General features: G+C 38.0%; 2 protein-coding genes across 3 annotated transcripts; one reads left to right on the top strand and one right to left on the bottom strand.

Moving 5' to 3' along the window:
- Positions 1-15,534: 15,534 nt before the first annotated feature.
- On the top strand, positions 15,535-35,188 carry grin3a (glutamate receptor, ionotropic, N-methyl-D-aspartate 3A). 2 transcript variants are annotated; one of them, XM_057321895.1, is made up of 10 exons: positions 15,535-16,511; positions 21,372-21,973; positions 25,171-25,895; positions 26,154-26,221; positions 26,336-26,481; positions 28,215-28,330; positions 28,431-28,582; positions 28,687-28,851; positions 29,011-29,081; positions 33,855-35,188. In XM_057321895.1, exons 1-10 carry the CDS (start codon positions 15,801-15,803, stop codon positions 34,189-34,191), a joined length of 3,093 nt encoding a protein of 1,030 aa, XP_057177878.1. In that variant the 5' UTR covers positions 15,535-15,800; the 3' UTR covers positions 34,192-35,188. The 2 variants fall into 2 exon arrangements, with proteins under 2 accessions (XP_057177878.1, XP_057177877.1); XM_057321894.1 differs by having other exon boundaries at positions 25,171-26,221.
- A 3,454-nt stretch (positions 35,189-38,642) lies between these two features.
- On the bottom strand, positions 38,643-58,824 carry LOC130546564 (uncharacterized). Its single transcript, XM_057321910.1, has 6 exons — positions 58,495-58,824; positions 57,511-57,699; positions 50,799-50,931; positions 42,664-42,840; positions 42,029-42,160; positions 38,643-39,221 (listed from the first exon to the last, which is right to left on the bottom strand). The coding sequence occupies exons 1-6, from the start codon at positions 58,504-58,506 to the stop codon at positions 39,199-39,201; spliced, it is 666 nt and encodes a 221-aa protein (XP_057177893.1). The 5' UTR covers positions 58,507-58,824; the 3' UTR covers positions 38,643-39,198.
- Between the last annotated feature and the right edge of the window lie 13,265 nt (positions 58,825-72,089).

Here is a 72,089-nt window from a genome sequence, read left to right as displayed (position 1 = left end):
TAAAATTGTATATAAAAAATACAAGCTTTACATGCCTGCTTATAAACCCTACAGTGTAATTAACCCATAGACAGCTTCTATTATAACAATATAACTGTCACAGATGTTGATAGAGTTTGACTTTGAACACAGTCCATTTATTTCAGAAAGAAAATATTGTTATTTTAGAGCTACATGATTACAATTTTACAATGTAAACACTCTTTGATTTAAACTTGTTTATCGCAGTTGAATGATTAGATAATAAATACTTGTAAACGTCAAACAAAGATGATTTAAATATTACAATTTTAAACGTTACTTCAAAATAATAACAGAATTATTCAAGATTTACAAGTCTTTGTCCACTCATATACTGAAAAACTGAAATGTTGGGATCCAAAAGGCCAATAACATGAACGTTTATACATTTATTAATGAATCCAGTCTAAGCCCATGTTTTTGCTTTCCTTTCTTATCCAAGATTTCCATTTTTTTTCAACAGCACAGATGCAGTATGAAATGCAAACCCCATCAGTACAGTTTGCTAGAATAAGACATACATTTTATCTTTCTGAGTTTAACCAGAAAATGAACCGGGTGCTGTTAAGTAAAGCTTTTCCAGGTGGGTGAGTAAACCATGGATAAACTTTTTTTACTTTATCGTTATCCGAGAGCCAGTGTCTGTATCTTAAGAATTTGTATACACCTACAGATAAAAATATGTGTGTGGAAGTCAGAGTACCTTCAGGCTAGCAGATTATGTGCAAACTGAGCTGTTGCTAGGACTTCCTACAGTAGAATTACTGGCACCTTACGTTCATTCATTTTAATTATTGCACCAGTTTCTATTGATGTCAACACAATATATGTACATTTTCATGTACATTAATTGTGCTATTTTTGGACTAAAGAGAATGTAAAACTACGAGACAAAATTATGTTGTTTTCTTATTTTTCTCCTTGAATATGTTTCATGTTTCACAACATGTTTATATTTGATGAGTTTTGAATGATTTTTGCATCGACTTCAAATAATAAGAACATGAGTATTTTAAGGATAGGGACAAACCTTGACATGTAGACCACACCAAATGCTTTCATCATAAAAACTGCATTTGTTATGTCACCCGTAAAGCTCATCTTGGCCATGTAGTATTTCTACATGAGCTGTGAAACAGTATGAGAGCTACACACATGGCTTTTTAAATAAATCACACTAAAAAGAAAAGTGGCATTTATAATTTAAATGAGCTTCCACTGCTGAAATTACATGTAAACAAAAAATGTAATCATTATGTTTTTACAAGGCACGTGATAAACTGACAGAGCTCCATGAGGATTTACCATCTTCATCCCTGGAGTAAGATACATTTGTATTCACAAAACCACTTTCATAATCTTGCAATAACACCAACAAGGATGGCACAGAATGGCAATTAAACTATTACTCCTTGCACGTTGCAATACTTTCTGAATATGTTTGGTGCTTAGATGGCAATAGCCTGACGTTATAAATAGTTTAGTAGTGAATGTTTCCATACCAGTGACTATAGCATGTTTGTTACAAAATACCTCCATTTTGCAACTCCTAGATGACTCAATGTTTATTGATTTGTTATCTATTCATGCACAAATTGTTTTACAATTGATAATTAACTTATTTAACACCTTAGCCTGAAAATTGATTAATGCGTGATCATGTCTTTGAGATAAATATGAATACGATGGGATACAAAAGCTTCTGTCAAATGCATAAATTTAATTGTGATGTTAGGTGCTGGCTTTTGCTAGTACAACAGGATAGAATTAATTAATTAAATTAGAGGTAAATTATAAGTTAGTTACCACTGAAACCAAACATTAATTTAAAACTTTAACAAGTGTTAACAGTTGTTTTAAAAGAAAACTTAAAAAACTTAAAATGGCAAATATGTTACATAAACAAATTAATTAAATCATTTATCCAACATATTTAAATTACATTAAATCATGTCTATATGAGGAGGACAGGAAAATGTATTGCGTTTGTAGGAATGGTTTGTTTAAAGAATGTGACGTCTTGGCGACCAGATCCTTTTTACAGTAAATAACGTAGTGCCTGATATGTAAAAATCGTATTATCTCTTTTTGAAGCTTATTAATTCTTATCTGTGTTTATGGCAGAAATAAATCTCAGTGTAGAAGTGACTCCAATATGTTCAGAAACGCAATCTTCCTTTGATTTCAATGTGTGTGTGCATAAGATGTTGTGTGTATCAGCATGTGACACCTGCAGAACACAAATTTGTTTTTCCTATTAACTTTGTGTGTAATCTCTTCCATGTCTCTGCCTGTCTTCAGACGTCTTCTATGGTCTGGAATGCCAAAGAGCTTGTGACAGATGCTCCTCATGGGATGTTCTCAGCTGATTAGCAATTCTATTTCATGCTATTATTTACGAGGTCAGCTTTATTGATTGAGTTACTGTACATAAATAGATGTATAGAGTTTTCAATAATGCAGTTTTTTTAAATCGTGAATCAGACCACCAGGAAGTTCTAAAATGTTACAAAAATTATAGGTATAAATTTGCAATGTGGACATTTATATGTGTGTTTGTGTTTTATTGGTGTGTCATTTCTCACTCTCATTTAAAATATTTAATGCCCTTTATTTTATTTAACCAAGCAAGATATCTTTTGATGTTTACATTTACACATTTGTAACTCATTTGAACCTCACTCCTAACACAATGGAGTATTAGATTTATATATCAATGGTTGTTTTAAAAAAAATGTGTCCTGGCCTTCTTTTTATATACTATTTACAAAATATGGGATATTGGGTCTAGTCATATGGAAAACAAAATATTGCATTGATTATATTTCACTAAATATAAGGTACCATTGTTATTTTATATATACTGTATATGAAGAGTTTGGTTCCAAAATGAGATAACTCCGTTTTTGAAAGTTTTTTTAAGTTATGTCATTTTGGAACCAAACTCTTCATATGTTAATTCTATCATCCAAAATAAATTCCAATCGTATTACACGTTTTTTGTAATAGCTGTAAACACAATAAAGCCATGGCCAATGTTCAGTCAATGGTGAACTACATAGTGAAAGCAGTTTTTAACCAAACGCACACGGTTATATTGATAGCAAGCGAAAGTGTGCGCCTATTTGATTTAGAAATTTACAAAGCATAACGATGGTAAAGAATTCAAACTTCTGCTGTCCATACCCTGACCTTGAAAAATAAACTTACCAGAGAAATGTACTACCTCTCTTGATAATTTCCAGTACTTATACAAATAAACACTCAGTTTTGTTAAGTCCGCCAAGGCTGGAAGCCTTTATACAAAATCTTTTCTGGAGGTGTTTCTGGAAGACATTGAAAGATCAGGCTCTCCCATACACAAAGCCCTCACACACACCAACACAAAGCCGTTCCCCAGCATCAAATACGGTACAACTGCAAGGATACACAGACTCAGGAGTACAGTCAAATGAGATTCACTTTATTGAAACAGTTTGTAAATGGAATGGCAAGTAGAATAAATGATAAAACCTCAACCAGAGCAATGATGGAAAACACAGTCCGACAGGTATGTTGCACCACACAATTCCCACAATGCAATGCAAAAACCAGGGGGCACCGATGCTCCCTGTGTTCCCTTAATGGAAATCATGTGATATTGTGTTTAATCCATCTACCTTGGTCACACGTGCCAGCTCAATAAACGTCATGAAATGCAATAATATTTTTGAAAATACAAATGTTTATTTTATATACAAACACAAATTGTTAGACAAGCAGGGACAACCATTTACTTCGTATTTAAATTTAACATTATACCAAATTGCACAGATATATGTAACAGAATAATCAAAGTGTTTTTTCATAACGCACTTGAACTAGTATTTAAAAAAAGCCTGAGATCAGAATTCTGGAGATGGTGAACAGTGAGATGAAGAAATGGTTGATCATGACAGTTCCATGAAAACAATGGAGTTCAGCCTTAGTTTTGAACATTAAACTTGACCATCTTAAAAACAACACCGACAGTAAATGTTTTGAACACATTACTATGTATTATTCACATAAAAAAAGTTTCAGTCGATTCTGTTTACATCTGTGTCTCAGGATAGTAACCCTAGGTCAGGTTTACATGAACATGTTCCACTAATATTTGAAATCCAGACATTCATGCTTTTTTAAATTTATACTATATAATAATAATGTTTTTTTTAGCTTCAACTTAACTTCATATTTTGTGATACATTTACCATGTACAAACTGAAAGAGGAAAGTTGAGTTGTTTTTTAAATATGTGTTGAGTGTATTTTGACAGTGTAGCATGATGTGTGGTTGACACATCCGTGTTGTTTTGTGGATATGCTTCTTTGACTTCAGCGAAGCTATTTTGTTATGCAGAGAACTCACTTGTTCCCAAAAGACCTACAGTTGTTGTTGCACTGTCTGAAATGACAGAAATATTGTGAAAGGACAATGGAGTCTTGTTGTCTGCAAGTGAGAGAGAGAGAAAACAGAGCTAATTTGATATGCTCCAAGGATCCCAATAATTCAATTCAGTTGCAACATTCTTAAACCAATTACAGTACATAAAATCAAATTTTATTTTGATGAAACTAAACATTTAACCTAAAGGCAAACATAATGGCAAATTTGACCTTATTTTATTCCCTTAAAGGACCATTGTGTAATTTTCAGCGGCATCTAGAGGTGAGGATGTAAATTTCAACCAACCGCTCACTCCACCACTCCCTTTCGAAGTGCTACGGAGGACGAGAGAGGATTAAGATGTCGCCACGTTTTCACTTCTTACTCGAATTAGATAACGTATTTACGAAACGCGTTCTATAGAAGTTCATCTGTTTAGGGATACTGTAAAAACAACATGGCGACATGGCAACAACATTCCATGTAAGGGGACCCACACTGTATGTAGATAGAAATAGCTCATTCTAAGTTAATAAAAACATAACGCTTCATTATGTAAGGTCTTTGTACACCTATGAAAACAATTATGTAGGCCTATAATCAGTTATGTCAATAGATCCTCCAAAAAACTGCACACTGGTCCTTTAAAGCTAAAATCTGTAATTACATGTCTGTTTAAAACATAAAATTGCAGGTTACTTTACACACTTTACATTGGTTTACGTCAAATGAGGTCAAACAGAAATTTCCAGCATAATCAAACCTGACAACACAAATTAAAAATCATTGTTATGAGGTAAGAAGGCTAAAATAGGACTAAGATAATGAGAATGTTTGTAACACTCCTTTTTATGTACTTATGGCGGAGGCGGGCTACCTTCTTGTGACCAATCAAATGAGGTTCCTGATGACTCATCGTTTTCTCTTATCTGATTGGTTCAATAACGCGCCAGTCAAGCAGACATCAGACACTTTAATGCATGCACCCGACTATCATAGATATCTCATTTGTACACGATTCTTTATATTACGATACGATCATAATTATTTGTCGTAATATGAAGTTGCTGTTTCACAACACATGAATTACGCTTACGAAAAATGATACAATGCTGCAAAACTTGTTTTCTTTCACTTGCAGCTTGATTTACAACTTTACAAAACTTTTTTGCGGATGCAAATTTATTTTTCGCTTGCAATGTCGCGTACGCTTTTACAAATGTTATCCTGCGCATGCAAATCTTTCTGGCACGGATTTACCTTCATAAATTAACAACTGTTATTGACACGAGCCTCAGCGAACAGTACTGAACACAAGCTGCATGGAACTAGATAGAGCGAGTGTAAGCATCATGCCGTTAAAGATCGCAAAATATTGTACATGCCTGGTTGTGGAAGAACACAGTCGCTGCATAACATTCCTTCGGAATCCGACAGTAGGAATGCGTAGTTGAAGTTCATTTTTAAAGACGTTCTGGGTCCTCTGTAATTGTGTCCATGAATGGTGAGGGAACAAGGACACAAGTACAGAGGACCCAGACGCAGACAGCGGGTAAGGAGTTAACAAGACATTTAATAAAATATAAACACAAAACAAAGACCCACGTGGGGGTAACAGAACAAAACAGGGGAATCCACAACAGGACAGGACTAAGACTAAATACACCTAACAAGACTAAGATTACATAAACATGAACATGAACATAACTACAAATGACTACACTAGACTAGACTAGACTAGACTAGACTAGACTAGACTGACACAGAACAGGCACTCACCAGACAAACGACAATGAACCAGCACAGGACAATGAAACAAGAGGACTATATAAAGGGGACTAAATCAAGAAGGGGACAGGTGCGGGACATGAACTAATTAACAAGCAATAACGAGACGAAAGGGCGGGAACAGAGACGCCACACCGGAGAGAGGGAGTATATGGAATGCCAAAACTGTCTCTCTCCACATAAAACAAGAGGTTCTATCATAGTTCTGCCACTAGGTCAAGAAAAGCAAGACAAGGTGGGGCAGAACCATGACACGGTCATATATCACTAAACACCATACAACTATAGGCTGTACAAACTATATGCAAAGCCTTGCCATCACATCCTGGAAATAAGTCCGTACGTTTGAGTAAAATCACGTTACGTAACGTTACGTGTATAACCAAATTCTAACCAAAGTCAACTACGCAAGCTGATATCCATTCATAGCAGTGGGTGTTTACTTCCAAGTCTTCTATGCGCCCGCCCTTAAAAACCGATCGTTTGTAGAGCCGGCCTCAAAACCAGGGTTGAAAATAGCCTATGTTGTTGAATGTAAAAACCATGCGAATGTCTTAAGTAGACATCAGACAATAGTATAAAACAATAAAAACGGCCAGTTCACTGCACCTTTAATATGCAGTATATTTTATGTATAAATATATATCAACGCAATCTGATGGTAATTTGTGCCTATTTTACAAGGTGGCTCATTCGTGGGAATTCCTACGGTCTCATTTGTACGTTTTATTATGATTTCACTTCGCCCCTGTGACGTTAGGTTTAGGGGCTGGTTAGGGTGGACCTTTATCGTTGCTTAGCCACCTTGTAAGATGTGTTAGTTTTAGCAAAATTAGCCTTTGCGCCTGTGATTTTAGGGTTTGAGTGGGGTAAGGGGTAGCTTATTGCCATCTTGTGAAATATGTGTGGCTTCCTCTGGTATCGGGTTAAATGTATGTACACACGTGGTATATCGAAAGTCATGCTGAGTGTACGAAAAAAGTCGTGCCAGTGATACGAAAAAAAATCATGCTAGTGACACTGTCACGAACTGCCTTGAGACTGAGTTGGATAGCTGCAAGTCTGAAATCAGCTTGAAGATGTGTTCAAAGCTTGTAAATTGCAGATAAATGTAAGTTGCTGTGATGCTTTGCAGCCAAGAACAACTTTATCACCTGACTTAATAATTCTATTATTTATCACTTGACTAAATAATTGATTATAACTAATAAATGTTACAATTTAATAAACAATTATGTTTATAATTAGTGATGCTTTTGGCAAAAGCTCACTATTATTATTGTCGGGGGATATTATTAGTGATGCTTTTGAAAAAATTTCACTATTATTATTGCCTCATACTTATTAGTGATGCTTTTGAAAAAAAGCTCACTATTACTATTCGTCATACTTATTAGTGATGCTTTTCAAAAAAGCTCACTATTATTATTCGAACATACTTATTTTTATTATTCTTGTTCCGCCACTTTTTCGGCACGCTACTTCTCCACTCTTCTTTTGTCGTAGACCCATGAATGAGGGCTCAAATCGAGCGGCCCATTGAGTAATGGTGTGCTATGACTTTTAGAAGCGATCGGGTGGGGGGTGTTTGATGGGGGGCGAATAAAAACCCGAAAAATCCCATTGACTTAATAATGCGCCTAACTTTGACAGGTCGTAGCTCCGAGCGAGGATTTCGTAGAAACGTGCCGGTTTCCTCATTTGAAGAGGCTATCAGGCTCTGTAACAACATACATCACAATAGGGTGTAAGTTGCACCCCTGGGGTGTAAGAGGCACCCAAAATTTCCCATTGAGTGGAAACATGCCCATATAAGGCGTAAAACTGTCACGTGTTGAATATCTTCGCACTATAACCACTTAGAGACAAGGGGGTGGGCTCATTTTACTCAAGCTACCAATCAGTGTCACATGATCATTATGAAGATATTAAGCCACGCCCATAGCAACCATTTACAGCAACCTAGCAACCGATCCCATAGACTCCCATTATAAAAAGTCCAGGTGGATGTCTTTGAAACACAGTGTCGTAGAGACAAGGGGGTGGGCTCGTTTTACCCAGGAAACCAATCAGTGTCACATTATCATCATGAAGCTATTAGGCCACGCCCATAGCAACTATTTACAGCTACCTAGCAACCGATCCCATAGACTCCCATTATAAAAAGTCCAGGTGGATATCTTTGCAACACAGTGTCATAGAGACAAGGGGGTGGGCTTGTTTTACTCAGGCAACCAATCAGTGTCCCAGGATCATCATGATGCTTCTAAGCCACGCCCATAGCAACAAAACATGTCAGTCTAGCAACTATTTAGCAATACCTATATCTCTGCATTGGAACATTGTAGAGACAAGGGGGTTGGTTTGTTTCACTCATAGCTTAGAGCATCATCAATTGGCAGATGTTAGGCCACACCCATAGCAACCAAACAGGTTAGCCTAGCAACAATTTAGCAAAGCCTATATCTCTGCATCAGAACATCGTAGAAACATGGGGGTTGGTTAGATTCATTCATGGCTTAAAGTGTCATCACCCTAGTGCCCAGTGCCGCAGTTTGCCACAAAGCATCACTCACATTTTCTTCAGAAAATGTACCTATCTAGTGTTATAAATACAATAACCCACTTGAGATTGTGTGTTACTGTAATGCACATGCTGTTGATTCAAGTACTTTTATGCACTCATGTGCTGAAACAGGTGACAACTTCCTTGTAAATGTCAACTGTTTTTTAAATCTCAGGCTGACCTAAAAATTTATTCTGCTGTCAAGCTTGTCTGATGAAATGCACTCATTCCTTTGCATGAGCCACCTTTAAAATGAAAATATTGAAGCAGTCTCCCAGGACTACCAAGAATGCCTTTGCTTGGTTCACAAAATGTTGACGCATTAATAAAAGGACTTGAGAGAGTTGTTAGAACCTAAAATCACACAGCATGTGAACACAGTCATAATGCTGTCAGTGTGGGGAGACGTGATAGCTGCAATGCTCAACACATAATTTAGGGCATTGTGAACTGATGGTTAACTTGAATATGTTGCGAGATACAACCATCACAGCATGTTGTCAGCAACAGTGGTGGCTTCTGAATATATTTCCTTAATTCAGTTAATCATATGTTTTATCACATTAACAGACTTGTTTATTTTAGCAACAACTAGTTTGCCAGTTGATATGTTTTTTCAACTGGTAAAGTGAGTGGTTGCTGGTTGCACAAAATGGATTTATTTTCATTCAGATATATATTATTAGCTGAGATGCATATTATTAGAGTGCAGGCTGTGCATTTAAACCAAGTAAGTGAAACAGAAATAAATTGGAATGCTAAAACTTAGCTTTCACCAGAATTAACATCCAAAAAAATGTTTTCTGGTATATATATTTATATTCTCCAAGGTAAAACCTACTCTTTGTTAAAAGCATTATAATTGCTTTTGCATTTATAAATGTAGCAGATGCTTTTAACCAAAGAAAGTAGATGAGCTGAGGAGAACTTTTAACTTACTCATTATGCAAACAACTGTGATTAAATTCAGCATGATTTTTTTTAAACTAAAATTATTCACAAATTCTTATGACTAGAAAATAGTGTCATTGTTGCTTAGCAACATTCTACACCCTACATTGTATCATAGCATTTCACTTTAAATACTTGTTTAAACTACACATGACTATACATTTCCAGGTTAATGCATGAATGGAGAAAAAGAGAAATAATACAAATGCAATACGAAGGATAAATGTCTATGAAATGTATGAATAATACCTTCAAACAGAACAAGTCATTAGAATTGAGTTTTAGAAATGGGTCTATGTCAAGGATTTCGAAGAGGTAGAACCCAGATGCAGGCAGGCAAAGGCAATGAAGGGGTTAACGGAACATATTTATTGAACAATAGACAAAACTGAAACAAAACACCCACGAGGGGGTAAAAAGCGAGACAGGAAAAATAAACTAGACTAGACTAACATAACACTTGACTTAACATGACTTTGACAACCAAAACAAAACACTTACTAAGACTGGACTGGACTGGGATCTTAACACAAGAACACAGGAACAATGACTGGCATGATGCATATACACGACGTAGAACAGAGTACAATCCACACGCACAAGACAAAGAAACAAGAGGGTATATATAGGCAAGACAAACGAGGGATAACGACACAGGGCAGGTGTGGGTAATGAAACACTCAGGGAAGGATAACAAGGAAACGAGATGGCGGGAACAGAGACGAGACACTGGAGAGAACGCATATTATTGTCAACAGGACAATAATATGTTTCTCTCCACACATAACCAAAGACTTTGTCATGGCACTGCTACAGGACCAAGAAAACATGACTAAATGAAGCAGAGTCATGACAGAAGCCCCCCCCCCCCCCTTTAATGAGCACCTCCAGGTGCTCACCAAGGGGTAGACGGACGAGACAAGACAGACTGGGTGACAGACAAAACAAGGCAAAACATGGCAAACAATATCAAGGGCAGACAGGAATACAAAACGAAAGGATTAGGATGTGATAAAAATAACAAACATGGGAGGGGGGAGGGCCCAAACCAGGACCCATAGGGGGCAGTCCAAAAGGGTTAGGGGGAATAGTCCCAGTCCCCGGCTGCACTCGAGGGCGCGGCGTCCTGGGGGACTTAGGATAAGTCCTGGGGGGAACAGTCTTTGACCCTGGGAGTCTCCCAGGGACCGGCTGGAAGGCCGGCTGGACAGGGCTTGACGCCGGCTGGAAGGCCGGCTGGACAGGGCTTGACGCCGGCTGGAAGGCCGGCTGGACAGGGCTTGACGCCGGCTGGAAGGCCGGCTGGACAGGGCTTGACGCCGGCTGGACATGGCTTGACGCCGGCTGGACAGGGCTTGACGCCGGCTGGAAGGCCGGCTGGACAGGGCTTGACGCCGGCTGGGACGCCGGCTGCATCGCCGGCAGGGACGCCGGCTGGATCACCGGCAGGGACGCCGGCTGGATCACCGGCAGGGACGCCGGCTGGATCGCCGGACTGGACGCCGGCTGCACCGGACTGGACGCCGGCTGCACCGGACTGGATGCCGGCTGCACCGGACTGGACGCCGGCTGGACCGGACGCCGGCTGCACCGGACTGGACGCCGGCTGCACCGGACTGGACGCCGGCTGCACCGGACTGGATGCCGGCTGCACCGGACTGGATGCCGGCTGGATCACCGGACTGGATGCCGGCTGCACCGGACTGGACGCCCCTCTCCGTTGCCTTTTCTTCTTCAGCCGAACCACCCGACTGGTGGTCGGCTGAAGGAATGAGGTGAAGGGCGCAGCTGGCTCCGGGTTGGAAGCCTCCGACGAGGAACTCCAGGACTCCCTCCTTCCTCGCCTGCCTCGAAGGCTGACTGGTGGGGGAGAGGCTGCAGGGAGTGAGACGGACGGTGAGGTGATGCCCACGACTCCGATCTGGATGGCACGATCCTCCGGGATCGTGACCAACGGGGACGGAGACTTAGAATGAACTGAGACCCCTGGCTCAGACCGGTTAATGGCATATCTGACCACATTCTCGAAGCGCAGCGGCCTCAGCATCCTCATCTCCGCCCGCGAGATCGGATCGTTTAGGCCACTGTTGTAAATCACCGTTAGCTCCGCCTCACCAAAAGCCATATCCTCTGCAGCCTCCAGGAACCTCTCAGTGTACTCCACCATGTCAGCCTCACCCTGACGGATGCTACAAAGGAGGTGAACCTGGCGAGATCAGAGGACGTCCATAATGCTGCCTGCTGGGTTCAGCGTTGGCGTGTGGATTCTGTCAAGGATTTCGAAGAGGGAGAACCCAGATGCAAGCAGGCAAAGGCAATGAAGGGGTTAACGGAATATATTTAATGAACAATAGACAAAACTGAAACAAAACACCCACGAGACCCACGTAAAAAGCGAGACAGGAAAAATAAACTAGTCTAGACTAAACTAACATAACACTTGACTTAACATGACTTTGACAACCAAAACAAAACACTTACTAAGACTGGACTGGACTGGACTGGGATCTTAACACAGGACCAATGACTGGCATGATGCATATACACGACGTAGAACAGAGTACAATCCTCACGCACAAGACAAAGAAACAAGAGGGTATATATAGGCAAGACAAACGAGGGATAACGACACAGGGCAGGTGTGGGTAATGAAACACTCAGGGAAGGATAACAAGGAAACGAGATGGCGGGAACAGAGACGAGACACTGGAGAGAACGCATATTATTGTCAAAAGGACAATAATATGTTTCTCTCCACACATAACCAAAGACTTTGTCATGGCTCTGCTACAGGACCAAGAAAACATGACTAAATGAAGCAGAGTCATGACAGGTCTATAAAACCACAGCATCTATTATTAAGAAAATGTAACCATTGTGCGTATATCAGGGAGTCTTAAATGTGTAATGTAAACAGATTTTCATGAAAGTGTGGTAGAAAAACGCACTGTAAACAAAAACCTTGGAGAAACTAAAAGGACACAGTAGGAAAAAGGTTTTTTGACGCCACAGGGATTCAAAAAAGCATCAACACAAGAAAGAAAATGCATCTGATACACTAATATTGACAAACACTATATCCACAGTGCCCTGTGGAGCACATGTGCTGATTTGGTTAATGTCATGAATTCAAATAATTATTATTTCTTTAAAGTCATACCTTTCTCAATGAACCCATGGAAGTGACATTTGAAAAACTGAAATAGTGTCTTTTACCTAAGGCATTAAACAACATGTATAAAGGAATGAGGCGAGTTGATACTGTGCAAGCTACTAAACATATACATATATTAAAATATTTATAAGATAAATAATAAATTATTATAATATTTAAGGTTATTTGTTCAACATTTTTTGTGTGTGTGTTATTTTGACTTTACTGTTCAAATAGTAAAAAAGAATGAGTCGGCATGCACTTAAAGTCCAAAAGTTTGTTCAACCAAAATTCAAATCGATAAAAATCAATGTTAAAATAAAAAATAATTTCTCTACAAAATAAATAAATAATAAAAGTAGTTCAATATAAATCTTGAGCTATCCATGTTTGCTTACAAAATTATGTCTTAATACTAAATTGCATGTACCTGTAAATATGTTTCAATGTCCTTGAATTCCCCAAATCAGTAGACGGGAAATTAAGCATGGATTTAAACTACAATTTAACATTCTGTCTTTGTACGTTTGAGCTAAACCCAAACCCTTCTTCAATATTTGCAGGCCTGTTATCCAATCTAGAACTGATACCTGGACCAATGCACCAATACCTGCTGAACTGCTACACATTTACTTGGCAAGCCTTTTATTTCTCTGAGGGCCATAGGGTGTGTTTCCACTTTGTTGTGGATTAGATGAGGTCTCCAGAACAGCACACTGCATTAAAAGTGTGATTTGTGGCACTACTCTTTTTCTGTTCTGACAAAAGGTGAAATGTACAATATGATGGAATCCTCAATTCTCATGTGTCCTAATACTGGTCATCCATATTTCATACTATGATACAATACTGTAGGTTTTTTATGGGCCCCAAATTTCTGCGGTGACCCAAAATTGTTTATTGTGAAAAATAAATTAAAATGTTTTGTTTTTTTATTAAACATTGATAGAAATACTAGAGATTGCACATGTGGAATATATACTGAAAAAGTAAACTGATCATTTTGGTTTAACAAATGTTTTGTTCTTAAAACATTGACAAACACAACCATTGGCTTAAATTAAGACCCAACGGTTAATTTAAAGCCAATAGTTGGATTTAGTTGGATCTTACCCAACCATGGATTAAAGCAACCCAGCATTTTTTGAGTGTTGAATTGGCAATTATTTGCCACAGAAAGCACACTGTAGTCTGCACAAGTTTCTTTCCTGCAGGTGTTTCTTTCCTGTATTGGTTTGTGTTGTATTTTCTTTACCTTTTTTGTGCATTTTGAGAGTGAAAACCATAAAAACTGACCATGTGCATTTAGCTTGGCAAGCTTTTTACCAGCCGACAGATTGATTTGCATTGACATCCGAAGCAAAATATATGAAAAACGTTTTCAGTAATCTCTGTTTTACTATTCTAACCATGCACAATGTAGATTTTTGTGACCCTTCATCTGTGAGCCAGATTTGGATTGTGACTCACCCTCCCTGAGAACCCCTGCTATACTGTATAGACAGGTCAGAATGATATTTCTTAAGTCCCACATTAAACATCACCGGAGCATTACAGGCTGATGATGCAGCCAGTCAAGCCTGGTGCTTAGGTCAGCTCTTATAATGAGGTCTGATAGGTGAGCAATGAAAACATGAGATTTATTGCTCTGGCTTGTCAATTGAGGGGCAAGAGGTCAATATTGAAAGCCCACCTCTCTCATGATGAGGGTCTACACTCTGAGTTTAATGCCCTCTGTATGGAAGATTTCATGCTAGTAACTACAGAGATGTTACCTATTCATTTCACACTTGTTTATCAGGTCAGTAAAAGTGATTTGTAGACAAACGGATTTGCTTATCCTGGTTTAAACTAAATTTAATTTAAATAACAAGCGACATCTTGTTTCTGTCGGCATTGCTCACCAGATATTGTAAGGCACTATTGTGTGCAAATCTTCCGTAGATCCATTTTTTTATGGAGTTAAAGAATATTCACCTATAGATGTAATTATGCCCTTTTTAGAGCTTTATTTGTATAAAAAGGGCCAGATGTTTTTAAGTAAAAAATTCTAAAGTGTTCAGATGAAGAGGTTTATTGCAGTATATGAAGTACAGTATATGACAATGTTATATGAAGTAGGTCTGGCATGGCATAAGGGTGAGTACATTATGCAAGAAATAGGCTATCGTTTATGATTCAATATTACTTTAAGTGCATTTTTGTTACATACAAAACATATAGCAATAGAAAAGAAAACTACGTCGCCAGACATATCCTACATTGTATCCTTTTCAACTGGACTTGACAGCAGCAGCAGCAGGTTTCATTGCGGTATTGACAGGGTTAAACCCAGCACAGCCTGTGTAATAATCTGCACTGTTCCAGGGACAGTCTGGGAGTTTACCGCATTGCATTACATTTTAAAACTAGAATATTTGGCAACCATTTATTGGCTACTTTATTTTTTTAAAGCACTTTACGCGTAAACGATCTCCATCGCAATTTTGTTTTAAATACAGGATAGAGAAAAGATAGCCTATACGTGTAAAAATTATATATTTTTCTCATTTTCAGACTTCGGTTACATTGATATGGAGAACAGTAGAGCCTTTTCTGTTTCACATCAACTTCGCGTTGAGTTATTGTTTGGAAAGACCGTATTTTGTTTTGCTTTACATCTTAATTATTTCACACTTCAAATATTTTGCCCGTAAACGCATTTGACATGAGAGGCAAGTGTTTTGAGTCGCGTTGGACATGTGCACTGCTGTCGATCGCTCGGAAGCCTGTTGGAGAGGAGCGCAACTTTGCTGCGTCTATGACATTCACCGGCGATCCATCATTTATCCAACGCTGTGCAGGAACCACCAGGCGAACAGGTGGACGCGGTTCCCGTCGTTTCCAAACCTCATCCAAGGGTTTTTTTGAGTAATGACGGGCTCTTGGATGCAGTGTGCGCTGGGAAGGTTGGTGTGGCTCTGTTTATTGGCGCCGAGCGCTTTGATGATGTTCTTTGTGGTTCCAGCATCTCTAGCACATCCCCAACCATGTCAGATTCTAAAGAGAATCGGACATACGGTGAGAGTAGGAGCTCTGAACCTTCAACCTCGAGTATTTAGGCACAATGCCCTCTGGGATACAGAAATGGACTGGGGCACAGGCAGAGAAACTGGAGAGGAGTGGGACATCGTTATCCAAAGTGAACTTGACCATGAATGGAGGGGCATTAGGACTAAAAGCTCAGTAAATATCTCCCACAGGACCTCAAAAAGTAAAACAATACTCAAACAAGTGGATACGGAGACTGTGTTCCTACCTAGAGACTCTGTTATATTCGCTATGGAGACCCTTAATAGAGTGGTAGGGCTTTTACCTTACAACCTGACCCTTGAGATAGTCATGGCTGTTGAAGCAGGACTTGGAGAATTACCTGCTTTTTCGTTTTCCTCTTCATCTCCTGGCAGTGCAGATCCTGTGTCGTTCCTGCAAAGCGTTTGCCACACTGTCATCGTGCAAGGAGTTTCTGCCATCATTGCGTTTCCACAAAACAGGAATGAATTAGTGAAGTTGGAATTTATTTCGTCCACGCTACAGATACCAGTCATCAGCGTCGTGCAGAATGAGTTCAAACGCCAGAGTCAGGTCTGCCTATTTCCTAAAAACTAATTTTATGCATGCTTTAAAAATAGTATAGTATAGCAACGTAAATGCAGTAATATTCTGCACTGTAGCCTACTGTGTAAGTATTTTAGCATTATCTTCAAGTGGTCACATGTTGATATGTTTGGAATATCCTCACACATTTTTTCATATTAAATGAATTTATCAACACTGGCAGATACAAAAAAATAAGGTGTGCAGGCATTGAAAATACAGGCTGGATTGAATTAATTGTCAGACAGAAAAAAAATGGTGCAGATAAAATCCATAGTCTGTAACAAAGTGAATAGTGAATAAAGCAGCTAGGTATATTTCAATCAAATGATTATGTTAGAAATCAGTTACATTTTCTTTAATCTAGATATTTTCATTTGTTTCTCTTTCTACAAGGGCAGGTGGTTTTAACCTTAGTGAAATTTTGTGAATTGAAATTGTATGTTTGTATTACAAACAGTGAAGTAATACAACTTTTTTTATTTCAAATTATCTATACATACTGCATATATTTATATTTTCAAATGACGAGGTAATGATGTGAAATGTGGGACATGCACATAAATGTTCATAATTCCGCAAGGAAACGTTAACTTCCAGTGAACCTGTCTGTTGCAAAAAAAGGCTTTCTGTAATATAAAAGGTTTTACAGACTATTCAAAGCTAAAATGATCATTTAAGAACCTTCAGCTAAAAATACATTTAGTGAACTAGAAATGGTTGTTTTGTGGCATTGCTGTAAAGAACCTCTATTTTCTGCCTATCGTTTAAAGGGGGCTTTCAAAATCCACCACATACTCATGCCTGTATCGCTGAAGGTATTTTATGTTGGACTGATGTCTGCAGTAATGCAAAACATCATAGAGCACATTACATTACAGCACTTGCTTAATTTGCATACCTGAATTAACAGCAATTGTAATGCCTGTGACACATAATACTTGTTTTAAAGACCCTTTGGTAAACACCCTAAAAGCCAACCTTATCCTCTGTGGTCTTTAGAAGTTAGCACCATCTTCTGGTCAGGTCTTTGTTTAGCCTACTACATCCATGACATTGTTAGTTGGATTTCTTGTGATCTCAAAGTCAGTGTATGTTGTGTATCCAAATAGCAATTAATTTTCTGTTGTTGTTGTTGTTGTTGTTGAACATTGAAACACTTCCATCCTAAAACTCTTTCATCTGGAACTTAACTGTATTTGTCTAAATCTTACCATTCACAATGTTTATGATTCATAAAATAAATAAGTAAAATAAAAATACATATACAATACAAATACTTTTTTTTCAGAGCCCAGTCTTACAAAACAAAATAATATTTGGAGTTATTTTATTGCATAACATGATATAACTGGGTGGACCCATCAGCCTGCAATCCCATTAGCAGGCAAAAGTGTGCAGACAGAAAACATATATGAATATTTGAATAAAAATCAAGAATTTCAAAGATTTAAGAAATATGACGTTCACAGTTTGCATGCATGATGAAGTAATTAGTCATTTACAAAGACATCAGCAGCTAAATTGCCCAAAGGGAAAGTGATTGCAAAGGTTTTGCAAAAAACATGAGGTTCTGCAAAAAACGTGAGGTTCAACATCAAAAGAGCTCTTGAGATTTGTCTTTAATTTTTGTCATTTTAAAGTAATTCTTCCAAAGCTGACATACAAAAGGACCATTTGGTAACATGCAGGTGCTGGTGATTTTAGGTTCAATAACAACATTAGGTAAACCTTAAGGAACCTGTCAACCACATTTCACCCCAAAATCAATAGAATAAAAAGGCTATTATTATAAAATTATGATTTCATCATTTACTGGTAACCAAACCAAACACTGGTAACCAAACAACATTGGACCCTACCGTTGTATAGACACAAAACCACTGAGACATTTCTCAAAATATCTTCTGTGTTCTACAGAAGAAAGAAGAAATGCAGGCTTTGGACAACATTAGGGAGAATAAATAATGACAGGATTTTTAATTTTTGGCTGAACTATCCCTTTACAACCTATAGGACTAATAAGAATATTGCACCATGATTTTTTTTATACGATGCAAAGGGTTTGTTGTGCACATTTAAGTAGTAATGAATAGTAATAATAATCAAAATGATTTTGTAACGAGGAAGGCGGGACGAGAGCCGTGAGGCAACGAGGTCTCACACCGGTCCCGCATCTCTCACGGAGGAGATCGGGACCATAAGAGGACGAGCGACAGGACTACGGATGAGAGAGGACCGGCCCGGATATGTGTTAAGTTTTATTTATGTTTGTGTGGCAGGCAGTCTACTGTGAGGTGGCTGTTGGCCCTTTTACTTCCGGTTTGTACTTCCGGTTTGTTTATTTTGATTAAAGTTTTTGAATGTTCGCCGGTTCCCGCCTCCTTCCTTCCCTACTTTGAACTGTATTACATTGGTGCCGAAACCCGGGAGGAAGGAGGGACATGCTGTCGAAGAGCCCTCGCTGCCGAGCGGCATCGCGGTGCTGAGGAGTTCGGGCAGCGCGGACGAGGGACGTCCGCCAGCGGCTGCCCGAGGCGGTGGTGCTGTAGCAAGATGAATCGGCTGGGACGGAGAGCTCGCTTCCGTGCTCCTGGGCCGAGGTGGGGTGGCAGCTGTAGAAGAGGGAGCAGAGGAGTTATCGCTGTTTGCCGTGGGCCGGAGCCTGCTGCCGTCCGCCGTGAAAAATGGGAGGAGCAGGGAACGGCAAACTCGCTGCCGGCTGCCCTCAGCCGGAGGAGGATCGGGTCGTCCACCGAACGTCCAGCACCACCGCATAGCACCGTGAGGAAGCACCTCTCGGTTCTCGTCCCGCCTTCTTCATTACAATTTTCTACAGTATTTTACTGAAATATAGTACAAAAAGTTTTATATTAATGAGAATCACCTCTGAGAATAGTGGGAATTTTATTATTTTTTATTTACATCAGATTCACCCAGAAATAGGATTCACCCATTAATCCATATAAGGAGTTAAATCTCTACAGTATACTCTTTAAAACCCCACATGTAAAATAACTTCTAGCAACATTATAGTTTAGCCTTAGTTGGTCAGTGAATATTAAGGATGGATTCAAGTTTGTGATGTAGGCAAGACAAATGGGAAGTCTACCAAGGACCTCTTTAGATGGCCGAAACAGCTGGGGCATATCAAATCATCTATCTTTAGCCATTCATCTTCAACGCTGCTGGATCTCCGGTGCTTTAATATGACACAGCAGTAAGCTCTGGCTCCATTCCAGCTAACAAATCATTCAATGGCAGGGACTCCCTCAGGGAACAAAACATTCCAGAAGATGTAAAAAAACTAAAAGTGTCTCTTCTTTACTCATTAGTGCTTCTTTTGCCCTCCTGCTGTTTAGGTCCATTAGATTCCTTGACAACTCCCTCAGAACGTACTGTAAGTGTTTGTTTGGACATCTTAAAATAAATCCCTGGAAATCAATTATGATTAGCCTGCTGTATGCCGTCACTTAAAAGCAGTCCCCCGAGGGGAATTAAACGGCACAGCTAAACATTTCATCTTGCAGTCTCTGTTAACAGCTTGCTTTGCTTAGCAGGACAGTGCAGGGTTGATAATGGGTTTTTGTATAATTACATAATCCGATTGCAACATTTTATGAAATAAATGTTTTTAAATGTCAAATGGCCTACTGAACTTAATGTTAATTATTTGGTAATTGTATTCATGTTTATGCAGTTCTGTGCATACTGTAATATCTAACTTTAGTCTATCTAACCATGGGTTGTTATTCATCTCAGGGAATAAACCACGGTTATTGTTACAAAACCATTTACAAATAAGAAAGTATTATTTACTTTTATGGCAATTACACAAGAATATCTGTGTGTATATGTGTGTAATGAATAAATATCCAGTACACACATTACACAGACAAGTTATTTAAAGATATTCAACCTCAAATTCATTTCAAAGTGAATCCCAGTGCATTTGTGTGTGTTTGTGTGTGTGCGTGCGTGTGTGTGTGCTGAGCTTTAATGCGTGTCATGCTATTGTTTGTCATCCGAGTATCAAGAAACGCAAACAATTTAATTATTGTCAGGTCCATTGAGCTGTATGAGAAACATTTCTGGATAAAAAGACAAATAATAATGAATAATTGTGTGCATTTTACCGAGTAAATAACTTCATGAACTAAAATATTATTATTAGTTCAAAGCTAATGAAGAAGCAAATTGAATGGAAAACACAGAATTCTGGTCTAATTTGACTATTTTTGGAAGATTAATTTAAATCTTTAGAAAACTGCTTTTGAAATTCTAGATGCTAATAATGTTACTAAAAATATGCCACCAGAATATGGTTGTCAGTCTAGTATTTGAATCCCTAATATGGATGTTGATATTTACAACCGTCACTATAATTACAGTTGTCACATGCCAACAGAATACACATTCGGTACATGATGTTCGGTTGCTCATTCATATAGACAATATTCCAACTGTTGTTGGTCTTATTTAGTAAAATTAGTGCACAAGTGTTCTCAATAGGGTTTAATGATGCGTACGCATATCAATTTTTAGACGCATGTTGATTATTCTTTCTGGGAAAGTCCTTACCAGTAGCTAATTCATTTCCATATAAGACCTTTTGTACAGCCATTCATCATTTTCTGAAAATCCTTACTTCCTTTTAAGATGTGCTCTCGTCTGAGAACATGTGCACAATATTGCTGAGACATTTTTGTGTACTGTAAATACAAGATGATCGTGGTTTCTGAGAAGTAAATCTGTTGGATCTAAAACTCCTGCCTTGCCTCTGTTTGGCAGACAGGATGGAAGACTCGTAGTTCTGTAATGATTTCCTCTTTTATTTCTTTTCCACAGAACTCACTCCATTTCCAGATGGCCATGCGAAACCCTCAAACTCCTGAAGCAGAGCTCATCTTCTCCCTTCTGTCCATGAATAACTGGTATGACGTCAGTTTGGTGATGTGTCAACAGATGAACATTTCCGACTTTGTCTTTTTGCTCCACAACAACTCCAAATTTCATCTGGGCACTGTTATTAAGATTTCCACCAACATCAGCTCCAAAATCGACTTTCCGACTTATCTGCAAAGTCAACTGGGGTCAATCAAGGACTCAACTTCTACAGTAGTGACCTTTGGATGTGACATACGGGATATACGCAACATCTTTAATACCGTTGCAAAGTTTGGTCAGATAATTCCTGATTATCACTGGGTTATAGGTGACTCTCAAAATGTGGAGGAGTTAACGACAGAGGAACTGCCAATGGGTCTACTTGCACATGGCCGTATGAGTGAGCCCTCACTAGATCATTATGTCCAGGATGCTTTGGAGTTTGTGGCGAGAGTGGTGGGGTCTGCTGCCACTGTTTCTCCAGAGCTGGCACTGATACCCGGCATCACAAACTGTCTGGTGATTGAGGCTAAAAATCTAACATCAGGAAAATTTCTCTCCAGGTAGTTCTTAAACATGCTTCTGTTGAAAACAAAAGCAGTGTTATGTGTAATTGTTGAAAACAGGCTTTTTTGCTTTCTGGGTACAGTATTCTAGGTGGTTACAGGACAAAGCTGAGGCATATTGGCTTTCAAAGAGCAAAAGTCTTGATGATATTCTCTAGGTGTGTCTCGGGTTTCTCTCTCTCTCTTTATATTTTTTGGAATCGTTTCACCTAAAAGGCCACGGTTAATGTCTGGTCATTATAATTTATAGTTAATCACGTATCTCAATACCACAAACAGTGCAACAAGTTACGCTCTAAATTTTAATACTTAGGATTAGTTGTTCATTAATCTGTCTATCTTTAAAGAGATAGTTCACCCAAAAAAGAAAGTTCTGTCATCATTTACTCACTCTCAGGTTGTTCCAAACCTGTATAAATTTCTTTGTTCTTCTGAACGCAAAGGAAGATATTTGGAAAAAAAATCAATAACTAAACATATCTCATCTCCCATTTACTGCCACATTGGGGAAAATAAATACTATTGGGAGTCAATGGGGATGAGATCTGTTTGGTTACTGACATTCTTGCAAATATCTTTCATTGTGTTTGGCAGAACAAAATTTATACAGGTTTGAAATGACAAGAGGGTGAGTAAATGATGACAGAATTTTCATTTTGGGGTGAACTATCCCTTTAAGTGTGAGCAGTAAAAGTCATGATTGTCTGAGCAAGGACAACTAGTTAGTATTCTAGATCTTGAATGTCACTGCATGTAAAGAATGGAGGCCAATTTTGTGCTATTACATGAAGCAATGGTAATTTTAGTTTTTTTAAAGCAGCACTTTGAGTACCAGAATTTCTATGTATTTAAAAAAGTTTGGTAGAACAGTGGTAGGCCTAGCTAGTCACGAAACACAATTATAACACAGTGTTTCAAAGACTGGAACTGAAACTGGAATAACAAAATTGGTCAAGACCTGCATATAACTTTTATGCATTTTTTTTACCTAATATAAAAGACATTTAGCTCAGTGGGTTGCACTTACAGCAAGGAGTTTCTTAGTTGGAGTCCTATCTGAGCCATCAGGTCTTTGTGTGTGATGTGCATGTTATCCCTGTGTCTGGGTAGTCTGGTTTCCCCCACAGTCCACAGCCGAAGACATGAAGATTTGGTAGGAGCAAATTGTGAAAAATAGTGAAGATCTTCCATTTTCTACACATGAGGAGCTTTATTTGAGTGGTGTTGGGTGTGTAGAGTGTTCTATATAAGTTACTTATATCAGTTCCATATCAGTTTAATTAATTATTGGGAAGTCGCTGTCTGTTTAGATTTTGGAAGAAAGAATCTTTAGTGGCATGATCTTGAGCCACAGAAATGCTGTACTGTCTGCATATTTCATAAGAATAATGCCCCGGTCACACTAGACTTTCAGAATGTGAAATGTCTTCGAAGAGCCCCTACGTGTATGGGGAGCCACAATAGCAACCTGGAAAAAAAACGGTGATAAAAACATAGTTGTTTATTTGACACATCATGGATTTTGACATATTTGCACTATTATTGTTGCTTTCATAATTTTAAACCTGTAAATTTGTTTGTGTGATATTATTATTTAATCCTCTGTTGGTCTCACTCGAACACTGGCATTTCTGGACAACTGCATTTGCATGTGTATCAATTGAAATCAACAGAACATAAAGTCTAGCGATTGAGAGAGAGAGATCTGTGATCACTTTGAAAAGACATGACAAAGTGGCATAGATGCTCAGTGACAGCGTATCAAGAGCGTTTTCCAGAATCTCTGCACTGTCAGGAAACTACACAAGGTACAATCATACTGCTGCAGGGCTTCAATTTCACATGCTCAGCTCTCCCATCATTGATTTAACAGGGTTACCTCTACCTCCAACACTGCACTTTCACAGAGAAAGAAAATTTCAAGGCTAAATTGTTATTTTTGCAAGTCAGTGTAGTTTTCCACTGCAAATAATAGCAGAGCTTACCCATTTGGCCATGTCCCTTTATTGTAAAGCACGAGCATGAGATTTGCAATGCTTCTCACTTCTGCAATGTGAACATTTCTCAAAATGAAATCTTGTGTGCAAAATAATCAGTGTTGGAATTTTTCAAGCAGCAAACTCCTAATAATTAAAGAATAAAATCTCATAAAAAACTGATACATTATTTTGTCACAATACAGTATATTGCAACTTGTTGGGGAAAATAGTTTCTTACTGGAATCTTTTACGTAACTACTAAAGCTACACCATTTAAAAGATGAGATAGACCAGGGCAAATCTGGCCTCTGGAAGGATCTCTGATTACATAGCATACCAATCATAGCTGTTGATGTCATAGACATACATAAACCACTGCATTTCAGTATTTCCTGCTAAATAGTATGTGAATGGCACCGCCACATTGGAAAGGGCAAGACTGCCCTATAAGCACACTGACATTGACATTACATTTATGTATTTAACAGATGATTGTATCCACAGCACAAACCCAAAACATTTGAGTTCATAACACGATGCTCCAGCAATCTGGGCAAAGGAGCAAGCAAATATAACAGGGAGTTGAGAGTTTTTATTATTATTACTTTTTTTTTTGCTGGATTTAAAAAAGAAAACAATAATGTTTACCTTTATCACAAAAACAAGCCATATTAATGCATGACAAGCTTGAGTTTTCACAATTCCTTAAGACAATTAATAATTCACCACATCTTACTATTGAGATATCATGGCTGAGACTGAATGTTTTTGTATTCACATCATAAACCATTAAAATCGGTTAAGAAATGTAAATCTTTACATCCTTTTTATGAAGAAACACTGCAGCTCCCCTTTTCACTTGTACTGTATGTGTTCACAAGGCAGTCTTGTTCTACCCAATATGGCAGATTTGTTGATGTATTGTAGAAAAGGGCCAAAGCAGTCAATGCAGTGACTATATACTGTATATTTATACTTGTTGCACATTTTTGGGGAGATGCACTCTTCTCTCTTCAGTGTAACTGTGGTGTCAGCGGTGTAGCCTACACCCCAAGTTCAACAGAAAAGCATAAATTGGCATTTAGCCTATTAGGTGACTATTATTAGATGATATTATTTTCCCCACCTGAGTGCAATTGAAGAGGCAAACATTTTTTGTGGTAATTTTGACATAGACCTTGTATTTGAATGTGTTTTTTTTTTGTTCATTCCTAGATTCATGGCCCACACATCATTTGATGGCCTGAGTGGCTACATTAATGTTCAAGAGGAATCTACCATTCTCTCGGAAAGCCACCATTTTATATGGAATCTACAGCATGACCCAATTGGCAAGCCAATGTGGACGCGTCTTGGCAGCTGGAAGCAAAGCAAAGTGGTCATGGATTATGGAGTTTGGCCAAATAAGAGACGGTCTCAACAAGGGGCAGACTGGCGGCAATCCTCTGGCCTACACTTACGTGTAGTCACCTTGGTAGAGCACCCATTTGTCTTCACTCGTGATGTTGATGAGGACGGTTTGTGTCCGGCCGGCCAGTTGTGCCTTGACCCCTTAACAAATAATACAGCGTTGTTGGAGGGTCTTTTTCAGGGTTTGCAAGGTGCCAATGACACTGTTCCCATGGAGTTTAAAAAATGTTGCTATGGTTATTGCATTGATCTTCTGGAAAAGCTGGCAGAGGACATGGAGTTTGACTTTGACCTCTACATTGTGGGAGATGGGAAATATGGTGCTTACAAGAGCGGTCGCTGGACAGGTCTGGTTGGGGACCTCATGAGTGGGGCGGCACACCTGGCTGTCACTTCTTTCAGTATCAACTCGGCACGCAGTCAGGTTATCGACTTTACCAGCCCCTTCTTCTCTACCAGTCTGGGAATCCTTGTCAGGACTAAAGATACAGCGGCACCTATTGGTGCCTTCATGTGGCCCCTACACTGGAGTATGTGGTTAGGAATATTTGTATCTTTGCATGTTACAGCTGTGTTTCTTACCTTGTACGAGTGGAAAAGCCCTTTCGGCATGACCCCAAGGGGTAGGAACAGGGACAGAGTCTTCTCTTTTTCCTCAGCGCTAAACGTTTGCTACGCAATCTTGTTTGGCAGGACAGCTGCTATTAAGCCACCAAAATGTTGGACTGGCAGATTACTCATGAATCTCTGGGCCATATTTTGTTTGTTCTGCTTGTCTACCTACACAGCTAATCTTGCTGCTGTAATGGTTGGTGAGAAAACTTATGAGCAGCTCTCGGGTATACATGATCCCAAAGTAAGAATAATTTTCAAATTACTTCAAAATGATTGGCAAGCATATCATTTCTGAATGGTAAGAGGAAGAAAATGTGTTTCCTGGTTGATGATAATGGTTCTCTCACTATTCAAGCTTCATCATCCATCACAAGGGTTCCGCTTTGGGACTGTTCGGGAAAGCAGCGCTGAGGATTACTTGAAAAAAAGCTTTCCGGAGATGCATGAGTACATGAGGCGATATAATGCCCCTGCAACCCCTGATGGGATAGACCACCTTAAGTAAGTCGTAATTGTTATTGCAAATTGACATTGATCACATATGCAGTATTTTACTGGATATCCTCTACCATGTCCTTCAAATTATAAGAAGTCATGTGGTCTCACTCTGCAAGAAGAGGAACGTATAAAATTCTTTGCCTTGTATATTTGGCAAACTGTCAAAACACTTATGTTTACAGCTGTTGTTTCAAGGTTGAGTTGTGGATTAGTATTTCTGCAAAGACATTTTCAGGCAGCTACATTTTTAGTTAATATAGCATTGTTCATACAGCTGCAAGAAAATTAGCTGCAAGAATTCTTACAGGATGGAAAAAGCTAATAAGCTTTTGTTTCTTGAAAGATTTAGAGTTATACGGTACTTTACATGAGGTGTTAAAAGCTTTTGTTTAAGGTACGAATACAGTTTTTGTTTGTACTTCTTGAAAGATGTTATTATTTATGTGTGCTTCTTTCTATATTCTTTATACAGTATATAGAATAACATCTTTCAGGAAACACAATGACTTAAACGACTTTTAGAAAATAACAAGAGTTTTCAAATAGCATTGCATGAGTGTGTGGCATACAGTAAGTGTCCACATAAGTACATTTGGAATGGCTTTTCGTCCATATCCTCCGTGGCAAGCTTGCAACACCTCTTTTCAGTTGTTACTACCTCTGGGACCTGATTTGATGTAGTCAAATCAAAATCAGACCACATACTTCAAAAATATGTTGGGTGTGTATAATTCCTTCAAGCAGAGCAAAATGAATAAAGTTCAGGAAAAGCTGATGAAATTTGCTATTTTTTCTTCCTGCAAAGGTCATCCAGGTCTCTCTTTTCAAATCAAACCAGCACATGTTTTTGCAAGATAACACACTTTATGAATTCCACAGGATAAACAAGGATGTACATGAACGTAGTAAATTTGGAGTTTCCTCTTAGTTTAGGGTGTATTGTGAATATGTGGGAGCATTTAAGCAATCTAAGTGACTTTGAAACTAAGAAACTCTGATTTTAAAATATCGTAATGCAAACACAAATAATGCATATAGATTGTCACGGTCCTACCTTCTTGTTTATGAATTTCTAGTCATGTGGCAGGATCGGGACAGAGCCCTTAGGTTTTATGTGAGAAAGCCATGAGTTGTGTATGTTTTACATCTCATGTCTTTTCTCGTGTCTCGTCATTGGCCCCGCCCCTCTTGTTTCAAGTATTGCTTCCCTCTCGTGTCTAATGTTCCTCACCTGCCCTGTGTAATTATCCCTCGTTTGTGTAATTATCCCTCGTTTGTCTTGCCTATAAATGCCCTCATGTTTCTTTGTCTTGTGCTCGTGGATTGTACTGTGTATGTGTTATGTACCTCGTCCAGTGTTCCTGTTCCCAGCCTTGCCCGTGTTCTGTGAGTTTTGTGGCTACCGTGTCGTGTCCTGTCGTGTCCTGTCGTGTCCTGTCGTGGTGTAAGACGTTTGGTCGTGTCCTTTAGTTTAGTTTTGCTGTTCTTGTTTTCGTTTTTGCCCCCACGTGGGAAGTGTTTTGTTTTTTATATATATATATCTCTTAGTTCCGTTTTCCCCCATTGAGGGTGTTTGTTTTGCGTTTTGTGTATAATAAAGCCCTGTTGTGTTAACCCCTTCACCGCCTGCCTGCATTTGGGTTCTTCCACCACACCATCCCTGACATAGATAAAGCCTTATGAATGCATAAAATGTGTGTCGTTATACAATAGTTAAGTGCTTTATGCTATTTCAGGGATGATCCTCAGAAGCTAGATGCTTTCATAATGGACAAAGCTCTTTTAGACTATGAAGTATCTATTGATGCAGACTGCAAGATGCTGACTGTGGGAAAGCCATTTGCAATTGAAGGCAAGTCAATGGAAGCATCTATGTTACAGAGTTGAAGAACTAAAAAAACATATCCTATATAAATATCTGTCTCTCATAATATATTACTTTCTTTCAACAGGCTATGGTATTGGGCTCAAACAGAATTCTCCTTTTACTTCAAATATCTCTGAGTTGGTCAGTCAGTATAAATCAGATGGATTTATGGACTTGCTACATGATAAGTGGTACAAGGTGGTCCCCTGTGGTAAAAGAAGCTTTGCTGTGACAGAGGTAGGCCATTATAGCAAAATGAGAATAACCAAGTCTATACATTTTATGATCAGCTCTCTCTCTACTGTGATTGTCTTCTGCTGTCTTTATGTTGTAATACATAGACTTTACAGATGGGGATAAAGCACTTCTCAGGGTTATTTGTCATGCTATGCATTGGGGTCGCCCTTTCCCTCCTCACCACACTTGGGGAACACATCGTCCACCGCTGGGTGATACCCAGGATGCTGAAAACTTCACAACATAAATATTGGCTCCACACTAGTCAAGTGAGTGGATTTGTTCTATGATGCTTTTATTAGCCATAATCATATTTAATCTTGGCGACACGTTGTAGCATAAAAAACACCGTGCTAATGATTTACTTTGTAATTCTTTGTACGGCTCCCATTGTCTTTAATAACACCTAATTTAATTTGTTCTGTCAGAGATTGCATCGAGCACTTAACCCGACTTTCAAAGAAGACAAAGTACAGACTGTTGCAAAACAAGAGAAAAGGTAAAATGCTCTCATACAATGAACTAGACAAGTGATCTCTCAACAGTCATTCTCAACAGTCGGTGCCTTTTGTGTACCATACCCAAGTAAAATTTAAAATACTTAATATACCATACATTATATTCATTTTGTAATATTTAAAGGTCTCTTATTTTGCAAATCCGTCTTTAAAAACATATATAGTATATAATGTTACTGTCTGGGTATAAAGAAACATCTACAAAGTTACAAAACTCAAAGATCACTGAAAAGGGAAATATTCTCTTTAATAAAAATCACTTAAGGACTACAGCACATGGCTGAAAAGAACTACAGCTCTCTTTTTCTGGTAATCCATACGTAACGATACCCGATATTTTGAATAACCTCCATCCCAGGGAACACGCAAAAAAGGGGGCGATGCCTTGTTGGGCTGCTTTAGAGAAGACGAAGAGCTGCTGCAGTTGTGTTTTGTTACCATGATGAACGCTTGACTGAGCTGCATGCTTTCACTTTTACCACAGTCTCTGTTTACTGCTGTTAGCTTTGGTGCAAAAGATTCAGCTACACACATTCTAAAAGATAACTAACAGTCACTAATTCCATCTATGACATCTGCTGTGAAAGTTTTGTGTAATACACTGATATACTGTAGTGTGTGTGAGTTCACATACCTCTAAAAACACTTCTATGTCCTTGCTTGCAAATGTCTCCTGGTCCATCTGCTTGTTTTATTATCCATTTCAGATCTGAACTGACCCTAATGTTATTACTGTTTATGTAACCGGTCTAACGCGAAACCATTCCGTGTTCTGTCCCTTGCCATATTAGATAGGGGCATTGCATCCTCATCATAGTATTAAAAAAATTGCGATCTCTAACAAGGATTGACATTTATACATGTACACTTTCACACACTAGCAAGCCTCCATTAACAGTTTATTGCTGTTACTGTGTTTAGCTTTAGGGCAGTGGTTCTCAACTCTGGCCCGCAAGATCCATTTTCCTGCCGAGTTTATATGGGATGGTGGCCACGGCTACCCCTGCATGATGGATGGCCACCTATCTGGCCACCTCTGTTGTGCGAAGCAGTTTTAAGATGTGTGTCGGAGTTTACAGAGTGTTGCGCAGATCATTTAGCGAATGCACTGAAAGTAACGCGAGAACATTACTCTCGTGTTAATATGATGTCATACGCTGATGCACTGACGCAAACAGTCTGAGCACTATTAGCTGAACAGCTGCTAACCGCTTCGTGACAGTGTACTGTCTGTATACCATGGAAGTTCATTGCGAGCAGAATGATCGGGTCAGTAAAATCAGTCTTGTTTAACTGGATTTCATTCATTAATTACAGTTTAAGTTGGGGTACTGCAATGTTTATTTTCTATAAAAAATGCTAACTTACTGCAAATGACGGCTAGCAAATTATTTTAAAATAATGTTGGCACATGAAAGCATTGCAAATAAATTGTTTACTTTACGTTCTTTGTGTATGTTTTTGACCAGCAAACTATGTGTAATGAAGAATTGGTGTAAATTACAGTAGAAGTTAAAGAATTTCTGTCTGCAAGGATTTTTTGGTCACCCTAATAAAATCACTGGGTCTTAACTGGCCACCTCTAAAAAAAAGTTCTGGCCAGGCCCCTGTCTTTTTATTCAATCAAAAATTCTGTGTTTGAGAGTAAACAAATTATTTTGTAATTAAAAAATAAAAGATAGCAAAAAAACTCAGAAATTGATAACAAAATTACTTGCATTGCGTGCAAATCTTTGAAATTTTTCATTTTTCTTTGTGCACTTCAAAAACTTTTCATCATGAAACCACAAATGTTGCTCTCTTTTCTGCTGTCTTTTTTTGCGGGTCGAAAAGTTTTGCTTGCGAGTTGAAAAGTTTTGCATGCAAATTGTAAAGTTTTGCTTGCGAATAAGGCTGTATCTCAGTGGGCAGTCTCTACACTCCAGGATGAAAGACCTCTCTTATTGGTCGCTTTCAATCGAAGTGCCACGCCCACTAGCCTCCCCCATCATGGCCGCCAGAGCAGGGTAGCGGTATGAAGAGCAACACGTCATTTGCAAGGTACTTTGGCTCTTTATAATACCTTATTTAATGTTATAAATCCTTTAAGTTCATAAATGTGGATAGCTCGTGTGTAACCATTCATGTTTTAATCTAATTATGTAACGTTGGCTACTGTACTAGTGATACCTCTGTATAGTTTTTATAGCTAGTAGCTTTATAGCTTAGCCTTAGATAGTAGCTTTAGTGTCTAGAGTTTGTTAAACTAACTTAAGTAGTTTCATGATTGCTGTCTCAGCGCGATAAAGTTAGTTTTGAGTGAGATTAGCCTGCTCGCCCTGGTTTTATACAGGCAACAGTCTTACACAGGTTGTATTACCATTCTTTCGTTTAATAATATTCACTCACCTGAAGGTTTACAAAAATCTCACCTATGGTAGCTTTAGCTTCAAAAGGTAAATGATGACAGGTATTGGCAGAATATAAATCGATTGAAGTGATTGTAATGAGTGGTATGGTCAATGTTTTAATTGAGTGGATGAAATTGTCCCTTGCAATCTGATACGTGTCAGAACCATAGAGTGTATAAATCAGGTCAGAACATTCTCAGGTGGCATTTTTGAGTAAATGTTTAATGTCTGTACACACTGAGTGAATATTATTAAACTGAAGAATGGTAATACTATCTGTGTAAGACTGTTGCCTGTATAAAACCAGGGTGAGCAGGCTAATCTCACTCAAAACTAACTTTATCGTGCTGAGACGGCAATCATAAAACAACTTAAGTTAGTTTAACAGACTCTAGAAGCTAAAGCTACTATCTAAGGCTAAGCTATCAAGCTACTAGCTATAAAAACTATACAGAGGTATCACTAGTACAGTAGCCAACATTAAATAATTAGATTAAAACATGAATGGTTACACACGAGCTATCCACATTTATGAATTTAGAGGATTTATAACATTAAATAAGGTATTAAAAAGAGTCAAAGTACCTTGCAAATGACGTGTTGCTCTTCATACCACTACCCCACTCTGGCGGCTATGACTGGGGAGGGTAGTGGGCGTGGCACTTAGATTGAAAATGACCAATAAGAGAGGTCTTTCATCCTGGTGTGTAGAGACCGCCCACTGAGATACAGCCTTATTCGCAAGCAAAACTTCTCAACTCGCAGGCAAAACTTTTCGACCCGCAGAAAAGAGAGCAACATTTGTGGTTTCGTGATGGAAGTTTTTGAAGTGGACAAAGAAAAATTTCAAAGATTTGCACACAATGCAAATAATTTTGTTATCAATTAAGGAGTTTTTTTGCGATCTCTTTTATTTTTTAATTACAAAACAATTAGTTTTACTCTCAAACACAGAATTTTTGATTGAATAAAAAAGACACAAGTAATCCCATAAATTTAGCCCCATCTCTGATATAAAACACCTGAACAAGCTAATCAGCGTCTTTAGGAATAGATGCGTTCAACTTAATGTGGCACTGCACAAATCTATCACCGTAAGACATTTAGGTACCGCGATAGCGATTCAAGTGCAGATTGCTTGGTACACATTTGAATCGCTCTCGCGGTACTTTAACGCGATGTGCCAAACAATCTGCGCAGCCCACGCGTCTGTTCCTGAAGTCACTGGCCTCTTCAGGTGTTTTATCAGAGTTGGGGCTAAACTCGGCAGGAAAATACTAGAGCACATGCAACTACCCGTCATGGTGAGGGGTGTGACGACAGGGCAGTTAACCAATCATAACACACTGGCTTAGCTAAGTCCATTAGTAGAGTCCATTAAGTATTTTGGAGGGAGGGGCTTCATTGAACAATGAACAAAACAGAGCGTTTTTAGGAGGCAAGGAACAGCGGTGAACAATAAAGGTACACAACCAGGATCACGAAAACAGGCAAAATAGGAGATCTTTAACTCATCATAAAAAATGATTGGCAACATATATATGTAATAAAACAGGGATGCCCAATCTCCCGGAGCAGGATTTGGCACCCCTGTAATAAAATATAGTAAATAAAAAAATACATTCCATACCTGTATGCTATTATTTTCTTTAGTTGAACACAAAAGGAGAATTTCAGCAGAATCTGTATGTTTTGTCCAATAATGATGCCCTGAAGGCATTTTTGTTCAACATTTGCATTTAAAACCCCTTTAGGTTTTATTAAACCATAAAAATACAATATGTATAGTACAACATGGACAAAACACTCTTAAGGTTTTTTATTGCACAAAATTATTTGATAGAAAGGTGTGGTACATATCAAGCAATATGCATATCACGGTTGTATTAAAAAATACAAAAACCATGTAAAAACAGAAATAAATGCCTAAAAACTGTAGTCCATGCGTATTTCAGAAATTCCAAAAGTCAGATAGTAGTATTTTGTGAAGAAATAGAAAAATTGAATTATTCACTGAACATCTCATCTGAAGTCAAACACTGTACAGTTCCTGTGCCACAGGGTGGATGTCATATTTGATTTAAAAACTGCAGGGGAAGATGTTTGAGTGAATAACAACTTTTAGCCTTTGTCACACAAAGTCTTCTGATGATGTTTTTTTGGTCCATTCTAGTGTTTGACAGACAGCTAGTAACCGCTGCCGTATGAATGATTCTTCAAAATTCTTCTTTTGTCTTTAACGAGAAAAGTAGCATACATATTTAAAACAACATGAAAGTAATTCATGACAGAATGTTCATTTGGTTAACTATATCTTTATGTGAAAACGTGTATTTACATAGTATTTTCCCTGTCCTTATCAAGCTGCAATGTTGAAAACAACCAGCAAATGCCATGGAACTCTTTGGGAACATCGAATTGCAATCGTCGAAAACTGTCCAATCAAGAGGGACAACAAAATGACCTGGAATGTTCACTGTGCAAGGAGCTCCTGCCCCAACAAGAGAATAGACAACTTCCATTACAAACCACCTCCAATGGGAGAACAGACCTTCTTGGCCTGGGCCTAAACCCAATAGTACTGGAACTTACAGACCTGGAAACACAAATCCAGCTCATCAAAAAACAACTGCAGCTTGCCATAAAGAAGAAAAAAGAGCTGGAGCAGTATCAAAAAACTAAGACTTCAATGGAACCCTAGAGTTTTGAGAAATCTTTATATGGCTGGAGTTTTATGGGTCGCTGTGTTCAAAGACTTGGACCTACTGGTTGATTATTTCAATTGGGGTTCCTAAGGGAGCAAGGCTCTTTTTTTAAGCCTTTTTTATTTGGATTCCTTATTGAACTGAACTTGAGAAAGGACAGAGGAAAAAATAAAGTCAAGTCAAATGGAGTGGAGTGGATATAAGCAGTGTGTATTTCTGTATACCCAGATGTTTAATTCTGAGGTTACCCTGTTTTTATGGTACAATGTGAACAACGCTGTGTATTTGTCTAAAGGGAAGACATTTTATCGTCAAAGTCACATTTATTTAAGGTGTCAAAGAGTGATGTACGATAGCGTCTCCTGCATATTGATACACAGAGCTGAGAACAGTTTTTAGAAGAAGGATAGACTGTCGTCTCTACGGTTGTAAAGTGAAAGTCTTAACCTTGAACACAGGCTGTTAACCTTGAATGGTATTGGTTCTATTAATTAAAAGCTTTCTATTAAGCAAAAATTCTTGAGACATTTCAGTAAGATTCATTTGTCTTTCACATCTTCTTAAATTAATTGTATTGTTTAACAGAACAGTAAAGAACATGGGTCAATCGGAACATGACCCATGGCCGATTTACTTCACAGGTCCAACAATATTTGATGTAATAATTATAAATGTAATACTTTTTGTAAATTAATGACCTGCAGTTCAGTGAATAGTCTGACTACTAACTGATTTAGAGAGTTAGGGATTATGAGTCTTTTAACTGATTCTAACTAGTAACTTATAAGTTTGCGTGTTAACCAGTTTTTGTAAAAAAAGAAAAAATCTAAATTTTTCAATGTGGTCCCGAATTTTAAAAATCCACGACACAAAGCAACTGAAAAAATTGTAGATATACTCAAATTCTATGAATAATTAAATTTAATTTAGAATGTATATTGTTGTGTTATCTGGCTACTGGAGCATGTATAGTTGGCTAAGAATGATTGGGAACCAACATCTATCTGAATTTCTTAATGTGTTCTGATTTCTTTGCTTTTATAATTTCAGTTTAAATACAATAAATGCATCTTTACAATAATGCACTCATTGTCATTGATAAAGGGAATTGTGCGAACATTCAGTAGCTAATTGAATGTCTATTGGCAATTACCACTTTAACTTTGTGTACATTACTAGTCAAAGTTGGGATACACGTATGATTTTAAGTAAAACTGGCCATTTTTGAATAACAGCCTAGTTATTAAAACTATAGTATTCCAGTAATACACAGAATGTGCAAAAACAAAATCCTTATTTTATCCTTATTCAAAATTGCCACACTTTTATACAATGCAAGCGAATTTTGAAAAGACTGAGTGACGATATACTGTTTTCAAACAGTCCAACACCGCTGTGTTTCTGAAGTCGGATCTGTTTAAAAAAATGCATTTGACAACTAACAATAAAATAGAAACATAGACATTACACACTCAGTAGAATTTAGTTTACCTTGATGCCTCATTGCCACTCTTTTCCTTCGTCCTTTTCATCCTTTGTTGCAAAAATCTAAGTTTTATTTTTTTCTGAAATAATGTTCTGAATCTCTGCTCTGTAACACGACACTCCAGTGTATTTTCATATCTTACGTTTTTTTTAATGTTCTTTCGTGTCTAACCTCTTTGAAGCAAAATAAACAGGAAATGATCCTCATGTCAAAGTGGTGGCTAAGGACCAATAGTAGATCAAAGGTGAGGAGTTCTCACTGGTTTGCTAAAGCGAACAACTTAGTTTTGGCAAGATTTTGTTTGAAATGATGTCACACCAGTTCAATCTTCAATTTCAACTGAATTAAGTACATTGTGGTCTTTACTGGAACTTATTTAAATTCCCATACATTATTTGATTGTCCTTCATCTGATTTAACTCATTTAAATAACATAGTCAGAACAGTTTTATTCAAACTATTGTGGAGGTTTAATCATAGGTCTATAATTAAATAACCTTAGAGATTTTAAATGTGTGTCCTAACTTCCACCTTGCTGTGTTTTTGTTAACACAAGTGTGGGGCTTTAACTTTAGTTTGAACTTTTCGTGCAACTGTGTTTTGTATCATCATATTTCATTTAGATTCAACTTTTGTTTTAGATGAAAGACAGATGTACTGACATTCTGCTGTGGAATTCATTGGTCCATTAATGACTATATGCCATTTACACCCTGAAGCAGAAATACAACCTAACTCTATTATTCTTAAATTTCCTGCACAGCTGGCCTTGGGTTATGCTGCTGGTGTGCAGTCATTTGCGTTGCCCAAATGGTACATGTTCAGAAAGTCAAGGTAAAAAAATCATGTAGAAACTTTTATCTATTATGAGCTTTTTTCTCTATGGTATTTGAATAGAGTTCTGTTGTGAAGCCGGTGTTTTAGTTTTATACAGCTGCAGGTCAAACCTGTATTGATTAGAAGTCCTAAATGAATGAGCTCAGTAGTTTACACACTTTTTCCATCAATAACCATGATTGTTTAAACCGTTTACTCAATGTTGTTAATTGCAGAGTCTGTAGCCTGTTGGTGTTGTTATAACCAAGTTGACAATCAGATCACGTTTAAGGAGCCGTTCAACTAGATAATTCCCAAGAGAAACTTTAGATTTACAGCTGTGTCACATAGTATGGCAACTGTAAAAATAATTCCATAAAAAACAAAGTTCTGTCAGCTGTAGCGACAGAAATATAAGGTAAATTATTTTTCCCTGCAAAATTACAGGATATAAGGATATATAATAAATAGTATTTCCCGTTTTCTTGTAAATTTGCGGCCTTTTTCTGTAATTTTACGTTTTTTTTTTTACAATATTTCAAACTGTAAAAAAAATCCTGTTAAAAAACGGAAATTTTCTGCTAGAAATAAATTGTAAAATAACAGTTTTCCCTGTAAAATTACATGCTTTCCCTGTTTCCTGTAAATTTGCAGTCATTTCAGCCTTTGTACAGTCAACATTTGGGAAAAGAGGGAAGACACATCTCTTATAATCTGTTACATCCATAGATAAAAATGAGTGCAGGAATACACAGCCCAGAAAAGGATTAGGATTCAGGATCTACTTAACGATGCAACAACAGATTTCAAAACTGTTTCATATCTAGGTGTCTCATTTTAGAATTCTGTCACAGAGCGATTACAAAACTACTGTGCAGTAAGAATTGGAGAAATCTCAGCAGACAGCGGCACATCAAACTTGAAATAGAGTATGATCAATTAGGGGATGTCCATGCTTTGTCCACTGTCAAAGTATTCAACTGTAATGCAAATGCATATGCAATTTTAAAATATGCACACAAACTGGCCGTGCAGTTCAGAGAAAGTGTCAGGGGTACAGATGGACTGTCACTTCCCACCAGGGAAATTCCAAGTACCCAATGTTTACATAAAAAACATGCAGATTCCTCATGTGTTGTCTTTCACTGCCCCTTCCCTCGTTTGGAAATTAGTTTCTGATACGTGGATGAGTGGGCACTGGGAGCCAGAATCTTCAATACAGTAATCCCAGAGTAATACCAATTCATAGTGAGTCCAATCAGTTGTAACGAGCTCAGCTTTGGCGCAGGCACACCAGCACCACTTACGTTTGAAACTAATTTCCAAAAAGGGCTCTGACTCTTCTCCAATTGAAAGGGTCATGACATGCCTTTTTATTTTAATATGTTGTTTGCACACACTAATAATGTTCCCTTCAGTAAAATCAGAAATTCTAAGTACCACCTACTCACCACCATAGAAAATGACATGCATACACTAAAATTAAAAGTGTATTGTTTTGTTTATTTATTTCATTTCGGTTATTATTCGGTTTATTACCTTTATGACTGATGTAGGAGTTTTTATAAAATCGAATAATATCACGAGAGATTATGCTATATTACACGAGTTATGCACTTACAAAGTTAAAGAAACAATCATGCATAACTACAGTACAACTGTGCATATAATGGAAATTCCATGGTTATAATTTTTTTAATGTCAATTAATTTAAAATATGTATATTTTTACTTTTTCAGTAATTTTATAAATGTGTAGATGGAAACATCCAAGTGCAGACAGGCAGGTTGCTACATCATTTACAGCAAAGCCTTATACAATTGTTTATGGCTTGCAATGTGGTTGCTGTCATATGAAATGCTTTTGGCACTGCTCCATCTTTCAACTTTCAACTCCATCTTTCATTTTTAGGCAAAATTGTGGCTATTTTGCATTGCAAAACTGTAATTCCACAAGTCCAATATTTTGCAAAACTGCACTAGACTTTACTTATACGTGAACCCCCCCCAAAAAAGAAACCCACTCAAATTATTTTACTCAGCTACAAGACTATTTATTTGACGGACTACTCCAGAAAAAATATTTAGCATTTCGAAATTCCGAAAATGCTAACTTTAAAGAAAAGCAAAACACAAGTCAAAGTAACAGGTTATTCAAACAGTTTTGTGTATTTCATGCCAAGTACATGTCCATTCAAAGATGCCCGAGAAGAATCAGATACAACGACGTGTAACAATTTGACATTTTTTAACCTTACACCAAAAAGTATATATATACCAAAAACATTCCTGTAAAATCAGCAGGCAATTCTTTATACAGATAACAAAAAGAATACAAAATGATCTTTGTCCAAAAATGTACAGAAAAAAATCTAAATAAAATCATTCTTTGTACAAATACCACATAACAACATCAATATCTCAATTACATTATATATAGACTGTATATATTTACTTTGTGATGTAAAACGTGAAAGAGAAGGCATACATTTGAACGTGAACTGAGCAGTGTATGAGGGAAAGCTACATCACTCTCTTATACAAAATGTACAAAACAGCAGTTTCTAGGTACAACTAGTTATAACATAATACTGTCTTTTTTCTTTTTTTTACAGTAAGCCACAGTACAAAAACCTTTTTGTGCCTAGAAGTGTTGAGGTGAAGCGAAAGTGACGCGGTGCTGCCCCCTTAGTCATGTGACCTCAGTCATGGATGCCGAATGGTTCTGAAAGAAAAACAAAATAGCATTCAGAGAGCCGTCAGCTTCCTGAGAGTAATACGCATTTGACTTGTCGCCTAAACAATAATTACCCATCAAGCCCATTTAACTGGAACACCGGAAAACCACGGAGTGGAACATATAATTTCACGATTCCAATTCCAACTAAATCAATAGACTTGTCCGGAAAATGATAGGACACCTGATTTTTCTTGTTTACCGTACACACCATGTACGGTAATGTACGGTTTCCTCTGCCAGCACTAAATTGCACCAGAATTTCTTACGTTAGTGTCAAATGTGGGAATTTCTCAGACCCAGAACAGTTTCTGCAGAGGCATTTTGCTGGCAGCAAAGAACGTCAGAATCTATTTAGAAAATAACCGTTGTATTTCCCTGTTGTATAAGATGATAAAACGCGTCTGTCTGGGCATCGGTTAGCTCATGACCTATTTTGGGGCAAAAATAAATAGCAAGCTGGAGTAGCCACTTTGAATCAAAGCATTTTGTTTTTTACTCAGATGCCAAAAAGCTCACTACTGCAGGGAATGGTTGAACATTTCAGTCAGTGTTTATTAAATGTATAGCATCCAGCCAAGAAAGAATGAAACGACGACTGGGAAATACCAACCAGGTTACTGACTGCAAATACTATGCAAATAAAAATCACATAAATCAGGGGTCACCAACTACCGCGAGATGCATCCGTCCGGACCTCAAAGCCTTTTGACATAATAAATAAATGAACGCCTAACATTATTTTCTAATGCAATCAAATTTATACCAGGCACATCAAGGTCTGCTCAGTAGCAGTTTGGGTCCTAAGGCGCCATGGACAGTTAACATCTGCGTACTGTTGCTACGTACAGACGTCAACGTCGTGGAGAGAAGAGAGCCTAGATAGACTCACTGCACAGCGTGCAGACAGATGTAACTTTCAGTGACTGAAAAACAATGTCCTTTTCAAAAGTTAGAAAAGTTGATGCTGAAAACCATGATTTCCGAGATGTATGGGTCGAGAGATTTGCATTTATTCTTCCTGCATCAACATGCACGAGGCCGGTTTGTTTTATTTGCTCGGAGTCTGTTGCGGTTGTCAAAAGTGGAAACCTTAAAAGGCATTATGAAACTAGACATAGACACTATGAATAAACTTACCCGCAGCAGTCCGAGGTAAGGACACGGAAAATATATTAGCTCAAAGCCCAGTAGTAGCGATCTACACGGGTCCTCCCTCACTCACTTACCGCCCAACAACGAGCATATGAATGTTCATTAAGAATACAGTGGATCTTAGGAAAACACAACAAGCCCTTTACTGATGGGAAAATAGTAAAAGAGTGCATGAAGGCTGCGTGTGAAACACGTTTAGAAGGAAAATAAAGACATAACTAAAAGAAAATATTAAACAAACCCCCCTTTCAGCTGCACCGGCTACAAGAAGAGCTGAAATGTTATCAGAGGATGTTCAGTCACGACTTGATGCTGCTATTTGTTAATCTCAGTTCAGCAGAAAACAATACTTTAGTTTTATTTTATAGTTGTTAATGTTGAAATGAATGTATGTTCAGTTCGGGTTTAGAGATTAGGGCATTTTGCACATTTTCCTTCATTATATTGTTGTCAGACATTGTTATGCTGTCGTATAGATATAAAAAGACATGTTTATTTCTTTGGTCTGCCAAAAACCATCAATTCATGTTTTTAGGTATTTAATTGTCCGGACCTTGGCCGGCAAGGAGGGTTTGTTTACTGGACCTCAAGCGATTTTAGTTGAAGACTCCTGACATAAATAGTAGTCATTGTTCATTAGTGTATATCTTAAGCCTACTGCATCTCATCCATTCATCAAAAGCAAACTGTCATATAATCTATAAATTTGGCACATTATAAATAATGCCTCTGAATGAAAAGGATCTCATATGAAAATGTGAAAATTATTTATGTAATATGATTATATAATCTGACTATGATTATATTACTAGAAAAATGTTAAAAAACTAGAATATCTAATTGTGCCCACTAAACTCCATGAAGACCTATATAATTTACAGGGGCAGAGATGGTAGTAGAATGCAATTTACAACAGTGGAATTAGTGAACATGTCCTAGACATTAAATTAATGTATTAGTTTTTAGACCAGTCGCATTGAGCCTATGATGAAATCTCAGTCACACTGTTATTCAGTACAACAGCACTCTTCCGTGGGTGACACTTCATTCATACATGACTTATTGTTTATTACATTATTGTGGTGTTGCAAAATTCAAACTTTATGCAAAACTGGAAGTAGATTCATACATTACTTGCAACAAACAATAACCTTGAGATAGTATTTCAAGATTTCACACTCCACAGTTATGAACCCTGGGATAATGTTTGTATTTGCATATTGATCAAGTCATTAGCATGGATTGTATAAATACAGTTAGCATAATACCACCTATTCATGGCAGTAGTTAATAATCACAGTTCAACACGTTTACTGGTTCCCCTCAGACACTGAAACTAAACAGCACCTTAACGTTTCAGCAGCTGCATAAATATTTAATACGGTAAGCAGTGAGGCGTTTTATAATTGGTTGTTCATTCCTAAATAACTCTCTATAATATTCTACAACCACATTATTTCAGACAGTATACCCCGGAGCAGGGTTTCATTTCCAAAGGTTAAAGCTGAGCAAACCTTTTTTATAGTGAGCAATGCTGCTTAACTCAATGTTAAAATCGGCCTATTAAAACCTGGGATTTGATGACATTAACGAACAGCTCTGTGCAATGTGCTACAGATGGATTTTGTAGAGCAGGTCACCTGTGCACTGAGGGTCTCGAGGGGGTTTTCCACGCGTGGGAATGTGATCAATGGCAGTCCACGATAATCCTCCTGCTTCTGCTTGGCAGGAGTAGAATGGTTCCCTTTGAAATTGTTCACTACGCAGATTCCCTACAGTAAGAAGAGATTTCAACAATTAGAACAGTTATTAATGATGAATATGATCGTCGCTGTCCTTCTGAAACCTTGTATGTCCAAATTTGCTGTTTTATAAGAAATGGGGAAAAAACACGTTTTCAATGTTTGCATAATGTTGCATACTGTGTTGTCAAGTTGTCAAGCACGTTTTAATACTTTTTATTGGTTAGATATTTGCAAAACCAAGTGACAAACATAAAGGGTAACGAATAATAATGATTTATGGCCAAAACAAAATCGTCATGCATTTGAAAGATACTGACATTACCATAACACATCAATGCACACATCAATATTCATTTCACAATTGATAGTTTTTAAGAAACAAATTCTCTGTGTCCAAACGGCTAGTGCTTTTATGTTTATCAACAGTCCACTATATTGTATTTTAAGTCAAAATGGGACACTTTATGTTGGAATCAAATGACATAACCCCCCCCCCAATATAGATGTTTTGTGAATGTACCAAAACCCACCAGAAAAAGAGCTACAGAGCTTCCTAATATGAAACCAGCAACCACATCTGAGCAGTGGTTGCGATATTCTGACACCCTGTTCAGGCCAGTAAGGAATGCAGCACACAGGATCGCCAGACAGAGCACAGGCTTGGCCAGGCGACTGCTTTTCGTCTTGATGGTGCTCGTGATGTACATCTGAAAACAGGCACACAGAAAATATCTGTTTATTCACTGGCTTTATTCTGAGGCAGGTGACTGAAAAAATCAAGCTAGATAAATACACACCACTCGCTTCACCTCTGGGAAATTATGGTGAATTATAAAGAATGGATTTGGCGTAAATAACCCGTAATTCCCCATGAAGAAAGGGGAAGTGAGAAAGACATAGTGAGAGATGCTCTAAACCAGTGGTTCTCAAACTTTTTCGTTGTAAGGCCCCCTTTGTGTATCACTTTGCGGCCTCCCCAAATAAAAACTTAGAATATTAAACTTAGAATTGTAATTAAACTAAAAACATATTAAGCTAAAAAGCTAAATACAATGCTGGAACATCAATTTTTTTGGTTTTGGTTGGTGGTCTTATTTTTCTGATGTTTGATTGCATAACATTTATGAAAAATGTCTATATTTCATAAAATGCCACAAAATCTGTGTCCCCCTGGATCCATCTGGGGGCCCCCAGTTTGAGAACCACTGCTCTACACACATCTGAGCCAAAATGTACGCTTTAAGGTCAAAACGTAACAATTTTAGCAACTTTGTAGAAAACATAGTAAAAGCCTACACGCACTTAAAAGATTTACAGAACATTTTTAAGCAAATAAATGCAAAATGGTTTGAAATTTTGACCAGTAAGATATAAGCTTGAGACATAATCGTGATGTAGCGTCATGAATTCATGTTTCTTTCTTTGATTTATATTTCACAATGTTTTTTTGTTGTTCTTTTCGAATAACATCATGAAGAATGTTAAGGTCATGTTTAAACTAGTGCGGTCAATCGATTAAAAAAATTAATCTGATTAATCACACATTTTTTCTGTGATTAATCACGATTAATCGCACATAACTATTATATTTTAAAATATACTTTTACATATTAATAATTTCACATTTAATCTTCAAATTGATGTAGAAACAACATATTTCTTTAACAGCATCATTTTATGAAAGCTAGCATTTTGATATTAGTACTGTAACTGATGTCTCTATTAAATTGATTATTTTATGAATTATAGCCATTCAACAGTATAATTGAGAGCTCATGTAGGAAACATACAGGAATTGAAGGACACTTTACTGTGACGGTTTCAACACCACCGGCCACGCCCCCCATGTCGTCACCGCCAGCTCGCTTCACCCGTTCCCTCTCCCCGGAGTTCTGAACTCAGTTTCCCAGCATGCACCGCACATCCACCATTTTTGATTAGTCCACACCTGCATCACATCATCAGGATTCTATTTTAGTTTGCATCTTTTTGTTCTTCCCTGTTCAGTCTTGTTGTCTGCACTGCAATGCTTTACCCCGATAAGTATACTTACCTGTTTTTGAACACATACCTGTTTTTGGATATTCCTGTTTTTGCATACTTACCTGTTTTTGGATATTCCTGTTTTTGCATACTTACCTGTTTTTGGATACTTACCTGTTTTTGGATACTTACCTGTTTTTGGATACTTACCTGTTTTTGGATATTCCTGTTTTTGCATACTTACCTGTTTTTGCATACTTACCTGTTTTTGCATACTTACCTGTTTTTGCATACTTACCTGTTTTTGCATACTTACCTGTTTTTGAAATAAACTCCTTTTTCTTATCTACCTCAGTGGTGTGCTCTCCGTCTACCAGAACCCTGACATTTACAGTCTTTATTAATGCCTCTTCGACCGGGGTAGGAGCGGTGCTCTCTCAGCGGCAGGGGAAGCCTCCTAGACTCCATCCATGTGCCTACTTCTCCCGCAAGCTATCCCCGGCGGAGTTAAACTAAGACATCGGGAATAAAGAGCTCCTAGCCATCAAACTGGCTCTGGAAGAATGGCGACACTGGCTGGAGGGCGCGAACTATCCCTTCACCGTGATTACCGTAACCTGGAGTACCTCAAAGAGGCCCGGAGGCTGAATTCTCGTCAGGCCCGTTGGGCACTCTTCTTCTCACGGTTCGACTTGAAAGTGACTTACCGACCTGGATCGCAAAATGGCAAAGCTGATGCTCTCTCCAGACAACACTACGTCACCCCAGATTTAACCGAACCTGAACCAGTGCTTCCTCCAGCCCTGTTCATCTGCCCCATCCAGTGGGCCCTCGACCGGGACATCGCTGAACTCCAACACCCTACTCCGCCGGGAGGTCCCAAGGGTAGGATCTTTGTGCCATCCGAGCTCCGCACTACCCTCGTGGACTCTGCTCATTCTGTTCCGGGATCAGGACACCCAGGCAGACAGCGCACCCTCTCGCTCATCTCCGCCCGATACTGGTGGCCTGGGATGACTCAGGACATCGCTCGATTCGTCAAAGGATGCTCAGTCTGAGCCATCGCAAAGACACCACGTCGCCTGCCGGAGGGAAAACTACTCCCATTGCCCATACCCCAACAACCGTGGTCTCACCTCGCAGTGGACTTTATCACCGACCTGCCCCTGTCTGACACATTCACCTGTATCCTGATGGCAGTGGATAGGTTCTCCAAAGCATGCAAGTTGATTCCCCTCACTCAGCTCCCCACTGCACTAGAGACGGCTGAGGCCCTGTTTACCCATGTGTTTCGCAATTACGGGCTTCCTGAAGACGTTGTGTCAGACAGGGGTCCCCAATTCATCTCCCGGGTCTGGAAGGCCTTCTTCGGAATACTGAACATCTCGGTGAGCTTGACCTCCGGATATCACCCTCAGGCGAACGGCCAGGCTGAGCGGAAGATACAGGACATCGGGAGGTACCTGAGATCATACTGCCATACTCACCAACACAGCTGGCAACGTTTCCTACCCTGGGCGGAGTACGCCCAAAACTCCCTTTGACAGACCTCAACCGGTCTCACCCCGTTTCAGTGTATCCTAGGATATCAACCTCCTCTGTTCCCCTGGTCTGGAGAACCCTCATCGGTGCCAGCTGTCGATCACTGGTTTCGGGAGAGCGAGAGGGTCTGGGACTCAGCTCACCACCACCTCCAGCAGGCTATCCGCAGGCAGAAGCTCCATGCGGACGCCCGAAGATCCCCAAACCCCCAGTATGCCCCAGGACAACGGGTCTGGTTGTCCACAAAGGACTTACGCCTGCGACAACCCTGCCGGAAGCTGAGTCCCAAATACATCGGACCATTCCTCATCACTCGACAGATCAATCCCGTCACCTTCCGCCTCCAGCTGCCCAAACACTACCGGATCTCACCCTCTTTTCACGTTTCCCTTCTCAAACCCTTTATTACTCCTGTTTCTGTTTCCTCTACAGACCCTGCTGTAACAACAGATCTGCCTCCTCCTCCACCACCTCTGGACGCCGCCCAACAGATCTTCAGGGTAGAGCAGACAGTGTTAATTTTGACAGCAAATTTTGATTTAGTTTTAGTCATAGTCTTTTGACGAAAATGCAATTTAGTTTTAGTCACATTTTAGTCAACCCCATCATTTTAGTTTTAGTCTAGTTTTAGTCGACGAAATATGAAAAACATTTTAGTCGAATAAATATACATTATATTTAGTCTACTAAAATCTAAATGGTTTAAATCATTTACTTGGTCCATACAAAGATTCAACTGTTTTGACATAATTTACTTCACCTTAGAATGAAATTAAACCAGGTCATTACCTTTATTTTTCAGAAAATTCCAGTAACTAGATATGCATTGTTGGAACGCAGAGTATTAGACCATGAACGACATGTTCCAGTTCGTTCAATTCCATTTGACTCAATTGACTCGTTAAGTAGGGCGTATTCATTCAGTTCATTCAACCAATGAAACGCTCTGACAGGGCTCACACTCAAAGGCTATTGGCTCATGGCATGCCTATTTGAAGAANAAGAAAGAAAGAAAGAAAGAAAGAAAGAAAGAAAGAAAGAAAGAAAGAAAGAAAGAAAGAAAGAAAGAAAGAATTCGGTTTTCATTTACTCATCTCGTTCACAGACTTTGTTTCCTTGCACAAATATATTATAACACATGAGTTAGATGGGGTACTTTTACAAAAGCATTTTTGGTGTTTTGAGCCAGTCCTCATTTACTTTCATCACATGGAAAACAGTATCTAGGATGAGGGTAAGTAAAGGCTGACAGAATTATAATCTTTGGGTAACCCATTCCCTAACAAGTTTTTTACTTGAATTGTATGTCTTAGAGCATAAAAAGATTATAATTCATCATATCTCTGACTGTTTGAATGGAGCCACTGAATAAAAAGTTAACCTTTGAGAAAATAAGACCAGCACTGGACAAAGAAAGACAAAAGAGTGCTAGAATGTTCTCTGGTCACGATTGCTCGAGATTGTGAAAAGGCCTCGATACAATTGTCCATATCACTGCAATCCCAAGCCTCAGAAGATACCATTACCAGAGATTCCACTGCATTATGCATCAGCTCCAGTAAATCCAAGTTTTCTATACTTTCAAATTTTATCTTTCATCAAGCTTGGGTGCACTTGCTTGGCACATGGAAAATGTGCACTAAAACCAATCTACTGCAAACTTTTAGAGCATAAAAGACACACAGTGCCTGAAAGATTTGCTGATTGTGCTCGTCATAATGTCTGAAGCATACATTTAATATTGATGTGTTTTGGAGGAGCTGTTGTACAGTAAATCCTGTCCATTCCAAATCAATAATTGAAACTAAAGCTCAGTCTGCACAGTACAACATTTATGTACTTCAAATCATCTCTCATAAATCACACAAAAATATAAATAAGAAATGTGTTATGTGTAACCACTGTTACACCACTATTACGCATTTGTTTTGTTGCGCAAAAAAAATATTCTTCTCGCTTCATAAATGAAGGTTGAACCCCTGTAGTCAAATGGACTATTTTAATGATGTCTTTATACTTAACTTTCTGTGCTTTGAGTGTATGTTGCATTACTGTCTATGTGGGAAGTCAAAAAGCTCATCAAATCTTAATATGTGTTCCGAGGATAAACAAAGGTGTTACGGTTGTGAAACGACTTGAGGATGAGTAATTCATGTAAGAATTTTCATTTTAAGCCTGAACTAACCTTTAAACTGTAATTACACTATGAGACATGATGATTTCTTGTTATCATATGGTTTCTTCAGCATTGAAAAAAAACACTTCAGCTGAACTTGTTGACAATGGCCTTTGGCTGTACAAACAACACGGTTAAGTGGTGTAACAAGTATTTTTCTTTAAATATAATTATATACAGAAAAATTAATGTGGACTAAAAGAGAAGCATCTAGTTTAGTATATTAATATGGTTTTCACAGGGCTCATTGGACTAACATTTTCCACAAGTTCGCATGATTTATTAGGGTCTTCATGAAATGTCTGTAACATATTTTGCTTAAAAACACTCAATAGCTGTGTAAATGACACCCTTTTTGCCTTGTCAAAAACACCTATGCTTACAGCAACCCGTTTAGGTGTGTGTCAACTTAAATGCTAATGAGTTACTGTGCACCCCACCCCTCTTCTGTTGGGTGCTGATAGTTTCCCAATGTTGGTCCTCGGGGCACTTCTCCCAGAATGTTTTAGATTCAACTCATCAACTTGTTGTTGTATTACAGTTTTTCTCGATTGCTAACACACAATTCATGAAACAACTCACCATTTTCTGACAACTATAAACACATTCTCAGAACAATACACCAACTTGTACAAACCCCACACACAAACAGTCTCAATTTGCAAAGGTTTAACCAAGTTCTCATTCAGAAAACACAAACACACAATATAATGAACTGAAGTGTCAATATGTAAACTCAAATAGCACACATTTGTCCATCAGTAAACATTCAGTTGCAAAACTGATGACACACCAATCAGAATCTCAGGATAATATCAATAGGAGCTCATCCAAGAATCATCTACTGGGCTTTATACTACTTACTGTAAACATACAGTATAATTACAGTACACACTTAAAATGAGAGAAATATCACTATTCTGTATCCAGTAAACTGTAGCACGTGTACACCCTTTTTACCTGTTCTGAATTTTTGCAGAAAATACGGAATACTTTTACAAAAATGGGCCAAAGGTGCAGAGGATGCCATATTTTTTACATCGCCTCCTATTGACAAATCGCCTCACTGTTTTGTTTCCTTTATCTTCTCTGTAAGTCGCTTTGGATAAAAGCATCTGCTAAATGCCTGAATGTAAATGTTATTTGTGCAGATGTGTACTGAATTGTGTTGCATGACCAGTTTAAATTGTTCTTTGGTTTTTGAACTTTTCTTGTCTTGTAAGATCATCTTCATCTACTTTCCAATAGTGTAATGTTTTATTTTTATTTGTTCCTAAAGCTCATTCTTGTACTTTGCTCTATGTGCACTCTTTTATGTTGTATATTCTAATAAACACTAAGCTGTCAAATTATTCTTAAGTCCCACAAAGAGATTTTAATAACAGTGTTTTGAATTGATCTCACCAGTGTCTAAGACTATGTTGCAGTGTGGGTGTTTTTGAGGGCTTGTGTGTCATATCTGGGGGAAAAGTTTGGTTTTTCAGCAAGTTTGAATGGTTTAGAGAAGAGAGCTTCATTTTGACCTGAAAATAGGATGTTTGGGGAATTGGGTGAGATGTTATGGATTTGTGTTCACTGTTTTGAGAATACGAGGCATAATTTCAAGAAATGTCTTTAAGCAATCGAGAAAAACTGTAATAAACACTAAGCTGTCAAATTATTCTTGAATCCCACTAAGAGTTTTAGTAACAGTGTTTTGAATTGATCTCACCAGTGTCTAAGACTATGTTGCAGTGTGGGTGATTTTGAGGGCTTGTAAGTCATGTCTGTAGGAAAAGTTTGGTTTTTCAGCAAGTTTGAATGGTTTTGAGAAGAGAGCTTCATTTTGACCTGACAATAGGATGTTTGGAGAATTGGGTGAGATGTTATGGATTTGTGTTTACTGTTTTGAGAATACGAGGCATAATTTCAAGAAATGTGTTTAAGCAATCGAGAAAAACTGTAATTAGGGAGACATTTCTACATTCTGGGAGGTGTGCCCCATGGACCAGGGTTGGGAAACACTGGTGTAGTGCATGAAATAGCCATGCCGTGTGTGTAAACATGCAGATTAATGGGTGGTAATATTATAATAACGGCCCCTTCCTATGTATTTTTCACATTTTATGAGCTGGTAGATGCACCAGGGATCCAGTTATAGCACTTAAACATGGAAAAAGATAGCTTTTTATCTGATGAGCCCTTTAACCATTTTTTACATAATTTGTCAAAGATTATTTAGAAAGCAAAGGTGTTTTCAGCATATGCCCCGATAAACAGCAAAAAAGCATAACATTTAAATCCAAAGATAACTAATTAAATCAATTTTTGTGTGATATTTCATAATAAAGTATATGGGCATGTTTACATTCCATCTAGGTGGATAAAAGATATAATGTTTCTCATTCTTTGCCTTCAGTTTTAACTTTCATTAAAAAATGGTGCAAATATGATTTGTAATTACACAAATCAACATGAAAACACTACGTACATTTTAAAATATCTGATACATGCTTTAAAAACAAGTTTTTAAAAGACTTGCATTTATTATCTTGACAACCATTTTTTTGTCACTGACCCATATATACAGTTGAAGACTTGCATAAAACAGACAATTTTACTTTGTCACCAAACACATTGATATGCCTTTCAGATGTTCAGAATATACAGTACAAGTCACATGGAGTTATATTATAATGTTTTTGTTTCTTTCTGAAGCTTGACATGAGGTGGTCACAATCCACTCACATACTAACCAGAAAATCTAAAACAACACTTGAATGAAATCTCAGTTTTGATTCTGAATGTCAAAGATGACACAATGGCGAGTTTTGTTTTTGTGAACTATCCCTTTACTGTGATGATCCACAACTGTGGTTACTCTGCTAGGACACCAGTGTGTTTGAACTCTTGGCATTAAATGGAACTTAGTTTACTCCCAAGATGTATGAATCACTGAAAAATGGATCTAAACAGTAAACTCACCAATAAACCTAATGATTCTTCGAATGAGAGGGTTCAGATAACAACACTCCCCTGTCACAATGGTTTTCTCCTGGGCAATGAGGGCTTCTCTAGTGGACTTCATGACGTACATTGAGATCTCCCCAATAAAAATCTACAAAGAGAACACAAAACAAAAAATAGATTAACAGCTGAAAGAAATTCTGAGTGATGATATCTCAAACCACCTTCCTGTCTCCTGTATTGTATGTTACGTCTAGCTACTGTAGTGCCACTGTCACGTTTCAACACAGGGAGACTTGGGTGCGGATCCAAACGAAGCAGTTTATTAGGGATCATCCAAAATCACAAACATAAGGCAGGCAAAGGTCAAACACAGGTAATCCGTCCAATACATGAAATACCAGGCAGGGGAAACAAGACAGGAATCATAGACAACGGCTATGTTAGCACTATAACAGTTACACACAATACTCAGCAAAGAATGGCTGAAATGACCGGGTATAAATAGTTAGAGGTGCAGCAGATACAACACACAGGTGAATGCAATACTGGCTAATGAGTCATGAGAATTGCAGTCCAAAATGCGTGGCAAATGTGTGGGATGGAGTGCCCTCTTGTGAATCTGAAGGGTACTCCAACTCGTGATCGTGACAGCCACTCAGTCTACTCCAGATTACTGATCTGCTAAAATTGCTCAACCACTAAGGATAGTTTACCAATAATCTTCCAGACCCATCTGAAATGCACACAGTACCAAGTAGCTTAGAGTAATTCAATGTTACAAAATAAACTATAGATACAGTTAATTGTGGGAATTGTCAAAGTCTACTGGTGAGACGCTAATTGGGGACATATTGTATATTTTTATACAATGCTGAAAATCCCATACATACCCAAACTATGTTGGTATTAGTGATCTAACACTATTTTGGTTTACGTTTTATTAATCTAGGTGTTACTGTACCACTTTATGTAAACTGAAATCACCAATCAACTATGAAGCACCACAGGGATCAGTTTTAGGCCCTCTGCTTTTTCTTTGTACAGTACATGCTTCCTTTTGGAGACATTATTAATAAACATGAAATTCATTGTTGTTGTTATGCCAGTGATAGCTTTGCATTTCCTCAAGACCAGACAGTACTAATTTTAGGCAGACTGTATTCAAATATCTAGGACTGGATGAGTGGATAATCAGATGTGATTATCTTTAAATACAACAGATTAGAATATAACCTGCATCTCCAATTTACAAACCTTCAAACAGGATGAAATGCTTTTAACTACCAGCTGGAAACAGCAGAAAAAACTCTGCATTACTGACTATACCTTGATTGTATAAAGAACTGTATGGCACCAACAAGAACACACTATTTACAAGCACAACAGCAGACAATGTAAGCTGGACCTTATACTCAGAATCAATTATTTTAAATACTGAACATATCAATGTTATAGATCTTCTGATAACTATATAACTGTAATAAACAGTCAACTTGCCAGAGAAGCCTGATTTCTCACATTTTTTTTCAGTTTCTTCTATACCGTTTTGTGTATTTGATCTCTTGCCACAGTTGCCTTTGGCTTGCACATTAGTGGTTTTATCAACTTATAGATGTATATATATTTTTATTGTTATTTTGAATATAACTGCTCAACTAGGACTTTATATATTTTTTACATTTTTCAAAAATGTATATCTATCAGTGTAATACATTGCACTGTAATAGAGTTTCATATATTCCACACTGATGATGCCAAACTGACAACTGTTTATAATAATATGATACAAAACACGATTTCAAAAAATATTGTTTCAGGCTTTGATATTGGGTAAACCTCTAATTATGCATAATAAATAAAACAGATAATAATAAATAAAATATTATATAATACAAAGTAAAAATATATATTAAATAATCTCAGGCACTTGCATATATTTAAAAAGATAGCGTATAATTTTTATATTTTTATGTTTTATGTTTCAAGATCAGTTTTTAGAGTTATTCTATTTTTGTGAAAGTTTTATTAATTTGAAAGGGGGAAACTACGTGTCTTAAGTTTAAAAAAATAAATTATATGTATATTATATTTGACGCTTTGAACACATAATCAAATGATATTTTCATATCAAACGCTTAAGATTTAGTATGAGTAAACAGAAGAACAATTCCCTTCAGAGTTCGGGTCACACCCATGCTCATAATTAATTCCAAAACTAATAGACCAATACAAAACTATATTTAATTTGTCTTCCTGGTGTATATGGAGCGAAAATTGTGCCTAAACTTAACAAACAAATCCAGCGTTTTGCAAACAAACGCAACCTTTTTTGAAAAAGAAACTAAACTCTGAAACAAACAGAAAGCGTTTTACAAATACATAATGCAATTCGAGAGAAAATGCAAAGGTGTAACATATAACTGTGTTTAAGTCTCACTTTTTTATGAGATTCTCTCAGCTTGATTTTCTCACAAATGTGACGTCCAGATTTTCTCACAAATGTGATCGTCCAGATTTTCTCACAAATGTGATCGTCCAGATTTTCTCACAAATGTGATCGTCTAGATTTTCTCACAAATGTGACGTCCAGATTTTCTCACAAATGTGATCGTGCAGATTTTCTCACAAATGCATGTGCAACAGCAGGTGGTGCTATTGGGAATTAGTTTCTATAGGAAGAAGCATGAACATTTCCTTGCGTGCCACCCTTGCAGTGCCAGAAACTAATTAATTTCATTCATCAAGTTTTATTCAGTTAGTCTCATGAAATTTATTGAAACTTTAATAATAATCAGTTGCTGTTTTAATTATAAATAATGAATTATGCATTGGTTTTAATATACAAATAACATACAACAAACTGGATGCATTTGCAATGTTGTCACCCCTTCCACCCCATCTCATTTCTCGTTCTTGTTTCCCAACTGTTAGTTCACAAAACAAACTACTTTTTCAAGGATACTTTCTTATAAGGGAATTTTGACATAATTTTGTGTTTATATCAGGGCTTGCTCTAGGCATGGGCAGGGGTGGGCTGAATCCCCCTAAACATCTGTCTTGCCCACCCAATGAGAATCAAAAAATAACACCAAAAATTGTTGTATTTTCTATTGGTGAAAGCAACGTCACTCTTCACTTCACTGCTCTGGCTTTAGTTTGTAACAAGAAGCATGCTACAACTAAGGTGGAAGCAAAATACTGTGCAAAGGAATTTTAGAGCACTGCACATATGTAAAATTAAGCATGTCAAATTAATTGTGCAGTAAAATCAGATTCATTTCTTCGTTTTTGCGGTCTTATTTTGTGCTGTTAACAACAGCTATATATTGCTTGCTGGATAGCTAGATTTTAACCTATTGACTTTCAGTAATGAGCTGAAAGCTCCATCTTCCGAAGCTCCCGCTTCAGAAATAAATCTGTTCTCTCCATCTCAAACACCCCAATTCACCTGCAGGTGGTAGCAGAAACAATGTGCAAAATAGTTCAGTTTAGGCGATGCGCGCTCACGATACCACATAAAAACAGCAGACACGATGTAAAGTTCATTGTGCTATGTGTAATCAGATTAATTCATTCAATTCATTAAAAAAATTAAACAGAAATCAGTGATCGTTCAGTGAATGGGAATGTTCTTAGCCACTTTATTTTTAGGCTTCTATTTATGTCCAGTTTACATTAACCGCTTTATTTAAGGTGTAAAACACATCAATGAAAATGTTCGTCTGTTTATTCTATATTTATATAAAAAATAAATGCATTTAAATCCTGCATGTATTGCAGTTACATATCACTGCAGTGTTTGTTGACATGTTCAACCAACAACAACTCAAAAGAAATTCAATCAGACGAAAGGATGACCTCACTTTTACGTTCCAGCAGTTATGGTTAACAACTAACTGTGAAATTTTTTTATTAAAAAAATCTGGGTTATTTCATAAAACATTTTTTTACGTTTTCTAACGTTTTCTTAGTTTTGTGTTGCTTAAAACTAAATATGAACTTGTTTTTGTGTTTCTGTTTTAAAAATGCAGATCATCTTTTCTGTTTTCACCTGTTTCACCCATTTTCTCAAATAAATAAAAATAAATTATATGAAATTTGGGAGAAATGTTGTCAAAAGTTCACGAAATAAACAAAAATATAATTTTACCAAATCACATTCTTATCAGAAAAAGAGGAAAATACTTTTTAAATGGACTCTTAATTTTGTCTGCAGCTATACTGTCTGTGGGTTGGGGTATATCCCCACCCAGGATATCTGCAGTCCACACTTCTGCACCTGGCAGGAACCGGGCCTGATTTATATTTATTTATATTTTTATATGTCAATTTTTTGTAAGATTTCAGTATAGTATTTTGGCTCTTTCTGAGATGCGACTCGGTTTTTAGTGATTTTTCTGCATGAAAGTTGCACTGATACATATGTTTGACTTTTATAATAACAACTCATAGATAAAAAGTATTTAACATTATGTCTAAACACTATGGCATTAAAGTAGAGAGCTTTCTAGGCTATAAAAATGGAAAAGCAAATAAATCTCGTGGCAGTTGTTTCAGTCAGTCGTCGGCTTTGTTTGGTTGCCATTAGCCTATTTAGGTTTAAAATGAATGCTGCTATTTTTTTTGGCTATTTCAAGCTATTTGGGCAATTTTTGCAATAAAATAAACCAGCACAAAAAAACATAATATAAATCTAAGTCAAACAATTGAACTATCTGCTGTTTTGGGAGAAGTTGCATAACTAGAAAATCTGTACGTCACATTTGTGAGAAAACTGCACGATCACATTTGTGAGAAAATCTGGACGATCACATTTGTGAGAAAATCTGGACGATCACATTTGTGAGAAAATCTGCAGTCACATTTGTGAGAAAATCTGGACGATCACATTTGTGAGAAAATCTGACGTCCATTTGTGAGAAAATCTGGACGTCGACATTTGTGAGAAAATCTGCACGCCATTTGTGAGAAAATCTGGACGTCGCATTTGTGAGAAAATCAAGCTGAGAGAATCTCATAAAAAGGTGAGACTTAAACACAGTACATTTATATGTTACACCTTTGCATTTTCTCTCGAATTGCATTATGTATTTGTAAAACGCTTTCTGTTTGTTTCAGAGTTTAGTTTCTTTTGCAAAAAAGGTTGCGTTTGTTTGCAAAATGCTGGATTTGTTTGTTAAGTTTAGGCACAATTTTCGCTCCATAGGTGTAAAGCATCCAATCATTAACATTCTAAGCAAGGGATTTAACATTTAGCACTCTGAAATGCAATCTTTCTCTCAACCATATATTTGCCTGTTCTGGATGCATAATTTTCTCTCAGTACATTAATCATATGTTAAATCTGAATAAGCACAAGTATTTCTCTGAATGAAAGTAATAAATTATATATTTAAAAGAATAGTTCACTCAAACATTCTCACCCATCATTTACTCACCGTGTTGTCATTCCAAACTCGTAAGACTTTCACAGATGAAATATGAAAGACGGGTAGCTATTTGCCATGTACAATTAAAGTGGATGTTGACTAAATGCTGACAAGGTCCAAAAAGAACAATGATTCACAATATAAGTCATGCACATAGCTTAAAAGTATGTGCTATACTTCAAGTCTTCTAAAGCCCTACAATATAAAGTCATAGAACGAAAGTGAGAAAATTGCAATTTACACTTTTGGGTGAACTATTCCCTGAAATATAAAACTCAGAGAGACATTTCACAGGTCACTTTGAAGTCAGATATTTTAGCAACTGACCAATTCGGAAGTTACCCAATGCAAAGGATGAGCTTCATTTGTCCGCTGTGCAGAGGACAGTAAGATAGCTGGCAAGAACATTTTATGCCATGGGGACGAAAAAATTTAAGATTACCTAGACTTCCAACAGAGACTGGTGCAGCAATGTCCAATGTAAAAATAACTTTGAACTGCTAAATGTAAAAAAAAACAGTCTGAGTTCAGTTTGATATGTTTTGCACATATGGAGCATTATAGTATCCACAAATAAAAGTGGTTTTAATATTAAATCATTATATCATAATTACATTATCATTAAAATAATTATTTAATCAACAATGCTTGATAAAATAACAACATTAAAGCATTATGTAGATCCCAATAACTGTATGATCTAATCCAAAAGAACTGTCAGCTCTATAAGATCTGACAAACTCAAAAGAACAGAAGGCAGTAGAATTTAAAATATCATTTTATTATTATTTCTTCAGAAGATATGGAAAATATTCACTCTCATTTATCGTTGGTGGTTGATGTTTTATGGTCCTTGTGACTATTAAACTACTAGGACACCAGTGACATCACACAATAAAACTCCACTCTAGAGACTAAATTTTATTTCCCATTTGTGATTTACCCTTGCTCTTTACGGGATTACAGAGGTAAAGTAATACAACTAAAACACAATTATAAATTACAAGTATTTTTATATATAGTCTTAAAAGACTAGATAAAACATTCTGAAGTGGTTACATTATTATTATTAGCTGGAACTGTTATATTGCAGTGCCCTCTGGTGTTCATATCTAGCATCTACAAAATGAGTCACAAAGCGCTCACATTTTTGTAGCACAAAGTTAGTCCTAATGTCACTTGAAGGTTCCTTAGAAATAACCAGAGAATTGTTAACCATTATGCAACGATTCTGCTTGTTTTTGGGCACTCATTTATTTTTCCTTTACATTGTCTTTTGTAGAAACAATATTACTTACAACAGTTGTGGGTGCAGCCGTCACAATGCAGTAGAGAATGAGAGGTGGGATGAAGCTGCTCTCTTCTACCCCAGGGTAGGGCTTCATCAGGTCAGCGTCATGACAGAAGAAACCCTGAATGTGGATCCCAAACGTGTCTGTGCATTCAAAGTAGTATGCCAGCAGCACTGTCCCAGCCATGATGACCATCTGGACAGAGAGCACAAGAAACTTGGTTTGCTCATGATTTTTGCATCTGCATGTCACTTTCATATGCTACATTTTGCTGTCCCAAACGTTTTTTTTTAAAGCACACATACTGTTCTTTATTGTTTTATGACCTATTAGACATATTAGAATATTATACACTGTAACATAAAATTGACATTGCACAAAAATAGACTCTTTTAGGTAACACTTTATTTTAAGGTGCCTTTGTTATACGTATCATGTATTGATTATAATGTTTAACTAACCCTAAACCACACTCTAATCCTAACCCCAACCGTACTGCATATAGTACATGTAGTTAATTATCATTACACACTTAAATATATCATTACACTCTGACAAGGGCACCTTAGATGAAAGTGGTGTTTTTCTCAATGTATGGTAGCCCATACTTCAAATATGTCCTCTGTATTTAACCCATCCACTGTGAATAGAGAACACACACACTGATATCACTGCTATTAAATTCACTTCACTCATTCACTTTAAGATATTTTTCCTTTTCTAAACTCTCCTCGTTACGTATGGCTTTTCATGACACGGCCAGAAAGCATCTTTACAGAAGGGCTGAAGGCACTTTGTCACAAGTAATGTATTGTTTAACATTTATATCACTCATATAAGAAATGGTAATCAAAGATAATTCGTGTATTGTTATATATAAAAAGTTGTATTATTTTAACTAAGATAAAAAAGGTTGTGTAAGTATTTTGGTCATGCTAGTAATGTAGTTAACTAATGTTAAGAAATAAAACCTTGTAACTGTATACACACCAGCTGCGCCATGCGGCGTCTGGTGGTGGCGCTCCGCTACAACTTTGGACTCAAAACCTGCCGCACCACAGAGCACAACATACAAACTGTAAATACATGTTATTTGTCAAAATTGTCTTTATTGTACATAAACTTCATCATAGAGACTGCAAGATATACTGTATATCTGTTCGGGAATAACGTAAAAAATAGCGCATTAATACAGAAAGCCTTATTTATTAGCTACTCAATTCTACCACATTAACAGCAGACACAGAACAATAATAACGGATTAACCAACGTGATAGAGCCTATTCATTAAATAACGATCAACCACATATTGTTTAATAAAAATAACATAAAAATAGACTGCGTTAAAATGGTCCCACTAGCATCAGGAGTACACATTGAACTTGAGCTAGCACATACAGAATGTAAGATGTCGTAATACAGCTGTCATAGACACAATGCAACGCGGCACATCCTGTCCCGCACGACCCTCTTTACATTATATTTGAAGTCTAATAATATTATCAAGAACATAGGCCCTACCTGTCGCTCTTTAAATTCTAAAACGAGTCGGGATGAGGAATGGAGGGATTCATACTTTGGCAGAAGTCATTTTTCGGCACCACACCAGTGAGATGCTTTGCCAAGTTGGCTCTTGGTCTACGTGTTTGAAACATCTTTTACAGGCAAATGTTGTGGTGCTGCATCGCGCCTCTTATCTCAGTGATCTTCTCGTGTTTAGTTTTAAAGTTTGATAAATGGCACACAACATTGCCTGAAACAGTAAGAGTGCATTACAGACCGACCTTTTTGAAAGATTGTGCGGCACCATTTCTTCAGCACCTCGCTGAGCGCCAACGGCATGAGCGTTGACGCCTGACGTGACAACTAACATGTAAACTTGATTATATGTATATGTAATTTGTAGCAGGAACTCAAACTGGACTTAAACATTTTTGTAAACTAAACAAATAATATTAGATTTGGAATTAATGTAAAATCTAACAGCATGTGCTTGGCGTGCCGTGGATTTCCCTTCAGTGTGCCAATAGTGGCACATGTGCCTTAGGTTGCCGACCCCTGCTTTAAACTCTTAGTCTTAACCACAGCACCTTTCGAATGCAAAAAAAACCCTTTAAACCAGGAGCCACCTCAGGACAGAAGTGTTAATATCAAATAAGGTTGAATCTGCTCTTAGGCTAGCACTTTTTACACTCCGAAAAAACCCATAAGACTCTGCAGCAAAGTTCTGAGTCAGCAACAAATGATTATTTCATGAGCCGGTGTGTCATGACTCCTCACGCTTGGCTCGTAATATAATATAAAGGTCAGCATAAAGAGCCAAAAGAAGAGCATGTACCCCCTTTCAAAGCCACCAAAACTGACAAAGCACTTTCCTTTCCATATGTGAATCCAGGAAAATAGCTTCAAACTATAGAATGCAACTGGAGAATATAGCATTTATTTAGGGCAAGTAGGCTATATTGATACTTTACTGAAGCACACTCATACAAGAGAATAATGGCCGTATTAGAAGATAGTCTTAAAGAATACAACTGAAACAGATTTTTACATTTACATTTATTTGTTAGTTAAAATATTACATGCAACTATGGGCATGGTAATCCAACACTGATGCAAGACAACCTATTAACTAATCTATAGATCTATAACATCTGTATAAAACAATATTCAAAGGGCTCCCTCCTGTTCACATAAACTCAACATTTCTACCCAATAAAATTTCAGAGCTTGATATTAATTGAAAGTGTTTATTCAATATAAAAATATCTTGGTTTTGGTTGTTTTAAAAATGTATTTCAATGCTCATTTTGACCAATCTTAAATTATTAGTCATCTTGAGGCCCCCTTGGAAATCAGATGGGGCCCCTTGTGGGTCATGCCCCCCTGTTGAGAACCCCTGGTTAAGAGCAAACATTTTCAATTTACAGATTCAGAGACCCTCCACACACCTTTCAGTCAGTCCAGGGATATAACACAGTGCTTTCACATAACTAGGTTCATAGCAGCTTTTTTATTGCCACTACAAAGTACATGTTTTACAGGTCCTGTAAAATATTTGAACCATATCATTCATAACTCACGACACTAAAGCTTTAGGACCAAAAGAGTTACTGTAAAGCAACCAACTCGCATCTCATTCTACTAAGGCCCATAGGTGTGGACACCAATACTGTTACACTTACTTTCATAGTTATCATTTTTGGTTGGAAAGGGCTTTTAGAGTATTTTTTTTATTACAATTTCCACAATTTGGTATGAAACAGCTAAAAAAAAAGTTGCCAACATGCTTTACTAAACTGTGACTACTCACTGAACCATGAAAAAAATTAAGTCACTAAACCTCCACTGTAAAACAATACATTATAAAGCTCACATTTTCTATAAACTGCACAACACTGGAAAAAAAATTGTTGCAAATATATGCTTACTATTCTTTTTTTAACAAGACTTTCCATTAGGGCTGCTTGAGTATGCCAAAAATCATATTGAATAAGGAATAATTGACGACGGGCCGTTCAATTATCGAAAGTTAATGCACACCCCGAGGCGGTTCGCGGAGTGGCCGTTACACCTCGGGTGTGCATTAACTTTCGATAATTGAACGGACCGGAGTCAATTATTCTGCTTATACCACGGTCACAACACCACAAGACGTTGTTATGATGTTTTATCTCAAGACATTTGTATGGTATTTGTCCCGGAATGCACTTGCTGGTAGGACAAATTTCTTACGCATCTCATCTGAAGGCGTTGCTTGAGTCTGCATACAGTATGTAGTTTTCCGAGAGCGAGAGGAAGACAGACAGTGCACATGCACACGCGTTTGCTTCACTGAGAGTGAAAACACAAGTATCTATATTTGATTTGTTGTCGTATTTAATACCCCTGTCGTATAAGAAAAGTATTAAGAGAAAAAAGTGACACGGAGGTTTCTGCGCCAGCTGCGGTTCTCGCAGTTGCATAGAAAGCTTCCTGCTGTGTGTTTTAAGTCCCGTTTATTTTTGTGCTTCATATTTTATCTTTAACCCGCCGATTGTGTCATGTAGTTTGCCGTTACCTTTGATATATGCTTTAGTTTTTCGTCTGAACAGTCCTGTACAGTGCTCTCGCCATTGTTGTTCAAATGTTCATGCTGTCCATAAATATTAATAGTTATTTCTTCTCAGACAATGGAATTTGCCTGTCACTTTGTCTGTTGTTAGATACGTATTCACTGGTGGACAGTAGGCTAAACTTGGCGAAGTGATATGGAACTGTAATGCGGTCAGCAGACCTGGAACACCTTCATAGGTGTGCATTTACCGAAAGTTAATGCATACCCATAGAACGCTTGTCAGCCAATCAGATTGAAGCATTCAACAGCCCCGTGGTATAATATTATGATAATTGCACAGCCCTACTTTTTCAATATAGTCTATGTAGAATTACATCCCAATACAATTAAATGGGCCCAGAAGAAAAAACCTGTCCATGAAAACAACTTTTACACATAAGCAGTCAGTTAAAACATAAAACTATTTGTTTTACAGGAATAATGAGCGAGTTCCCAGTTTTAAATTTCATGGATTGACTGTGACTGAGGCCCGTCCAGGGCTCTAATACCCAATATTACCGCAATAGTTATATTTTATTACAAACTTTGAAATCAGTTAATATTTCACAGAGACTTTCATAAGACTAAAATAACAGTTTTACAGTCATTTAAGGGTATTTTAAGAAAAAATACATGAATAAATACTTTACAACTAGGCATTTTTAAGGTCCTACTTTGGTTTACGGAGTGTCCAACAAAAAGTTTATGTACATAGAAGGTGTAAAAACACTATTATTTCGTAATAATAGGCAATTATTCTTACTTTACTTCTTGACTGACTCTCAAATGATTCGTTCCGCGATTCAATTTCAATTTTTTCAATTTAGGTGTGCTTTATTGGCATGACAAAGTGTACATTCGTATTGCCAAAGTATTTGCAGCTGGGCTGCATACAAATAGTGCAGTATGGAAACAAACGAAAAGAAAGATAATAATAGTAATAAAATAAAAAAGTGTGATGTATGTAGTGCACTTAAAGTGGTTTATAATATAATATATATGTAGTAATCCGTTCTCCCAAACATCACAAAATAGAGACTGTGTCTGTCCCCCGGATTAGCAAACATAAAATAATGCGTAAACCTCTTGAAAGTAATTTAATAAACGTTAAACAAACTAAACATGAACAAAATACAGATAATCAACTGCTACGACTCGGATTGCTAAATATTAGATCTCTCTCTAATAAAGCACTTTTTGTTAACAATATGATAACAGATCATAAAATAGACATGCTCTGTTTGACAGAAACATGGCTAAAACCAGATGATTATATTGCTTTAAATGAATCTGTCCCCCAAGATTATTATTATAAACACGAGCCTCGTCTAAAAGGCAGAGGGGGAGGTGTCGCAGCACTTTACAATAACTCTCTTAGCATTTCCCAGAAGTCGAACTCTAAATATAATTCTTTTGAAGTCATGGTTCTTCATGTTTCAACACCTAATACTAAAGATAAAACTCTTTTTAAATTGATTCTAGCTATTGTATATAGGCCTCCAGGGCACCACACAGATTTTATTAAAGAATTTGGTGGGTTCTTATCAGAACTAGTACTGGCCGCAGATAGACTCCTTGTCGTTGGTGACTTTAACATCCACGTAGATAACGTTACAGATGCCTTAGGAATGGCTTTCAAAGACACTCTTAACTCCATGGGCATTAGTCAACATGTGTCAGGACCCACTCACCTTCGTAATCATACTTTAGATTTAATACTGTCTTACGGTATAAATGTGGACGACGTTAAAATCCTTCAGCAGAGTGAAGACATTTCGGATCATTATCTGGTATTATGTTTGCTTCACTGGCCTACGGCTGCAAATAAAACTCATTGTTACAAATATGGTAGAACAATAACTTCAACTACCAAAGATGCGTTTCTCGATAATCTGCCCGAATTGTCTCAAATCATGAGAAATAACGTTGAAGATCTTGACATTACCACTGAAAATTTTAATTCCACCTTCTCGGTAACGCTAGACAAAGTTGCTCCACTACGTTTAAAGAAGATTAAAAATGGCAGCCCCACACCGTGGTATAATGAACACACTCAGGCTCTAAAGAAAGCGGCCCGAAAAATGGAGCGCAACTTTAAGAAAACTAAATTAGAGGTATTTCGTACAGCATGGAAGGATAGTATTCGAAAATACAGGAAAGCCCTAATAACTTCTAGATCCGCCTACTTTTCATCACTAATAGAAGAAAACCAGCACAACCCTAGGTTTTTATTTAACACGGTGGCTAAATTAACAAAAAATAAATCGTCAGTGACTTCTGATCCTGTATATCAGCATAGCAGTGATGAATTTATGAACTACTTCACATATAAAATCCAAGATATTAGAGAAAAAATTATAACAATGCAATCAGAAGTGAAACCCGCTGAACAAACTAACTACAGCGCCCTTAAGGAGAAAATGCAATTATTTTATACCGTAGATCAAGATGAGCTGTCTAAAATTATTAGATCATCTAAATCAACAACATGCATACTAGACCCTATACCTACAAATCTACTGAAAGAGATGCTCCCAGAAATTATAGATCCTCTTCTTGGTATTATTAACTCATCTCTGACATTAGGACATGTGCCTAAAGCATATAAGGTGGCTGTTATAAGGCCCCTTGTCAAAAAACCCCAACTCGACCCTAGAGAACTAAGGAACTACAGGCCTATATCGAATCTACCTTTCATATCTAAAGTTCTGGAAAAAGTAGTTTCAACTCAATTATGCTCCTTCCTCCAAAGGAATGACATCAATGAAGAATTCCAGTCTGGATTTAGAGCATGTCACAGTACAGAGACTGCTTTGATCAGAGTTACAAATGATCTGCTATTGGCGTCTGACCGAGGTTGTATCTCGTTATTGGTGCTGCTAGACCTTAGTGCTGCATTCGATACCATTGACCACAGCACACTCCTACATAGACTCGAAAATTATGTCGGCATTAAGGGAATAGCTTTGAAATGGTTTAAATCTTATTTATCCGACCGTTTTCAATTTGTAGCAATAAACAATGAGGTGTCACGCAAATCGCAAGTCCAGTACGGTGTACCACAGGGCTCAGTCTTAGGGCCTCTGCTCTTCGCATTATACATGCTACCTCTAGGAGATATAATAAAGCGACACGGAGTTAGCTTTCACTGTTATGCTGATGATACTCAACTTTATATTTCCTCGAAGCCTCATGAAACACAGCAGTTCCATCGAATAATGGAATGCATAGTCGATATAAAAAACTGGATGAGTAACAACTTTTTATTACTGAACTCGGACAAAACGGAAGTGTTACTTATTGGACCGAAAACTGCTATAAGTAACAACCAAGAATACTGTTTAACTATTGACGGATGTTCCATAAAACCCTCGTCGTCAGCAAAGAATCTTGGCGTTCTATTCGATAGTAATCTGTCATTTGAGAGCCACGTCGCCAACACCTGTAAAATTGCGTTTTTCCATTTTAAGAATATATCTAAACTACGTCATATGCTGTCAATCTCAGATGCAGAGAAGTTAATTCATGCATTCATGACATCAAGACTAGATTACTGTAATGCACTGTTAGGTGGTTGCCCTGCAGGCTTATTACAAAAACTCCAATTGGTCCAAAACGCGGCAGCTCGAGTTCTTACACGTACAAAAAAGTATGAACATATTAGCCCGGTTCTGTCAACCTTGCACTGGTTACCTATAAAGCATCGCGTTAACTTTAAAATCTTGCTTATTACCTATAAAGCCTTACATGGTTTAGCTCCTCAGTACTTGAATGAACTCCTTTTGTATTACAGTCCTTCACGTGCATTACGCTCTCAGGCGTCCTGTCAGTTGGTAATACCTAGAATTTCAAAATCAAGTGCAGGTGGTAGATCCTTTTCCTATCTAGCGCCTAAACTTTGGAATAGTCTTCCCTGCACTGTCCGGGAGGCAGACACACTCTGTCAGTTTAAATCTAGACTAAAGACGCATCTTTTTAATCTTGCATACACTACTCTTCCATAATATAAATCTTCAGAGGGTTTAGGCTGCATTAGTTAGATCAACCGGAACCAAAAACACAACTGATGTACTTGTTGCATCAAAGAGTACAGAACAGTACTCTACTCTCAGCCAGTCTTGTCTCATTGTTCCAAGGTTACCACAGCGAGCAGGATGCAGTTCATGGCCTGACCTGATGGTAGAGCGGAGAATGGGAAGTGGGGACCTGACAAGAGCTGAGATGATAGAGCTGGATAAAGAAGGACGCGGTCTCTTGACATGTCTTCACCACAAAACTTCAAATGCTATTAGATTATTAATGATAATCTTAAACTATAATTTATTTTATTATTAAGTTTATTTATTTTATTTAGCCTTGTTGTGCAAGTTCTCTGGAGCTTGTGCAGAGGCAGCAGCTTTTGCCAGAGGGGAACTGGAATCCCCTGGTTGGGCCTGGGTTCTCCTGAGGTTTTTTTTCTCGATTAGAGTTTTGGGTTCCTCGCCACCGTTTGCATACTGTTTTTGCACTATCTGCCTGACCGGGGGGGCTGCTTTAGAATTTTAAAGTTTTACTTAATTAATATTGCATATAGGAATTTATAGTCTGTTATATTTGACCTGTGCTTCTCTCTCCTTTATCCTAAATGTGTGCTCTCACTGAGCGTGTGTGTGTGTGCGTACTTGTCTGTGTACGTACGTGTGCGTGTGTGTGTGTGTGTTTTGTGTGTGTGCGTGCGCATCCGTGTGTGTGTGTGTGTCTCTATGTCTATGTGTGTTAGTACGTGTGCATATTGTGTGTGTGGAGTGTTTTGTATGTGGGTATGTCTGTCTTCTGTGTTTTCAACCTTTTCTTGTTTTTGCAGGTACAACTTTAATTATTTTGCTTATAGTCAATATGTCTCATGTACAGCTGCTTTGTAACAATGAAAATTGTAAAAGCGCTTTATAAATAAAGTTGAGTTGAGAATATATGTAAATATATAAAAACAGAAATAAGAGTATAGTTCAGACAAGATTTACAAAATCAAAATATACATTTAAGTAGCAGAATAAAGGGATATAATAATATAATGTTATGAACATATATTGGAAACATCAGGTCAGGGCAGATTGATTGTTTTCTCTTGTGTTGTGACACGCAGACACATATTGTGCAGCTAACACACAGCAGTCCTTGTGGTCTCCAAACAGACACAGAGGCAGTTTCTCATCGTTTGACAGACTTTCAAACATCTGGTGTATGGACTTGATTTTTCCATAGAACACTGTCTGTATATCCGTGTATGTTGTGCATTCTGTTAGGAAGTGGAGTTCTGTCTCAATTTTGTTGAGATCACAGTGTGGACACAGTCTCTGGTCCTGTGGCAGCCATGTTTGTCTGTGTCTGCCCGTCTCTGTAGTGAGTTTGTGTCCACTGAGTCTGTATCTTTTCAACGTGGCTCTTAGTTTTTGATCTGTCACTGTGTACAGATAGTCTGCCATACTGCAGTGTTTCCCCTACCATTGCTTTAGGGGGGCGCCCCGCCCCTCCAACCGCACCTCCTGCCCCTCTTGAAGGTCAAGTTAATTTTATATTTTATATAGCGCCAGATCACAAGAGAAGTCATTTAAGGTTACCTTTCCTATATAACATGTCTTGTTCTCGTATTAAACAAGCTAAATAGCATTATGTTATTAATCTTATTTACATGGCGGCATAGGCATGTCATTTCTTCGCTCTCTCTCCCCTAGCATCCTCTCTGCTAAAGTGACATCCTCCAACTTTGCATCTCTAGATGCTGACATTGCCACCGACACCTTATGCTCAACACTTACATCCTGTCTAGATAACATTTGTCCTCTGTCCTCCAGACCAGCTCGCGCCCCCTCCTGCCCCTGGCTGTCTGACATTCTCCGTGAACAACGGAGTACACTCAGGGCTGCTGAAAGGAAATGGCTCAAGACCAAGGATCCTGCTGATCTAAGGGACTACCAGTCACTACTCTCCTCTTTCTCTGATAGTGTTACCACAGCTAAAACCTCTTTCTATACCACCAAGGTGAGCAATGCACCTAACACTCGGCAGCTTTTCAAGACATTTAACTCTCTTCCTTGCCCCCCTCCTCCCCCGCCCACATCATCTTTGACTGCGGAGGACTTCGCTGTATTTTTCACTGAAAAAACATCATCCATCAGCAAACAATTCTCAGCACCTCAGACCTCGGTACACACTACCCTCACTTCAAACATTGAACTCTCCTCTTTCACCCCACTGACTGACACTGAGGTCACCAGACTTCTCTCCAGCCACCCCACCACCTGTCCCCTTGACCCAATCCCCTTCAGGCCATATCCAGCACACTCACACCTGCACTCACACACATCATCAACACCTCCCTGCTCACCGGCACTTTTCCATCCACATTCAAACAGGCCCACCAACAGCTACAGACCTATCTCTCTCCTCCCATTTATTGCAAAAACACTTGAAAGGGCAGCTTTCAACCAGGTGTCTTCCTACCTATCCCAGAACAAACTACTGGATGACAAGCAGTCTGGCTTCAAAACAAACCACTCCACTGAGACTGCACTGCTATCGGTCACAGAAGCACTGCGGCTAGCCAAGGCGGAATCTAAATCCTCGGTCCTGATTATGCTAGACCTATCTGCAGCGTTCGACACTGTCAATCACCAGATACATCTAGCAACCCTGTCATCTCTAGGAATCTCAGGTTCTCCTCTCCGCTGGTTTAAATCCTACCTCTCCGGTAGATCCTTCATGTCATGGATGGGCTCACTGTCCACTGCTCACCACATGATCACTGGGGTCCCTCAGGGATCGGTGCTCGGACCGCTGCTTTTTTCCATCTACACGACATCATTGGGACCCATCATACGGGCACATGGCTTCTCGTATCACTGTTATGCTGACGACACCCAGATCTACATCTCGTTTCACCCAGATGATACCACTGCAGCAGCTCGCATTTCAGCCTGCCTAGAAGACATCTCAGCTTGGATGAAAGAGCATCACCTCCAGCTGAACCCTGCCAAGACAGAACTACTCGTGTTTCCGGCACACCCCACGGCGCAACACGATCTCACCATCCAACTTGGCAATACCACAATCACTCCTTCCAAAACAGCCAGGAACCTCGGAGTCATATTTGATGAACAGCTGTCCTTCAATGATCACATTGCAAAGACAACGCGGTCATGCCGATATGCCTTATTCAACATTAGAAAGGTTAGACCCTATCTCACTGAGCATGCAGCACAACTCCTTGTCCAGGCCCTGGTAATCTCAAGGTTGGACTACTGCAATGCTCTCCTCGCTGGTCTTCCTGCAAACGCTATCAAACCACTCCAGCTGGTTCAGAACGCAGCAGGACGCCTCGTCTTCCAACAGCCCAAAAGGGCTCATGTGACACCCCTTTTCATCTCTCTCCACTGGCTACCGGTTGAAGCCCGTATCAGATTCAAGTCACTAATGCAACCTAGGCTCTTCCGCCCTGACGGCCTGCACCCCAGCAGCATCGGAGCAGTTCTTCTGTCTGACAACATCTCAAAGACACTACGCACCGCTTGACTACGTCTCCCAGCGGTAAGTCAAAACTTCAACCATAGTCTGTGTTCCTCCCACTCATCTGTTAGAAATGTTACTGCTTCCAAATGCATAGAGACTGTGTCTGTCCCCCGAATAATACTACAAAATAACAAAATAGCCAAATCTCAGAGAAAAAATCTAATCGTGATTAAACCTGAGGACAATGTAATAAACGACCAAAACAAACTCATAAAGTTCGGCCTACTTAATATTAGATCACTAAATTCAAAAGCAGTTATTGTAAATGAAATGATCACAGACAACAGTTTTGATATACTTTGCCTTACCGAAACCTGGCTTAAACCAAATGATTATTACGGTCTAAATGAGTGTACACCACCAAGCTACTGTTATATGCATGAGCCACGTCCGGTTGGTCGAGGTGGCGGTGTCGCAACAATCTTTAGAGACTTTCTTACTGTAACTCAGAGAACGGAGCATAAATTTAAATCATTTGAAGTGCTTGCGTTGAACATAATTGTTCCAATTGACAGTAAAAAAACATTGCTTTCTTGTACGTTGGCTACAGTGTATAGACCCCCTGGTCCCTACACTGATTTTCTGAAAGAGTTTGCGGACTTCCTATCGGACCTATTGGTTAACGTTGATAAAGTACTAATTGTCGGAGACTTTAATATCCACGTAGATAGTGCTAACGATGCATTAGCAGTGGCGTTTACAGAGCTATTACACTCTTTTGGAGTAACACAACACATCAATGGACCCACTCATCGATTTAATCATACACTAGACTTGATTATATCTCACGGAGCCGATCTAACCAATATAGATATTATACCTCAAAGCGACGATGTCACTGATCACTATCTTATAACATGTACACTGCGCACTGCAGAAATCAGCCGTTTAACTCGTTATCGACAGGGTAGAACAATTACCTCAACTACTAAAGATAGTTTCGCAAAGAGCTTGCCAGATCTGACTCCTTTAATAACCATACCAATAAATATAGAATCGCTCGATGACATGACCAGCAAATTGGGCACTATTTTCTCTAATACATTAGAAGCTGTCGCACCTATGAAGTCAAAAAAGATTAATGAGAAAAACGCAGCACCATGGTACAATAGCACCACTCGCGCCCTTAAAAGAGAAACACGTAAACTGGAGCGCAAATGGAAACAAACCCAATTAGAGGTCTTTAAAATTGCGTGGAAAGAGAGTGCAAACTGTTATAAAAAGGCACTAAAAGCAGCAAAGGCTGAGCACCTCCGTAACCTCATAGAAACTAACAAAAACAATCCAAGGTTTTTATTTAGTACAGTTGCTAAACTAACAAATAAACAGACTTCACCTGACCTGGGTATTCCGCCGCACCTTGGTAGCAATGATTTCATGAATTTTTTTACAGAGAAAATCGAAAACATACGAGACAAAATAGTAAAAACTCAACCTCCAAGTCTGTCCTATAAATTAGTACCAACCATCGCCCCAAAAGAAAGGCTACAGTGTTTTTCACCTATAAAACAGGAAGATTTAATTAAACTTATTGCAACATCTAAACCTACAACTTGCTTATTAGACCCCATACCAACTAAATTATTAAAAGAGTTATTACCCGTTGCAATTGAGCCCATTTATAACATTATCAACTCGTCAATTAATCTAGGCCATGTCCCAGGAGCCTTTAAACTGGCCGTCATTAAGCCTCTTATCAAGAAACCAAACTTAGACCCCAATGAACTAGGAAACTATAGACCGATTTCAAATCTCCCTTACCTGTCTAAAATACTAGAAAAAGTAGTGTCCACTCAGTTGTGCTCTTTCTTACAAAATAATGACATACACGAAAAATTCCAGTCAGGCTTTAGACCGCATCATAGTACTGAAACTGCGCTCGTTAAAATTACAAACGACCTGCTTATAGCATCAGATAAAGGTAACATCTCACTCCTAGTCCTGCTCGACCTTAGTGCTGCGTTCGATACTGTAGACCATAAAATACTTCTAGATCGCTTACACAATTATACCGGTATTCAGGGACAGGCACTACAATGGTTCAGATCTTACTTATCAGACAGACATCAATTTGTCCATTTAAATGGGGAATCATCAAATCTAACGCAAGTAAATTATGGATTACCTCAGGGATCGGTTTTAGGACCCTTGCTATTCTCCATATACATGCTGCCCCTTGGAAACATTATTAGAAAACATGGAATTAGCTTCCACTGTTATGCAGATGATACTCAGCTATATATCTCATCAAGACCAGATGATTCCTTCCAACTATCCAAATTGGCAGAGTGCATCGACGATATAAAGCATTGGATGACTTGTAATTTCCTTCTTTTAAATTCTAATAAAACAGAAATATTACTTATCGGACCAAAGACACGTGAGCAGAATATTTCGGATTATGACCTGCAAATTGAAGGCTGCACTGTTACTCCAACAAATACAGTTAAAGACCTTGGCGTTATATTAGACAGCAACCTGTCATTTAAAAATCACATCTCAAATGTCACAAAAACAGCCTTCTTCCACCTTAGAAATGTTGCCAAATTGCGAAATATTTTATGTGTGGCTGACGCAGAGAAGCTTATTCATGCATTTGTGACCTCAAGACTTGACTACTGTAATGCACTGCTTAGTGGTTGTCCTGCAGCATCAATAAACAAACTACAGTTAGTTCAGAATGCAGCTGCCAGAGTTCTAACCAGGTCCAGAAAATACGATCACATAACCCCAATGTTATCAACCCTTCACTGGTTACCCATTAAGTATCGTATTGACTTTAAAGTTCTTTTAATTACTTATAAAGCCTTAAACGGTTTAGCCCCTACCTACATAACAGAGCTTCTACCACACTACAACCCATCACGCTCTCTAAGATCTCAAAACTCCAGACTTTTGATAACACCTAGAATAACTAAATCCACCAAAGGGGGTAGAGCTTTCT

This window comes from Triplophysa rosa, linkage group LG22, assembly GCF_024868665.1.
Source record: "Triplophysa rosa linkage group LG22, Trosa_1v2, whole genome shotgun sequence".
In the NCBI taxonomy this organism is placed as follows: domain Eukaryota; kingdom Metazoa; phylum Chordata; class Actinopteri; order Cypriniformes; family Nemacheilidae; genus Triplophysa; species Triplophysa rosa.
This window is presented reverse-complemented; position numbering and strand designations above follow the sequence as displayed.

Bases quoted from the DNA above. Each gene is read 5' to 3' on its own strand.
- grin3a (XM_057321894.1), top strand. From the start codon at position 15,801: ATGACGGGCTCTTGGATGCAGTGTGCGCTGGGAAGGTTGGTGTGGCTC. The intron at 26,222-26,335 runs GTAAGAATAATT...TCACTATTCAAG, and splicing joins CGGGTATACATGATCCCAAA to CTTCATCATCCATCACAAGG. The intron at 28,331-28,430 runs GCAAGTCAATGG...TTCTTTCAACAG, and splicing joins AAAGCCATTTGCAATTGAAG to GCTATGGTATTGGGCTCAAA.
- LOC130546564 (XM_057321910.1), bottom strand. The intron at 50,932-57,510 runs GTAAGTAATATT...TTCTCTTTGTAG, and splicing joins CGGCTGCACCCACAACTGTT to ATTTTTATTGGGGAGATCTC. The intron at 39,222-42,028 runs GTGACCTGCTCT...TTTTTCTTTCAG, and splicing joins TCGAGACCCTCAGTGCACAG to AACCATTCGGCATCCATGAC.